Below are 72,089 nucleotides of genomic sequence, written 5' to 3' on the forward strand. Positions count from 1 at the left end.
AGAAACCCCCCAGTTAATGAGAGAACCCTCCAGTTAATGGAGAAACCCCCAGTTAATGAGAGAAACCCAGTTAATGGAGAAACCCCCAGTTAATGGAGAAACCCCCAGTTAATGGAGAAATCCCCAGTTAATGGGAGAAACCCCCAGTTAATGGGAGAAACCCCCAGTTAATGAGAGAAACCCCCAGTTAATGGGAGAAACCCCCCAGTTAATGAGAGAACCCTCCAGTTAATGGAAGAACACCCCAGTTAATGGGAGAAACCCCCCAGTTAATGAGAGAAACCCCCCAGTTAATGGAAGAAACCCCCAGTTAATGGAAGAACCCCCCAGTTAATGGAAGAACCCCCCAGTTAATGGAAGAACCCCCCAGTTAATGGAGAAACCCCCAGTTAATGAGAGAACCCTCCAGTTAATGGAAGAACACCCCAGTTAATGGGAGAAACCCCCCAGTTAATGAGAGAAACCCCCCAGTTAATGGAAGAAACCCCCAGTTAATGGAAGAACCCCCCAGTTAATGGAAGAACCCCCCAGTTAATGGGAGAAACCCCCAGTTAATGGGAGAAACCCCCAGTTAATGGGAGAAACCCCCAGTTAATGGAAGAACCCCCCAGTTAATGGAAGTACCCCCCAGTTAATGGGAGAAACCCCCCAGTTAATGGAAGAAACCCCCCAGTTAATGGAAGAACCCCCCAGTTAATGGGAGAAACCCCCCAGTTAATGGAAGTACCCCCCAGTTAATGGGAGAAACCCCCCAGTTAATGGAAGTACCCCCCAGTTAATGGAAGAACCCCCCAGTTAATGGGAGAACCCCCCAGTTAATGGAAGTACCCCCCAGTTAATGGGACAAACCCCCCAGTTAATGGAAGAACCCCCCAGTTAATGGAAGAAACCCCCCAGTTAATGAGAGAACCCTCCAGTTAATGGAAGAACACCCCAGTTAATGGGAGAAACCCCCCAGTTAATGAAAGAACCCCCAGTTAATGGAAGAACCCCCCAGTTAATGGGAGAACCCCCCAGTTAATTGAAGACCCCCCCCCATACTTGTCAACCCTCCCGATTTTCACGGGAGACTCCCGATTTCATTGCCCTCTCCCGGTTTCCTCCCGGGAACCCCCCAGTTAATGGGACAAACCCTCAGTTAATGAAAGAACCCCCCAGTTAATGGGAGAAACCCCCAGTTAATGAGAGAACCCCCCAGTTAATTGAAGACCCCCCCCAGTTAATGGAAGAATCCCCCAGTTAATGGGAGGAACCCCCAGTTAATGAAAGAACCCCCAGTTAATGGAAGAAACCCCCCAGTTAATGAGAGAACCCCCCAGTTAATTGAAGTATCCCCCCCATACTTGTCAACCCTCCCGATTTTCGCGGCAGACTCCCGATTTCATTGCCCTCTCCCGGTTTCCTCCCGGGGTCATATTTCTCCCGCATTTCTCCCGATTATTGAAAAAATCAGATTTACTCAGGACTGTTTCCACTCGGACTTTAATACAGCTACACCATTGTTTGGTTTCCATGGTAACACGTCTCTTTAATAGCGCGCGCAACTCAAAGTCTGAGAGGGTGAGGCAGATATTCACAGAAAACAGAACAAGAATCGACAACTGCTCTACTCTCTGCTCACTCCTTTCCTGTAAAAATGCAGCTCCAGCCCACACATACTGTATGCTCCATCAAGGACGGTGTTACAGGCCGCAAGGCATTGCACTTACAACTACAATAAGCATGTTAATGTTAATCTAACAGCTCCGGCGATCCACTAGCACCCCCCCCCCCCAATTTTGCTTTTTGAAATGATCCCGATTTCTGAGTTCTAAAGGTTGGCAAGTATGCCTCCCCCCCCCAGTTAATGGAAGAAACCCCCAGTTAATGGAAGAACCCACAGTTAATGGAAGAACCCCCCCCCCAGTTAATGGAAGAAACTCCCCAGTTAATGGAAGAACCCCCCCCCAGTCAATGGAAGAAACTCCCCAGTTAATGGAAGAACCCCCCCCCAGTTAATGGAAGACCCCCCCAGTTAATGGAAGAACCCCCCAGTTAATGGAGAAACCCCCAGTTAATGCAAGAACCCCCCCCCCCTAGTTAATGGAGAAACCCCCAGTTAATGAAAGACCCTCCCCCAGTTAATGGAAGAACCCCCCCAGTTAATGGAAGAACCCCCCCCCAGTTAATGGAAGACCCCCCCAGTTAATGGAAGAACCCCCCAGTTAATGGAGAAACCCCCAGTTAATGCAAGAACCCCCCCCCCTAGTTAATGGAGAAACCCCCAGTTAATGAAAGAAACCCCCAGTTAATGGAAGAACCCCCCAGTTAATGGGTAGAAATTGGAAGAAGCCAGCAGAGGAGGGATCGTGCAGAGCTACGTTAATGTGGAAGTGGTTGCGGTTAAATCTAAACTGGGTTTTGATCAAAGGCCTCCCGATGTTGAGCTTCATCCCGTCTACATGTTTGCTCTCTGAGGATTCGCTGATTCACGTTTCTGTCTCGTGTCTCAGATGAAAACGCTAACCTGGGGACGGTGATGAGATACGAGGAGATCGGTGAGTCGTCTCTTCAGGAAGTGAACCCTCAGTGTGGTGACTTCCTGTCTGAGCTCCTTCTGGTTGGTTTCTATCCGGTAAACATGTTGTTTACTGAGTAAACATGTGTTTGTTTACTGAGGTGTGTGTCTCTTTCCCCCCGCCTGTTTGTCGTCTGTAGAGTTACGCATCTTGCTCCTGTGTGGCAGTGATCTCCTGGATTCCTTCTGCATCCCTGGCCTGTGGAAGGACAGTGATGTAAGCCCCGCCCCCACCCAACGTGAAACCCCGCCCCCTCTAACATGTGGCCCCGCCCCCACCCTATATATCATCCCACCCCGTAGCGTTGTCCTCTAAACGCTCCAAATAACAGAGTCCTGCAGGAATGTCGAACTCTCTGGTCCAATGGAATTTCTCCATGTGATTTTGGATTATTGCAGAAACAAACAAACGTTCATGATTCTTACACGTTTAGTTCAGCAGGATAATCTCCACATATTAACACCACTTAATGATTTCTGAAGTAAAAAGCTAACGTTAAGCTATAAAGGAACTACAGCACGGTCACATGACTTCAGGTCACCACCGCTAAGCTAAAGGAGGCTAATGTTGGGCTATAGAGGAACTACAGCACGGTCACATGACTTCACGTCACCACCGCTAAGCTAAAGGTGGCTAATGTTGGGCTATAAAGGAACTACAGCACGGTCACATGACTTCACGTCCCCACCGCTAAGCTAAAGGTGGCTAATGTTGGGCTATAAAGGAACTACAGCACGGTCACATGACTTCACGTCCCCACCGCTAAGCTAAAGGTGGCTAATGTTGGGCTATAAAGGAACTACAGCACGGTCACATGACTTCACGTCACCACCGCTAAGCTAAAGGCGGCTAATGTTGGGCTTGAGGACGTTTAGTCGTCTCATTTAGACACTTGTTACTAACCTCTGTTTTTTAAATCCTCCTCCAGTTGGGGATTTACTGACGTATTTTAGATCAAAGCGTTAAAGTCTCTTCAGCTTCTGTTAACCGTAGACCTTATTTCAGGATAACAGCCAAAATCACATTCAGGAAACCATTGACCTCCAGACCAGGGGACAGGAAGTGATGAAATGCTGAGTCATGTTTGGACTCATTCCTTCAGTTCTATAAGAACATCAAAGGTTATTCGGATGCGATTGACAAAGTGAAACGTACAGAAAGAAGCTGTAGCACGTAGAGTCAGATCTCTGTCAGATCTCTGCTGAGTGGTGAGTCTCTCTGGTTTCAGATGGAGGTGATCGTGGGGGATTTTGGGATCGTGGTGGTTCCTCGTGACGGAGCAGACACGGAGAAGATCATGAACCACTCCTCCATCCTGCGCAAGTTCAAGGTCAATAACAGTGATTCACACACACTCACTGCACACAGGACACTCCATTTACACTTCTTTCATTCAGGAATCAGGAATCAGAATCATGATGGAGTTATTCCTGCTTCGTTTTGATCCGTTTATCGTAAGTTAGGAATATTCCATACAAACACTCTCAGGTCATTGAAAACTGAGCTATAGTGAAACTCTGTCCAGGGAGAGACTCACACAAAGTCAAACGTAGACTTGTAGATGCAAAAACTGATTTACCGTAATTTTCGGACTATAAGCCGCACCGGAATATAAACCGCAGCAGCGGCATACCACTCTCGGTTCCACTTTTACTTTTGCACGCTACCTGTCTCACTCTTTTCCGGCCTCCAGCTTTTCCTGCTGGAACCCGCCGCTTAAAGGTGGGGGTCCGCGGACCGGCCATAGAACCCATAGAGTTAAAGGTGTTGGCCGTTAGCTGTAAAAATCCATAGATTAGCCGCACCGTTATATAAACCGCAGCGTCGAAAAATAGGGAAAAAGGCGCGGCTTATAGTCCGAAAATTACGGTACATCACATTTGTGCTGCTATCTGCTTTGTGAGGCTGTGATGCTGACTAACGTACGGAGGTAGACAGATTCAAACTCCCTGCAGCTTCAGAAAGGAAGCAGATATAAAAACCCAAATGTTCCACTTGAAGAAACATCTTCAGCATCTTGACAACACATGCAGCGTTTAGAGAACATTCAGCACCTTGAGGAAGCGTGCACAGCGTTTAGAGAACATTCAGCACCTTGAGGAAGCGTGCACAGCGTTTAGAGAACATTCAGCACCTTGAGGAAGCGTGCACAGCGTTTACTAAAAGCTGCAGAAACCAAACGCTGCAAATCCAAAACGCTCCGCAGAGTGAAAACGCTCCTGTCTTTTGGTGTGAACACAGTATTCATCTCTGGTTCCTCCTGAGGTTCATCGTGTCCCGTTGGAAACAGCATCTCATCTGCTCTGTGTTCTGGTTTCAGGACAACATCACGGTGGTGAAAGATGAAATCAGCCACCCGATGTCCATCGTCAGCTCCACCAAGAGCAGGTGGGCTTAACGTCTGAGATGGTGTTGATGTTAGGAAGTTATTACTCTGCTGTCCAAAACTTCAGTGGAGAGAGAGGGTCGTTATTGCAGAGGTGGAAAATCATCTTTATTTACAGGTTATTCAGTTTGAGTAAAAACATTTGGTGTCTTAAGTTTTTATTTCGCTGAAGGAAAACAGCTGATTCATAACTTTAATTGCAGTTACAGTTTATAAAGCAAATATTCATTTGACAAAAAATACATTTGACCCAACACAAAACCTGGGGGTGGGGGGGAAATGTGTAATATTTTGGGGAAAAGCTGTACTTTTTGGAGTAAAAACTCAAGTCTTGGGTGAAAAAAGTCAAATAGATGGAGAAGAAATGGTCATAATAATATCCACAAAAGAAATTATTATTTTTAAGCTATTTCCTGAAAAACAGGTCTTTAAAAAAATAAGAGTTTTCATATTTTTGAGAAAATGCATTAATATTTGGGGGAAAGAAAGTCGAAATAATTAATGAAAAAATGTGTTATTTTCTAGTGAAAACACTGTAAAAGTTGGAGGAAAAGGTAGAAAGCATGTTGTGTAAAATCATCTGTATTAAAACCATCTCCCCCCTCAGACTGGCCCTTCAGCACGGAGACGGCCATGTTGTGGATTACCTGAATCAGCCCGTCATCGACTACATCCTGAAGAGCCAACTCTACATCAACACCTCCGGATAAACAGAGTCCAAAACCTCCATCAGAGTCCAAAACCACCTCTATCAGAGTCCAAAACCTCCTCCATCAGAGTCCAAAACCACCATCAGAGTCCAAAACAACCTCTATCAGAGTCCAAAACCACCTCTATCAGAGTCCAAAACCTCCATCAGAGTCCAAAACCACCATCAGAGTCCAAAACCACCTCTATCAGAGTCCAAAACCACCATCAGAGTCCAAAACCACCTCCATCAGAGTCCAAAACCACCATCAGAGTCCAAAACCACCTCTATCAGAGTCCAAAACCACCATCAGAGTCCAAAACCACCTCCATCAGGGTCCAAAACCACCATCAGAGTCCAAAACCACCTCCATCAGAGTCCAAAACCACCTCCATCAGGGTCCAAAACCTCCATCAGAGTCCAAAACCACCATCAGAGTCCAAAACCTCCTCCATCAGAGTCCAAAACCTCCTCCATCAGAGTCCAAAACCTCCATCAGATTCCAAAACCACCATCAGAGTCCAAAACCACCATCAGAGTCCAAAACCTCCTCCATCAGAGTCCAAAACCACCATCAGAGTCCAAAACCTCCTCAATCAGAGTCCAAAACCTCCATCAGAGTCCAAAACCACCATCAGAGTCCAAAACCACCTCCATCAGAGTCCAAAACCTCCATCAGAGTCCAAAACCACCATCAGAGTCCAAAACCTCCATCAGAGTCCAAAACCACCATCAGAGTCCAAAACCTCCTCCATCAGAGTCCAAAACCACCATCACAGTCCAAAACCTCCTCCATCAGAGTCCAAAACCACCTCCATCAGAGTCCAAAACCTCCTCTATCAGAGTCCAAAACCACCTCCATCAGAGTCCAAAACCACCTCCATCAGAGTAGTCCAACACCTCCATCAGAGTCCAAAACCACCTCCATCAGAGTAGTCCAACACCTCCATCAGAGTCCAAAACCTCCATCAGAGTCCAAAACCTCTCTGTGTGTTGTCTGTATTAAAGTCCGGGGGCATGCTCGTTGGAGATGGGAACTGGTACGCCGATTTGTGAGAAAGCCGGACTTTTCAAATGGATTCCATCTTTTTTTCTCTGTGAACAAACAAGGTCTTAACTCCAAAATAAATAACACTTGTTTGACTAAATCGGGCTTTCCTCGAGATGATTGGAGTTTACTTGGACCAAACTCAAATGTTTAAATAATACAAAAAGGCCAAATATTCTGTTGGACCGGTCTGCAGAGCGTTATCTTAAATAACTTCTAAAATATATACAATATATATTTTATAAAAAAAAATGTGTAAAATAATTTGAGGAAAACATTTTTATAATTTGAGAAAAAAATCGTGAATTGATTGCAGGAAAAAGTTGGAAAAAATTTGAGGAAAAAATCGTAATAATTGGACAAAAAACTCGTGAAATAATTAGAGGAAAAATTAGTCAGAATTAAAGTAAACATTCGTATTAATTGGAGGAAAAAGTCGTATTAATTGGAGGAAATGTTCGTAAATATTGAAGAAAGAATTTGTAAAATAATTTGAAGAAACATTTTTTATAATTGGAGAAAAAAAATTCGTAAAATATTTGTAGAAAAAAGTCGTAATAATTGGAAAAAAAGTCGTAATGATTTGAGGAGATATTCGTAAATATTGAAGAATTTTTTTTTTAAATAATTTGACTGAAAAAAAATTATAATTGGAGAAAAAAGTCGCCAGAATTAAATTAAACATTCGTTAAATTGGAGGAAAAAGTGGTAAAAATATGTGAAAGAGTTCAGAACACTTTGGGGAAGATGTTTTAATATTTGGAGAAAAAAGGTTTTAAAACGCCTTCATATTTGAGGGAGACGCTGAAACAGATGGAGAGGAGTTCTGTTGGTACTTAGGGATGTTTTTTCTTCTTCTTCATGTGCTCTTATTACGGTATAGACTGCATGCTTAGACATGTTTCCTTTGCATGCGTGTTCATCACGTGGTAGAGTATGACGTGTTGTGAACGTGTTTGCAAAAACAATAAAGAAACAACACAAAAAGAAAATAATAATATACATTTTCTATTCACTGTATATGAACTGATCAACGCCTCATTTCCTGTGTGTGTGTGTGTGTGTGAGTGTGAGTGTGTGTGTGTGTGTGTGTGTGTGTGTGAGTGAGTGTGTGTGTGTGTGTGAGTGTGTGTGTGTGAGTGTGTGTGTGTGTGTGTGTGTGTGTGTGTGTGTGTGTGTGTTCCTGTCCCTTTGTGTTGAACATGTATCTGAACATGAATCTGGTTTTCTGTGTTAATCTGTTGTTCTGACTTCTCTTGATTGTAAACTGTGATGCACTCTTACAGGTGGTCTGTCTTTTTTTAATGTGGTATGGCTTTGTAACACCTGCGCTCCTATTGGCTAGCGCTCCAACACATTGTACATGATAGGCTAAGGGGCGGGACATCTCTAAGCAGGTTGACCAATCACAACAGAGCCGGTGCAACACAGGCAGGTTGAGACAAATAAAGAACTTTAAAACATGTAGAAGTGAAAACTGTTTTATTTAAAAGCAGAGACATTAAAAATATTTTAAAAAACTGAATGTATGTACAGTTATAAATATAAAAACATTCACAAAGTCACATCATTATAAAAAACAAACATGAACAATATCCATTAAGTTAATACGATTAATTAAAGCGTTTCATAGCAAACAACCTGTCAGTTATTATTATTATTAATATTATGAGGTTTATTCAAAATAAGAGTTATCAGTAGTTGCAATAATGTTTATAGGAGACACAGTGCATTGTGGGAAATGTAGGATCTAGTGTTTAATATGAGCTCCAGTATTTTACTGCTATCTGATTAACACAACAACATTTAAATTAAATAAAAAGCTGAAATCTGGAGCTAATCCATCCCACAATATTTATAGTAGTAGCACTTGCAATGTTCCCATAATAATACATCAGGTGGTGTCACTTTGGTTTGAAAATGATTCTTAATACATCAGGTAGATTCCTGTTGAAGTGGCAGGTGTTTCTGGAGGATAAGAGATAGGCACTTTGGTTTCAATGATAATAATGATACTAATCATACATGGAACTCATCTAGCGCTTTTCTACAAACTCAAGTAGATTCCTGTTGAGGTGTTTCTGAAGAGATAGTACCCAGTTGCATTTTGGGATATGTAGGATCTAGTGTTCAATATAAGCTCCAATATTTTACTGCTATCTGATTAACACTATATATAACATTATATTTATAGTGGTTTTTTAAAGATTCTTTATGAAACGTTCTCATAATAATACATCAGGTAGATTCCCGTTGAAGTGGCAGGTGTTCCTGGAGGATAAGAGATAGTACCCAGGTGCATTGTGGGAGATGTAGTGCTCAGGCCTCCTCGATGGGGGGGCTGTTGTAGCAGCCGGAGGGCACGGACGCCAGGATGTCCTCCAGGTTGGTGATGTCCTTCAGGATGGAGCCGATGTCCCAGTTGAGGCCAGAGAGTCTCCGGCGGTACGCCTCCTCTCCGGCCTCCATGTCCCTCAGACGGGGCCTCAGGCGGCCCTGCACCTCCTGTTGAGCCTCGTTCAGAGCCACCTCCAGAGCCCGAAGCTGGGTCTCGTCCACAGGAGTGGACTGGTCTGTAAGGGAGGAATCAACAAACATCTGTTCAACATCTGCACTGAGTCTACCTGCAAGCAGTGCGATCCCAGAGAACAAGTCGTTATAATTGGAGAAACAAATGTTGAGACCCCAAAGTCTTATGATAGGCATGTAGAGTGGGGTCTCCGGAACATAGTGTTGTTTAGCACATGTGATCATAAGCAGAGAATAGCTGAAGTGGCGTGTAATGTGCTGAGCCTGAACGTACCCATGTTGGCCAGCAGGGCGTTGATGTCTCTCAGGGTTTTCCCCACGCCGTCTCTGGTGTTCCTGGCGTTGGTCAGAGCTGCAGCCGCCCCGCCAGCTGCCTGCAGAGAAACATTTAGATCCACCGTTATCCAACAGCTCAGGGCAAAGGGAACACATTACAACCTTCTTTTACTGCACATATTCTATTCCATTTGACTTCAATGTAAATACTGCTTCATCTTACGATATCTTTTTCTATTCCATTTTCTTCTAGGGTTCTTAAAATACTTTTCTATCTGTGTTTTGTTTTTTCGTTTCACTTTAACGTCTGCACCACGACACCAAGTCAAATTCCTCGTAGGTCTCAACCCACCTGGTGATGGACCTGAATCTGATTCGCTCCCTTCATAGCTCCAGTTTAAGCTTGAGTGCTGGTGCGTCGCAGATGTGGAAATGAATGTAAAATAATTGTTGTTTTGATCATAAAGTAAAATATCATATTGTTCCTTTCCAGATACCAGAGAGTAAATGTTTTGTAGACACACTGATCTGTTGTTCTGCACATGTTTAAATGACAAACTGAGGCAGAGAGTGTTGGACTGACACTCACTGTTGTTCATAATGTTGCACTAAAACAAAGATAAGGACTTGTTGTTGTTTGTAGTTTAGTTTGATTCTATTTTTCCAGCCCACTTGAGATCACATTACTAAAAATGTTTGACAATTCCAAAAACATTAGGGACAACACAGAAACCACAATACAACCCACAAAACAATAACAACAAACGCTGACAAAGACAAACAGCAGCCTGGTGCCCCCTCACACTGATGGTGTCGTGTTACGCCTGCAGTGTAACACTTCCTTCACGGTGCACGTGGGAAAACGCTCCGAGGGAAGGACTCACAGCAGTTTTTGAAACCATAACAAAAGATTAGGCGGATCTTCATCCAACCATTTCTGGAGGATTGTGAGTCGTGCTGCACACGGAGCAAGACCAATAATGTTTGTCTACGCTCGTGATTTAAATCTGATCCGAGGACAAAGTTAAATCTATACCAAACGCTTCAGTGACCTCACTTTGCACCGAGTCCCACGAGATGACTGAGTGCCATAACTCATTTGACATGTTACGCAGAACGAAGAGCACGTTGATCGTATTGACTTTGAGTAGCGGGGGTCGTCTGCAGTCTGGGAAGACCCTTTTGGGTCTCATGGGATTTGTTGGAACATGTTTCTCTAATGTTGAATGTGAGTGTGTCTCCGTGTACCTGCTCGGCCTCGCCCTCCAGCGTCCGGCCGTCCTCCAGCTCTGAGGTCAGATTATCTGTTGCATCGAGGGTTCGCTGCTTCAGATCCTTGGAGCCTTTGTTCAGTTTGGTGGCTTCGTTCAGCAGATCGGTGTGAGACGGCAGGGACCCAAACGTGTTCTGGAGGATACAGACAGTCGGTCGACACCGAGTTAAAATAGTGCCAGTAAATAGAATAGAATAGAAGTAGTTCCGTGAGAGTCCATGTGCAAGTGATAGAAACCGTCTCACCTCCAGCCCGGTGACCAGGTTCCCCAGCAGGTTGGCGGTCTTCACGGAGCTGTCGTAATCTGCAGACACGTCTCCCAGGATGCCGCCGGTCTCTGCGTTGTCGCTGACCGCCTGCTGGATGGTGGCGCTGATGCCAGGAAGGCGTTTGATGGCGTCATCGGCCAGAGACTTGCTGTCTCCGATCTGCTGCTCGAAGCCTGAGGAGGAAGAGGAGCGGGAGTCAGGTCACCTATTCTGCAAAATCCTCTTCTTCATGTCTCTGCTACATCAACATGTGTCCCCTCTCCTACATCAACATGTGTCCCCTCTTCTTCATGTCTCCTCTACATCAACATGTGTCCCCTCTTCTTCATGTCTCTTCTACCTCAACATGTGTCCCCTCTTCTTCATGTCTCCTCTACATCAACATGTGTCCCCTCTTCTCCATGTCTCTCCTACATCAACATGTGTCCCCTCTTCTACCTCAACATGTGTCCCCTCTTCTTCATGTCTCCTCTACATCAACATGTGTCCCCTCTTCTACATGTCTCTTCTACCTCAACATGTGTCCCCTCTTCTTCATGTCTCCTCTACATCAACATGTGTCCCCTCTTCTTCATGTCTCCTCTACATCAACATGTGTCCCCTCTTCTTCATGTCTCTTCTACCTCAACATGTGTCCCCTCTTCTTCATGTCTCCTCTACATCAACATGTGTCCCCTCTTCTTCATGTCTCCTCTACATCAACATGTGTCCCCTCTTCTCCATGTCTCTCCTACATCAACATGTGTCCCCTCTTCTTCATGTCTCTTCTACCTCAACATGTGTCCCCTCTTCTTCATGTCTCCTCTACATCAACATGTGTCCCCTCTTCTTCATGTCTCTTCTACATCAACATGTGTCCCCTCTTCTCCATGTCTCTTCTACATCAACATGTGTCCCCTCTTCTTCATGTCTCTTCTACATCAATATGTGTCCCCTCTTCTTCATGTCTCTTCTACATCAACATGTGTCCCCTCTTCTTCGTGTCTCTTCTACATCAACATGTGTCCCCTCTTCTTTGTGTCTCTTCTACATCAACATGTGTCCCCTCTTCTACATGTCTCTTCTACATCAACATGTGTCCCCTCTTCTCCATGTCTCTTCTACATCAACATGTGTCCCCTCTTCTTCGTGTCTCTTCTACATCAATATGTGTCCCCTCTTCTTCATGTCTCTTCTACATCAACATGTGTCCCCTCTTCTTCGTGTCTCTTCTACATCAACATGTGTCCCCTCTTCTTCGTGTCTCTTCTACATCAATTGTAAGGTGTCCCTGGGTGCTTTGAAAGGCGCCTCGAAACAGAATGAATTCTTATCCTTACCTCTCAGAGCATTCAGGGCGTCCTCCAGCTCGTTGGTGTTGCTGTCGATGCCTTTCAGAGCGTCCTCCGTCTGCACCTTGGCGATGTCCACTCTGTCCACCAGCTTGTTGAACTCCTGCAGGAAGTACAGACTGATTCAAACACATATCCTATCATCCAGAGGAACTAATACATCTCACCTAACTGATCAATAAAACACACACATCAGTTCCTATACTCCGCATTGACCCGAATATAAGACGGGTTTCTTTACCTAGAAACACATCTGAAAAAGAGGGGTCTTATATTCGGGGTCTAGACTTTTTGATGTAATTACACAGTCACAACAACAGATGGCGCCAAACAAGTGTTCCCCCAAGAGAGACACTGTCTTAAAGCAACAGTTCAACACGAGAGAGAGAGAGATGGAGAGACACTGAGACCAACTCCAACAACGTGGATCAAAAGAAGGCGAGATAATAAACAAGAGAACAGAAGTTACTGAGCCAATTTGAAGATGATGGTGATCTACGAAGTCATCTAGCAAGGAGCTACTGAGAGTAACGTTAGAAGATGGAGAGCCCAGTCAGAGAAAAGCTTTCCGCGGTCCGCACGATGTGAACACAATGAGTGATGTGTGTTATCATTACTTTCAGATAAGATTAGATTCTTTATAAAAACTAGATTTGGTCTTCGAAAAGGTATTTTTCCAAAAATGAGTCTTGAAAAAGAACCGTGGTCTTATAATCGGCGTAGTCTTATATTCAGGTCAATCTCTTTTTCTATGGACGAGTAGAGAATGCACATCAAAGCCTGATGATGGACATGTGTTGAGGTTGCCTCGTGGTTACAAGCAGGGTTTGACGTGATTACAAATGAATTCAGAGTTAAAAGGTGGGACCGATGATCCGTCAGTACCAGGGGTCGGGGGAAATAATCGATACAGCATAGTATCGCGATACTTTGAGGCAATAATGTATCGATACACAGACGCCAAGTATCGATATGTTATTATACTAACTATTCATTTTGCAAATCCAAGTTTAAGTTTTTGGTAACAATTTATTTTTCAATCCACTAGATGGTTCTGAGCTTCGTCTTGTCTTCTTCTTCTTCTTGCTAAAGTCAGTGGAACTGGCCGGAAGTTACTCAAAACAAAGATGTATATATTTCGCAATACTACTTTGCAAATCGTAGAATCGCAATTAGTGATGTTACGTTCGCGAACGATCCCATTCTTTTGAACGGCTCTTTGGTCCGAACGAAGGGAACCGAGTCGTACCAAAGAGCCGTTCTTTTTATCGTAGTTTCACTGCCGGCCATAAATCCACTCGCCTTTACGGGAACCTGCTCTCCTGAGCCAGAGATGTGTAGAACCATTCAAACTCAAGATGATGGCGTATCGCACGCTGCTTGAGGAGTACTTTGGCTGAGAGATACATCTTACTGTGAGTCAAAGTAGATCTCTGGCAATACAGTCAATCTTTATAAACCTATTAGCCCCGCCCCCTTGAAAAGGAAACTGCTCTTTTGAACGGCTGTCGGAAAGGAACGGAGCCATAAGATCCGGCTCCCTTCAAAGAGCCGTAATTGCCATCACTAATCGCAATACAATCGCATCGTGGCTTAAGCATCGCGATAGTATCGTATCGTGGGGACCCCTATCAGTACCTTCTTGGCGGCCTTGCCCTGGGTCAGCAGGTCCTCGGTGGCGGTCTTGTCTCGCTGAACGGTGTCCTGCAGCGTATCCAAACCTGAGATATGTGCATCCACCTCCACCTTCACATCGTCCAAACGGGACACCATGGCGTCCACCTGCTCCTGAGCATGATGGGAAGACAGAAGACATAACGGTGAGTGCTCGAGGTCAAGACTTCTCTCTAAAGGTAGACTGCACATCTGGATTTTCGACAGTCACCTTCAGGTCTGCTGGGAGGCTTCGCTCCATGTTGGCGATGTCCTTCAACATGCCGTCGGACGTTTTGCTCTCGTCTTTGGCCTGGTCGCTCAGACGGACCCCCTGGTTCTCCAAACTCTTCACCTGGCCCGAGGTCTTCTCGTGCCTAAAGTCAGTCAATGTCAACTTTATCGTCAATCTTTCAGTTTGTGTGTACAGACAGAGAGATCCAAATACCGTTTCCCACAATCCCGAATACAAAACAAATATATATAAATATGTTTATACATTTATATAAACAAATCCACAGACACATTTGTACATATGCACACATCAAGACATACATAAAAGCACAACAATCAATATATATAAAATAACAGTCACTTCAATATCTTTGAGAAATGTAAATCCAAGACTGAACACACCATACGTCATCAACACAGATTGACTAAGAGGCTCCTGGGTTATTTAACTATTGAAGCCACCTTTCCTGTCCTCAATCAGGTTTATAGATTACCTCTACTGTAAATACTACATTACCCATGAGCCCTAGCGTCTACCGTCTGATCATCATTTTCCAGGTCAAAATGTATATATATATAAATATAGAATTAAACAAACTTAGAGTTGCCTTTGAGTTGATGGTTTTGGATCTATATTGTGCCCTCCCAATGTTTGGTGGTTTATCTGAAGTTGGGGTTGTTTAGTGGCTTTTCTTTGTACTTTTTCTATTAGGGGATCAGATATTTTAGAGTTGTCTGGAACGCAGCATGAATTCATTAAATATTAGCAATGCTTCGTGGCTACAGTCAGAATTAAAGAATGAACCCAAAACTCATCTAAACTCCCAAAGTGAATGGATTAAAACAGAGACCAAGCAGACCGGTTCGCAGCAGCATTTAAAACGATGAAATCAATCCTCATGTCACCAGGGAAGGATTAACTGGAGGACTCACATGGTCTTCATGTCTCCGATCAGCTCTTGGACTTTGTTCTCTCTGGTCATGAGATCCCGGACCAGAGCCAGACTCTTCTTCGAGTGTGTCAGAGCTTCGCTGGCGGTCCGCTCCACAGAGTCAGCCGTCGTCTGGTGTCTAAAGGACAACACACAGGAAGTGAGACACACATCTGACACGGTGTACAACACAAGCTCCTCAACAATATATCAGTGACAACTCCAATAGACCATGGGCGGAAAGTAGTTTTTGTCTGTTTGTGTCCTTATGTAGTCATTTGATATGTCTTTGTGTCTGTTTGTGTCCTTATGTAGTCATTTGATATGTCTTTGTGTCTGTTTGTAGTCCTTTGATATGTCTTTGTGTCCGTTTGTAGTCCTTTGATATGTCTTTGTGTCTGTTTGTGTCCTTATGTAGTCCTTTGATATGTCTTTGTGTCCTTATGTAGTCCTTTGATATGTCTTTGTGTCCTTATGTAGTCCTTTGATATGTCTTTGTGTCTGTTTGTAGTCCTTTGATATGTCTTTGTGTCTGTTTGTAGTCCTTATGTAGTCCTTTGATATGTCTTTGTGTCTGTTTGTAGTCCTTATGTAGTCCTTTGATATGTCTTTGTGTCTGTTTGTAGTCCTTTGATATGTCTTTGTGTCCTTATGTAGTCCTTTGATATGTCTTTGTGTCTGTTTGTAGTCCTTTGATATGTCTTTGTGTCTGTTTGTGTCCTTATGTAGTCCTTTGATATGTCTTTGTGTCCTTATGTAGTCCTTTGATATGTCTTTGTGTCTGTTTGTAGTCCTTATGTAGTCCTTTGATATGTCTTTGTGTCTGTTTGTAGTCCTTATGTAGTCCTTTGATATGTCTTTGTGTCCTTATGTAGTCCTTTGATATGTCTTTGTGTCTGTTTGTAGTCCTTTGATATGTCTTTGTGTCTGTTTGTGTCCTTATGTAGTCCTTTGATATGTCTTTGTGTCTGTTTGTAGTCCTTTGATATGTCTTTGTGTCCTTATGTAGTCCTTTGATATGTCTTTGTGTCCTTATGTAGTCCTTTGATATGTCTTTGTGTCTGTTTGTAGTCCTTTGATATGTCTTTGTGTCCTTATGTAGTCCTTTGATATGTCTTTGTGTCTGTTTGTAGTCCTTTGATATGTCTTTGTGTCCTTATGTAGTCCTTTGATATGTCTTTGTGTCTGTTTGTAGTCCTTTGATATGTCTTTGTGTCCTTATGTAGTCCTTTGATATGTCTTTGTGTCTGTTTGTAGTCCTTTGATATGTCTTTGTGTCTGTTTGTAGTCCTTTGATATGTCTTTGTGTCCTTATGTAGTCCTTTGATATGTCTTTGTGTCTGTTTGTAGTCCTTTGATATGTCTTTGTGTCTGTTTGTAGTCATTTTGTGTGCAGCTGTTGTATCTTTGCTCTACATCTTGTACAGTAAATGTGAAGTCTTACTTATCAGCCAGACTGAGGGCCGTGGGCACCAGAGAGGAGAGGAGGGTCGTCCCCAGAGGAGCGTCTCCCTGAGGAGCGTCTCCCTGAGGGATGTCCTGACAGGAAGAAGAGACAAACAGCTGTTAGAGACATCATCATCATCATCATCATCATCATCATCATCATGAGTATCTCTACACCGTGGTATTAGTACTTTTACTTAAAGATAATTGAGTTCTGATTCAAACCAGTTTCCTAAAAGGACATTGCTTGGTGTGAGAGCTGCTCCAGCTTACCACGCACTTCAGCTAACATGGTGTAGATCTACTGAATCTATATTTGTGTTATAACTCTTATAAGAGTTGGATTTATTTTCTCTATGTAAGTTCATTTGTCCCGAGATTGCAAACCTTCCCACGGAGGACAAGAGCCAGATGTTGCTGATGTTTTTTGTGCAAAGTGTGTCTCAGGTCTTACGGCTGATCTGAGGTCGGCCTTGGCTTCGTCCAGTTTTCTCTTCATGTCCTCTATCAGAGCCTGGACCTCCTTCACCTTGGCGCTGTATGTCCGCTCTTGTTGTTCGATGTCGTCCGCTGCCTCGGCCACGTTTTGGATCTCCTGCTCCTCGTTCAGCTGACTCCTGCTGATGGACGCCAGACGCGCCTGCAGCTTCTTCTCCTCCACTGTTGGAAGCAGGAAGACATTTTGTTGTCATGCACAGGTTTTATATTACAAATGAGAACAACTAACGTAAAAGAAGACGCCCTGTAGTTCTGTATTAGAGCCCAGAGAGCCCACTACCACAAAGAGCCTCAGGTAAGCCAGGATTTTGGATGACTGAATGGATGTGTCGAGAACTAATTATCCAATCATGTCAAAACCAAATTTAACATCAACACAAATGACCTTTTTTAGAAGTGTTAATTATGTCAAATGTATTTGTGTATCTGACACGTGATATTATGTCCTGGAGCACACATTTCACAGTAGGAGAATTTAAATTGAAAAAGGGAACAATTATAAAAAATAAAGGAAATATTATTAAAATAAATATGGTTCGCATAAACACAAGGAGCAAATCATGAACATTTAAAATATGCATAAAACATAATTAAAACATTTGATAACGTGCAAATAATAAGTGGTATGTGCAAAGGTTCACAGTTTGAGGGAGAGTTTGTAATCAACAGAGATTCCCTGCGTTAATGCGTTAAAGGGCCCACGGTCTTTCTGAGCGATACGAACAGAATGATTTTGTTCACCGATGTTTGGGGATAGTGAAGAGCTGTCTCACCTGTGAGCCCCTCGGTCTCGTACTGCAGGTCGTCCACCAGCTCATCCACAGCGTTCAGAGCCGCCTCCATCTCTGCCTTGTTGGCGGGTTTCAAACCTGCGTCCATCTCTGAGAACAGACGCTCCAGCTCGGCCAGCTTGGCAACGTAGGCCTGCATCTGGAAGGGAAGGTAAGATACGGTAAGGTAAGGTAAGGTAAGGTAAGGTAAGGTAAGGTAAGGTAAGGTAAGGTAAGGTAAGGTAAGGTAAGGTAAGGTAAGGTACACATTATTTCCTGCCCCTTGAATGCAGACAATAATATCTATAGTCTTTATAACTCTAGCATACATTTTGGAAATGTTATTAATATGCACTCTCCCTGTCAAGTTGAGGGAATAAACTGAACTGAATGAAGCAGGTGTTTGGTACCTTTCTCTTGATGGGGGTGAAACAGGAGGGGCAGTTGGACCTGTGGCACTTCAGACCCTCGAAGCCTGGCCGGCACCGGCAGCGACCCGAATCATCACACTGTCCGGACTCAGAGCCCAGAACACTGCAGTCACAGGCTGAACAGAACCAGAGAGGAACACTTTAACACTGCAGTCACACACTGAACAGAACCAGAGAGGAACACTTTAACACTGCAGTCACACACTGAACAGAACCAGAGAGGAACACTTTAACACTGCAGTCACACACTGAACAGAACCAGAGAGGAACACTTTAACACTGCAGTCACACGCTGAACAGAACCAGAGAGGAACACTTTAACACTGCAGTCACACACTGAACAGAACCAGAGAGGAACACTTTAACACTGCAGTCACACGCTGAACAGAACCAGAGAGGAACACTTTAACACTGCATTCACACACTGAACAGAACCAGAGAGGAACACTTTAACACTGCAGTCACACACTGAACAGAACCAGAGAGGAACACTTTAACACTGCATTCACACACTGAACAGAACCAGAGAGGAACACTTTAACACTGCAGTCACACGCTGAACAGAACCAGAGAGGAACACTTTAACACTGCAGTCACACGCTGAACAGAACCAGAGAGGAACACTTTAACACTGCAGTCACAGGCTGAACAGAACCAGAGAGGAACACTTTAACACTGCAGTCACACACTGAACAGAACCAGAGAGGAACACTTTAACACTGCAGTCACACACTGAACAGAACCAGAGAGGAACACTTTAACACTGCAGTCACACGCTGAACAGAACCAGAGAGGAACACTTTAACACTGCATTCACACACTGAACAGAACCAGAGAGGAACACTTTAACACTGCAGTCACACACTGAACAGAACCAGAGAGGAACACTTTAACACTGCATTCACACACTGAACAGAACCAGAGAGGAACACTTTAACACTGCAGTCACACACTGAACAGAACCAGAGAGGAACACTTTAACACTGCAGTCACACGCTGAACAGAACCAGAGAGGAACACTTTAACACTGCAGTCACACACTGAACAGAACCAGAGAGGAACACTTTAACACTGCAGTCACACACTGAACAGAACCAGAGAGGAACACTTTAACACTGCATTCACACACTGAACAGAACCAGAGAGGAACACTTTAACACTGCAGTCACACACTGAACAGAACCAGAGAGGAACACTTTAACACTGCAGTCACACGCTGAACAGAACCAGAGAGGAACACTTTAACACTGCAGTCACACACTGAACAGAACCAGAGAGGAACACTTTAACACTGCAGTCACACACTGAACAGAACCAGAGAGGAACACTTTAACACTGCAGTCACACACTGAACAGAACCAGAGAGGAACAGTTTAACACTGCAGTCACACACTGAACAGAACCAGAGAGGAACACTTTAACACTGCAGTCACACACTGAACAGAACCAGAGAGGAACAGTTTAATAACAGCTGTTTTTAGAGCGAAACAACAAAACAATTCAAACTGGCTTCCAGCTCAAACTGATCAAACATTATTAAATTGCGGTTGTTGTATCAACACTGGACCGTCCAATGCAGTAACACACATGCATTGAAAATAAATGAAAATATTGAAGATAAGATGTTGTTTATCGAATGAGCACCTTTTCTATTTGAATTCATCACAGTGTGTTATCTTAGGAACTACGCTTACTGAGCTTCTTTTCAATTTAGAGAATAATCTCCTCTACCCTGCAGTTCTCCAAAGCACCCCTAGGTGTAGCTTTAGAGCAGCGGTTCCCAACCTGTGGGCGCATTGCAAATACAGTGGTCTGTACAACTGGATTAACAGCGTGTCACACTTTATTTAGCCTCCCGATTGTTTATGCTTGAATGTGGGCCGCGACAAAAATGTCTTAAGTGGGCCCTGAGTTGAAAAAGGTTGGTAACCGCTGCTTTGGAGAAACACCAAACTAATCAAAGACTTTGTACAGAATCATCGGGGGTCCTGTCCTCACCCTTGCAGGCGTCGGCGGCCCGGCTGTGGTAGAACCCTCGCAGACAGGACTCGCAGCTCGGACCCTTGGTGTTGTTCACACACTTCAGACACTCTCCGCTGCCTCGATCGCAGCTCCCCGCTACGCTGACGTCGATGTGTCCGTTACACTGGCAGGGTCTGCAGGTCTGCGTCGACAAGCCGTCACCCCGAGCAGCGCCGCCATAAAACCCCTCCTGACAGACGTTACAGTCATCCCCTGAGGGAGCAGAGACGGGGTTATGATGAGGATAATAATAATGTTGCTACTGTTAAGATCATCTATAATCATTTTCTTAAAAAACTCGACATCATGGTTTCAAACTGGCAGTTAAAGGGTTAAAATAAAATCCTGAACATAATGTAATATTTGGTATTTCTGATGTGGACTGAAGTTGATAGAAAGATTTAAACCCAACAAGTTTAAAAAAAATATGAATCTGTTATCATTTTACAGGTTTTTGGAAGTGGACATTTTTGTCACGAATGACTAATTAGGGTAGTTTATTTTAAATCTGACTGTGCACAAACTAATAATGCACCAATATCATGTTTGTTGCTAATCTTTGACACATCCAAGACTGCGATGAAAAAAGCCCAGATATGTGTTATATTGAAAATAACACATTTTCTCTGTTTTTATCATGAAAAACAACAGCGATTTCACGTATTAAAAAAATGGCATTTAAAGGGTTAAAATCCTTAAAATGATTACATCTTTTTCATTTTTTATTAGGGCTGAAGTTGCTTTAAAGATTGAACCCAAAAAAGTGATGAAAGAAATATTTTAATGTTTTTATCAAAGTTTTTGGAAGTGGGTGTTTTTGTCCCGAATGACTAAATAGTAGATTGAATGATACCGGAGGGTTAAGGGACACAGAGTTCCCCGAGGACTCGTACCTGTGGTTCCTGCGGGGCAGCGGTCACAGCGGGGATCCAGAGACCCAGCAGCCAGCGAGCAGGACCTTCCCTCCGGACAGGGGCACTTCACGCAGGCTCTCGGGGGCCACGGGTCTCTGTAGGACCCGGCGGAGCAGTCTCCGGACGACTGGTCCCCGGAGTAGCAGTCTCCGGTGAGCGGGTCGCAGCTCCCCCCCCGGCAGCTGCAGGGCTCACAGGGGCTGAAGGCTCCGTCTGCGGGGGCGCTGCGTCTGAACCCCGCAGAGCATCCATCGCAGAAGTCCCCGTCGTACCCGGTCGGGCAGCTGCAGGTCTGGACCCAGCCAGCAGGGGGACCAGCGCCCCGACGAGCTGATACCAGGCGCACGTTGTTCAGGTAGCCGCGCCCTGGAAACAGTTTAGAAACCCAGATCAACTTCACACAGATATCCAGCTGGAAAACACTCAATGGAAACACTCACGGGGAGCTTGGTGTGACTCCTGACGTTCAAAACACGACAGCACTTCTACTTATAGAGGTTCAACGTTTCTGCTTGGGGTTTGTTTCGTTGCTTTGTATTTTCAGCTTGCATCTGATCTTTCGTTTAGAGAGAGATGGTCTGCAACATTAAAGATGAACGGCAGCAGGGAGTCAGTAGGGGCTCGGACTGGGAGCTGTAGGGTCGCCGGTTCATGTCCCCAAACAGACCTAAATATGGAGTGTGGACTGCTACTTGGAGAGGTCCCAGTTCACCTCCTGGGCCCTGCCCTGGTGCCCTTGAGCAAGGCACCGGACACCCCCCCCACTCCCATTGCTCCCTGGGCCCTGTGCAATAGCTGCCCCTGGTACTAGGGTGGGTTCAAAGCAGAGAACACATGTCCCTGAGTGCTCTGCATGTGTGAGCATTAAAGAGTTCATCCCTCCTATTCTCTTCTCTGTCAATGGTTTCCTCAGAGAAGTTAGAACTTGAGCTAAAGGTTAAAGGTTACTGTTTATCTCGACAAAGCTTTGTAGGCTTCTAAATATAAAGATGGTTCTGGTTTTTGCATTATAATTTCTCGATGAAATATGATGTATAAAAAGAGTTATGAAATAAAAGAGTTTGAATCAAAAGAAAGGAACCAGGCCTCAGGAACTGAAGGGGAAGTATGAAACAGGAAGCTCACCATTCTCTCCGAACGTGACTCTGATCTTGATGGCGGTGAGGTTCTGGAGGAGCGAGTGGAACTGAGCGGAGGAGATCTGAGGCCTCCAGCGGCTGCCCGGCTGCTCGTCCAGTCTGTACACGGGAACATCACGTTAGCATCCGTTAGCATCCAACAAGGTCGCTGCAAAGGTTCCGTTTGTATTCCCAGATTCACCGCTCTCATCATTTGAATATGAGCTGTTATTGAGCCCCTGTGGTTAGACCATGTGTTCACCGGCTCATCAGAGTCAGTGTGAAAACATTGATGACGTGTTTCTAAGCAGAGAGGCTGCTCCCATACAGCTGGACACATCACTGTAAACTCTTTAATATAGCTTTTTAGATCAGGTAATCACATGTTGGTGATATCAGTGCCTCTCCTGAACAACCGTTCACACACGTAAGTTCTTTGGCAAGTAAAGGAACCTGCTGTGTAAGGAAGGTCGATTAACCATAGCCAGCTGTATCAACCTTCCTTACACAGCAGGTTCCTCTACAGATTCCTCTGCAGGTTCCTCTGCTACAGGTTCCTCTACAGGTTCCTCTGCTACAGGTTCCTCTACAGGTTCCTCTGCTACAGGTTCCTCTGCTACAGGTTCCTCTACAGGTTCCTCTACAGGTTCCTCTGCTACAGGTTCCTCTACAGGTTCCTCTGCAGGTTCCTCGTGGTTCTACCTGAAGCTGTAGTGGACCTTCTTTCCGCAGGGCACGATGGACCTCAGCTCTCCCAGAGAAGCCGTCACTTTGAGGCCGTTTCCCTCCAGAATCACATCGCTGACGGACGGGTGACGGACGCCTCGGTCCAGACGCAACGAGAAGGAGAAGTTCTGACCGTAGCTCAGCAGCCGGTTCCCCAGGTAACGAGCTGAGGAGAGAGACACCTGGTCAGGGAGGGAGGGAGCAAGGGGGGAGGAGAGGAAAGGGAAGGGAAGGAAAGGAAAGAAGGATGTGTGTAAAGACCATCGGAGAGGAGACCAAGGGAGAGAAGGAAAGGAAGGAGTGTATGGGATAAGATGTACTTGTCTTATCCCATACACTCCTTTCCTATCCTATGTGCAAAGAGCTTCAGAGATGAGAAGAAAGGAGAGAAGGAAAGGAAACAATAAGAGGGATTAGAAGAGGAGATAGGAAAGGAGGAGGAAGGAGGTGAATAGGAGAGGAAGAGGAGATAAGGTGAAGATGGAGGAGGTGAATAGGAGAGGAAGAGGAGAGAAGGTGAAGATGGAGGAGGTGAACAGGAGAGGAAGAGGAGATAAGGTGAAGATGGAGGAGGTGAACAGGAGAGGAAGAGGAGAGAAGGTGAAGATGGAGGAGGTGAATAGGAGAGGAAGAGGAGATAAGATGAAGATGGAGGAGGTGTTTCTCACCCGGAGCGTACAGGTAGACCGGCAGGCTGTTCTTGGAGATCACCTCCAGGTCCTGGTGTTTAGGAGACCAGCGGAAGTGAACGTCAGGGGGCGTGTCGCCTCGAGCCGTCGCTGCTCTCCAACCGTCCGGACCTGGAACACAACACAGTCCGTCAGGTGCTTTTATTTTGAAATTTAACCCAAAAATCCACTGTTAATTTAGGAACATATTTGGGGTATTTTATTTTGAAATCGGCCCCAGTATCCACTCTTAACTACAGAAAGTGTTAGGGGGTCTTTTTTTATTTATTTAACCCAGCAATCCACGATTAATTTATGAACGTTTTGGGGGCTTTTATTTTGAAATTGAAACTAGAATCCTCTGATAATCTCTGAAATTGTTGACTTGAAATTGATAGACTTTATTGTTCATTTATGAAATTGTCACTGGGGTCTTTTATTTTGAAATTGAAACCAGTATCCCCTTTTAACTGCTAAATGTGTCAGGGGAAACCATAAATCCACTGTTAATTTATGAAGATGTTGGGGTCTTTTATTTTGAAATTGGCCCCAGAAACGCTTTTTACACCGTTTTAAAATAAAAAAAGGTGTTCTTTTATTGTGAAAGGGGAGGGGTGAAAGGTTACCGCTGGCGAAGGTGGAGGTGATGTTGTGGACGGAGTATCCGGTCTTTGCAGAGCAGCGGCTACTGTGACCGTAACAGAAACAATTCCCAGAATCCTGTCTGGGCTGACGGCTGAAAGAAAACACAACGAGCGAACAGGAAGTGAGACCAGACGGTGACGAAACACAAACAGGAAATCAATCAGGACTCAAACCTCCGGAGACAGTTTCATCCCACAGACCATAAGACATTAACCACCTGAACTCTGTGAAGAACATCCATAACATTCATCTGTTTGCAAATTATTCCTCTAATATATATTCCATTTACTTCTTTATAGACTCTTCTCGCACTTCTATTAACTTTCACATCTCAAAACATTCTCTATTTGTTTTATCAGTTTTATTAGTTTTAGTCCTATATATATATATATATATATATATATATATATATATATATATATATATATATATATTCATGTTGCTCTGTTGGAGGAGGACTTCAGTTTGTCATCTCCATATCTCCACTGTAGCTGCTGAGCTCACGGTCATAGAGACTTGAATCTTGAATATTCCAGAAAAATGTCAGAATGTTGAGAAAAAGTCAGGATTTTTTTAGATTTTCGGAAAAAGTCAGAATTGTGAGATGTTGAGAAAAAAGTCCGAATTTTGAGGAAAAAGTCAGATTTTTGAGATTTTTTTGAAAAAGTCATGATTTTGAGAAAAGTCAGAATTTTCTGAATATTCAGAAAAAAGTCAGGATTTTTTTTTGATTTTCGGAAAAAAGTCAGCATTTTGAGATGTTGAGAAAAAAATTCTGAATTTTGAGGAAAAAGTCAGATTTCTTTTGTTTTTTGGAAAAATGTCAGAATTTTGAGAAAAAGTCCGAATTTTGAGATTTTTGAGAAAAAGTCATGATTTTGAGAAAAGTCAGAATTTTCTGAATGTTCAGAAAAAAGCAAGGATTTTTTAGATTTTCGTAAAAAAGACAGCATTTTGAGATGTCAGGATTTTTTGAAAAAGCCAGGATTTTTAGAAAAGTCAGAATTGTTCAGATTTTGAGAAAAAAAGTCAGAATTTTCAGAAAAAAGTCTCGATATTTTAGATTTTCGAAAAAAAGTCAGGAGTTTTTAGATTTTCAGAAAAAAGTCAGCATTTTGGTAATTAAAGTGCGTTATTTAAAGAGTTATCAGTGTGAGTTTCTTCACCTCTGCTTGCAGCCGGTGGCTCCGATTGGTCCGTCCGGGCAGCGGTCACATTTGTCTCCCGTGACGCCGTCTTTGCAGCTGCAGCGCCCCCTGCTGTCACACGTGGTACTGACAGCACCTGGAGGCAGAGACACAGGTGAGCCGGTGCTGATTGCCATATTGATAGTTATTATAATGAAATATAATGTTGTTAATCAGCAACTGTGAGAGGAAAGATACAGGGTCTTTTCATTGTGGAACTTCACCCTAAAAGCACTCTCAAATAATTTGGTGTTGCAACTAAAAGGGGGAAGTTGAAGTTTAACCAGCAAACAGGAAGTTAGTCAAAACAAAGATTTAAATATATATATATCGCAATATATCGTATCGCAATACTTAGCATATCGTAGAATCGCAATATCGTATCGTGGGAAGCCTGGTGATTCCCACCCCTAGTTAATATATAATAAAATGTAAGACCTCCTCTCAGAGTCTCTCACCTGTGGGGTTGCAGCGGCAGGGCGTGCAGCTCGGCAGCGTCCCCTGCTGGTGGAAGCCGTCCTTGCAGCGTTCGCAGTGGCGACCCTCAAAATGTCCCTGGCAGTCGACGCAGTGTAGCCCCCCGGCGTCTCGCAGGCAGTACCTGGAGCGGCCATTACAGTCGCAGCGCACCGTCGCTAAAGAAAGCAGAGAAGAAGAAATGATGAATGAAGAGACGGTTCAGAAAATATGAGTTTCTCACTGCATGCTTTTCACTCCGGTTACTGAGGAGGAGGAGGAAGCTGCAAAGTTCTCATTGGGATGTTTGGAAAGTTGTAAAGATGAACAACTGTCTCTGTTGTTGAAATGTTTTATTTTAATACGGTCATCATAACAATGTGATCACATGACTCCTGATGTTACTGCAGATCAGCTGTAAGCTAGCTAGCTAAAGAAGCTAACGTATTCTTTAGACTTTTTAGTGTCCCCTGGTCTCACAGCTGTGTGCGTCACTCTTTAGTGTCCCCTGGTCTCACAGCTGTGTGCGTTACTCTTTAGTGTCCCCTGGTCTCCCAGCTGTGAGCGTTACTCTTTAGTGTCCCCTGGTCTCCCAGCTGTGTGCGTCACTCTTTAGTGTCCCCTGGTCTCACAGCTGTGTGCGTCACTCTTTAGTGTCCCCTGGTCTCCCAGCTGTGTGCGTCACTCTTTAGTGTCCCCTGGTCTCCCAGCTGTGTGCGTTACTCTTTAGAGTCCCCTGGTCTCCAGCTGTGTGCGTTACTCTTTAGTGTCCCCTGGTCTCCAGCTATGTGCGTTACTCTTTAGAGTCCCCTGGTCTCCAGCTGTGTGCGTTACTCTTTAGAGTCCCCTGGTCTCCCAGCTGTGTGCGTCACTCTTTAGAGTCCCCTGGTCTCCCAGCTGTGAGCGTCACTCTTTAGTGTCCCCTGGTCTCCCAGCTGTGAGCGTCACTCTTTAGAGTCCCCTGGTCTCCCAGCTGTGTGCGTCACTCTTTAGTGTCCCCTGGTCTCCCAGCTGTGTGCGTCACTCTTTAGTGTCCCCTGGTCTCCCAGCTGTGTGCGTCACTCTTTAGAGTCCCCTGGTCTCCCAGCTGTGAGCGTCACTCTTTAGTGTCCCCTGGTCTCCCAGCTGTGTGCGTTACTCTTTAGAGTCCCCTGGTCTCCCAGCTGTGTGCGTCACTCTTTAGAGTCCCCTGGTCTCCCAGCTGTGAGCGTCACTCTTTAGTGTCCCCTGGTCTCCCAGCTGTGTGCGTCACTCTTTAGTGTCCCCTGGTCTCCCAGCTGTGTGCGTCACTCTTTAGTGTCCCCTGGTCTCCCAGCTGTGTGCGTCACTCTTTAGTGTCCCCTGGTCTCCCAGCTGTGTGTGTCACTCTTTAGTGTCCCCTGGTCTCCCAGCTGTGTGCGTCACTTTTTAGTGTCCCCTGGTCTCCCAGCTGTGTGCGTCACTCTTTAGTGTCGCCTGGTCTCCCAGCTGTGTGCGTTACTCTTTAGTGTCCCCTGGTCTCCCAGCTGTGTGCGTCACTTTTTAGTGTCCCCCACTTTACAGAAGCATGTTGCCCATAAACTACATGTCCCACAATGCATCTCGTTTTTGTGACATGTGCACTGAAGAGCCTTGCAATCATTTGCCCTAGACTTCTGCTTTCAGACGTAGTTCATTTTGAAGTTATTAGCCTATCAGATAATAATCCAATGCAGAGGCAATAATGTAATATAATAAAATATGTTATGTGTGAAGTTAAATAGTCTTAAAGTTACAACCGGCCCTTTGAGTGCAACCATAATGCTGATGTGGCCCGCGCTGAAATTGAGTTTGACACCTCTGTGCTAAGTCATGCTTAAAGCTAAATGTCCTCCTGTGTTGCTCATCCTCTGCATTCAACACCAACAACAGCTTCCTTCAGTTCAATCTGTACGTGCTACCAGCCCTGAGCAGTGTGTGTGATACATTTAGAGACGGTGTAATTACAGAGAGTAACTGAAGGTGGAGACAGGTGACCTGAGGTTGGTTCAGATGAATCACATCCTGAGAGTCACACCCAGAGGAAACAGGGGCTCCAGTCTGAACACGCCGCTGCACCAAGTCTTTCCACCGTCTGGAGGGTGACGTGTTATGAAAGATAAATGGACTTAATATTTAGTTTGGGATTCCTCCAGGGCTGGGAGGGGTATGACAATATAAAAGCATCTGAATCCTTTCTTTTGGAATACCTCTATATCAAACACATGCACATAAATAATAGGTGTTGTTTACTGAAGTGTCTTATGATCAGAAAAGAAGAAAAACCAAGATATTGAGGATCAGAAATGTGTCCTATCAGAGATTTACTAGAAACATACGCACTCCTATTGGCTAGAGCACATTCTACATGACAGGCTAAGGGACAGGACATCTCTAAGTGGTTGACCAATCACAACAGAGCCGGCCAGCTAGCCAATCAGAGCAGACTGGGCTCTGGTTTCAGACAGAGGGTGAAAAGAGGTGCTGCAGCACAGACAGTATCAGAACAATAAAGAGCTTTTGAACATTAAAGCATGGAGACATGTCCCAGTAGAGGACTCTTTAAAGTAGAGACACTACATACTGATATACACCTGAACATCAGCAGGAGAGGACTCTTTAAAGTAGAGACACTACATACTGATATACACCTGAACATCAGCAGGAGAGGACTCTTTAAAGTAGAGACAATACATACTGATATACACCTGAACATCAGCAGGAGAGGACTCTTTAAAGTAGAGACACTACATACTGATATACACCTGAACATCAGCAGGAGAGGACTCTTTAAAGTAGAGACACTACATACTGATATACACCTGAACATCAGCAGGAGAGGACTCTTTAAAGTAGAGACAATACATACTGATATACACCTGAACATCAGCAGGAGAGGACTCTTTAAAGTAGAGACACTACATACTGATATACACCTGAACATCAGCAGGAGAGGACTCTTTAAAGTAGAGACACTACATACTGATATACACCTGAACATCAGCAGGAGAGGACTCTTTAAAGTAGAGACACTACATACTGATATACACCTGAACATCAGCAGGAGAGGACTCTTTAAAGTAGAGACACTACATATTGATATACACCTGAACATCAGCAGGAGAGGACTCTTTAAAGTAGAAACACTACATACTGATACACACCTGAACATCAGTAGGAGAGGACTCTTTAAAGTAGAGACACTACATACTGATATACACCTGAACATCAGCAGGAGAAGACTCTTTAAAGTAGAGACACTACATACTGATATACACCTGAACATCAGCAGGAGAGGACTCTTTAAAGTAGAGACACTACATACTGATATACACCTGAACATCAGCAGGAGAGGACTCTTTAAAGTAGAGACACTACATACTGATATACACCTGAACATCAGCAGGAGAGGACTCTTTAAAGTAGAGACACTACATACTGATATACACCTGCACATCAGCAAGAGAGGACTCTTTAAAGTAGAGACACTACATACTGATATACACCTGAACATCAGCAGGAGAGGACTCTTTAAAGTAGAGACACTACATACTGATATACACCTGAACATCAGCAGGAGAGGACTCTTTAAAGTAGAGACACTACATACTGATATACACCTGAACATCAGCAAGAGAGGACTCTTTAAAGTAGAGACACTACATACTGATATACACCTGAACATCAGCAGGAGAGGACTCTTTAAAGTAGAGACACTACATACTGATATACACCTGAACATCAGCAGGAGAGGACTCTTTAAAGTAGAGACACTACATACTGATATACACCTGAACATCGGCAGGAGAGGACTCTTTAAAGTAGAAACACTACATACTGATACACACCTGAACATCAGTAGGAGAGGACTCTTTAAAGTAGAGACACTACATACTGATATACACCTGAACATCAGCAGGAGAAGACTCTTTAAAGTAGAGACACTACATACTGATATACAGCTGAACATCAGCAGGAGAGGACTCTTTAAAGTAGAGACACTACATACGGATATACAGCTGAACATCAGCAGGAGAAGACTCTTTAAAGTAGAGACACTACATACTGATATACACCTGAACATCAGCAGGAGAGGACTCTTTAAAGTAGAGACACTACATACTGATATACACCTGAGCATCAGCAGGAGAGGACTCTTTAAAGTAGAGACACTACATACTGATATACACCTGAACATCAGCAGGAGAAGACTCTTTAAAGTAGAGACACTACATACTGATATACACCTGAACATCAGCAGGAGAGGACTCTTTAAAGTAGAGACACTACATACTGATACACACCTGAACATCAGTAGGAGAGGACTCTTTAAAGTAGAGACACTACATACTGATATACACCTGAACATCAGCAGGAGAGGACTCTTTAAAGTAGAGATGTTACATACTGATATACACCTGAACATCAGCAGGAGAGGACTCTTTAAAGTAGAGACACTACATACTGATATACACCTGAACATCAGCAGGAGAGGACTCTTTAAAGTAGAGACACTACATACTGATATACACCTGAACATCAGCAGGAGAGGACTCTTTAAAGTAGAGACACTACATACTGATATACACCTGAACATCAGCAGGAGAGGACTCTTTAAAGTAGAGACACTACATACTGATATACACCTGATCATCAGCAGGAGAGGACTCTTTAAAGTAGAGACAATACATACTGATATACACCTGAACATCAGCAGGAGAGGACTCTTTAAAGTAGAGACACTACATACTGATATACACCTGAACATCAGCAGGAGAGGACTCTTTAAAGTAGAGACACTACATACTGATATACACCTGAACATCAGCAGGAGAGGACTCTTTAAAGTAGAGACACTACATACTGATATACACCTGAACATCAGCAGGAGAGGACTCTTTAAAGTAGAGACACTACATATTGATATACACCTGAACATCAGCAGGAGAGGACTCTTTAAAGTAGAAACACTACATACTGATACACACCTGAACATCAGTAGGAGAGGACTCTTTAAAGTAGAGACACTACATACTGATATACACCTGAACATCAGCAGGAGAAGACTCTTTAAAGTAGAGACACTACATACTGATATACACCTGAACATCAGCAGGAGAGGACTCTTTAAAGTAGAGACACTACATACTGATATACACCTGAACATCAGCAGGAGAGGACTCTTTAAAGTAGAGACACTACATACTGATATACACCTGAACATCAGCAGGAGAGGACTCTTTAAAGTAGAGACACTACATACTGATATACACCTGAACATCAGCAAGAGAGGACTCTTTAAAGTAGAGACACTACATACTGATATACACCTGAACATCAGCAGGAGAGGACTCTTTAAAGTAGAGACACTACATACTGATATACACCTGAACATCAGCAGGAGAGGACTCTTTAAAGTAGAGACACTACATACTGATATACACCTGAACATCAGCAGGAGAGGACTCTTTAAAGTAGAAACACTACATACTGATACACACCTGAACATCAGTAGGAGAGGACTCTTTAAAGTAGAGACACTACATACTGATATACACCTGAACATCAGCAGGAGAAGACTCTTTAAAGTAGAGACACTACATACTGATATACAGCTGAACATCAGCAGGAGAGGACTCTTTAAAGTAGAGACACTACATACGGATATACACCTGAACATCAGTAGGAGAGGACTCTTTAAAGTAGAGACACTACATACTGATATACACCTGAACATCAGCAGGAGAGGACTCTTTAAAGTAGAGACACTACATACTGATATACACCTGAACATCAGCAGGAGAGGACTCTTTAAAGTAGAGACACTACATACTGATATACACCTGAACATCAGCAGGAGAGGACTCTTTAAAGTAGAGACACTACATACTGATACACACCTGAACATCAGTAGGAGAGGACTCTTTAAAGTAGAGACACTACATACTGATATACACCTGAACATCAGCAGGAGAGGACTCTTTAAAGTAGAGATGTTACATACTGATATACACCTGAACATCAGCAGGAGAGGACTCTTTAAAGTAGAGACACTACATACTGATATACACCTGAACATCAGCAGGAGAGGACTCTTTAAAGTAGAGACACTACATACTGATGGCGCGTTAAGGTGCGTCTCATTGTAAGGGTGTCTGATGCTTCCTGACTCACCTAATGTTTACCTGAGTGCAGGTATGACAGATCCTGACACGAGTCTGAGTCTAAACTCTTGTCCGGAGGGCAGACACGCCCAACACACCGCAGGATCTTTCACTTGTAAAATGTGAATCCCCACATTTATTGTTTGATAAACAGATCAAAAATATAAATCTGTACATAATATCCTTTTTATTTCTACAATGATTGTTCAGCTTTGTTCCTCGCTGTATTTCTGAGTTATTTTATAGAGAGCAGTGCATTTTTTGTGGTTTTTGTTCAATTAAAACCAGATTTATTTGATAGCTGCTTTAAAAAAACCTTAGATAGAGATCATTCTTTATAGCATACTAACACTGCCATCAATTATCAAATACATGTCCAGGTTAATTAAAATATACAATAAGCGTAAATTCTGTCTTTATGCATTTATTATAAAATACCATTTGGGTAATCAAAATACATCTAATCATATACATATAGCTTATTAGTTATATTACAAGGCTGAGATAGTGATCATTAGATACAACAGAATGATGGTGCTTCAATCATCAGATAAACGTTCAGCTTCAGAAGATAATTAAGGTAATTTCTCTCGTTATATATATTTTTTATAAATACTATTTGAGTTGGGTTTGAGTTTTTTTATTTTTATATTAATTTATATAATTATGTGGTAGACATCGGAACAAAGCAGAGATCGTGATCAGCTATACCAGCCATTATAACAAATACATACAATTATAAAGACAATTGTACAAATGTAGAGCTTCAAAAACATGTCCAGGTTCACTAAATACATCCGATTGATTCAGGTTAAATCTACAGAAACAAGCGAGTCAAATAAACCATTACATTGAGATTTGAAAGGTTGTCTTTCCTCTGAGGCCTGAGACAAACAGCCCACTCACCTCGACATGAAAGCTACAGGTAAACAGCATCAGGTACTCACAGTAAAATGTGTGTGTGGCCTGTACGGCACACACTGCAGCCAGTAGTCCACACACTGAGATCCAGCTGGTCCTCATGGTGTGTGTGAGAGTGTGTGTGAGAGTGTGAGTGAATCCTGTAAATATGGAGAGAGAAACTCCCGAGAGGCTTTATATCTCCTCTCTGCTGCAGGCCTCGACACGCCGCATACTGACACACACAAACACACACTTACTCACATGTGACACACACAGACACAGGATATGACTCTCTGTGTGTGTGTGTGTGTGTGTGTGTGTGTGTGTGTGTGTGTGTGTGTGTGTGTGTGTGTGTGTGTGTGTGTGTGGGGCGTTGTTCCTGACGTTCACTGCAGACTCTATTTACATGTTGAGGACACAAAGACGTTTAAGAGACAGAAATACAGACTGAAGACTTGCTCTGTTTCTCATGGAAACTTCTCTCACTCAGACTCTCAGATCGCTGCAGCTGCACGCTGACCAGGCGCATGCTGACCGGCTGCCCGGCTGCGCGCAGACCGGCTGCATGCTGACCGGCTGCGCGCTGCCCGGCTGCCCGGCTGCCCGGCTGCAATACAAGCAGGTTATCTGGATGGATCCGTCTTTATTTGGTGTCATGAAGGTTCAAACGTCCTCATAAAAACAGCCCAGAGGTTCAGAGAGATGCCTGGTTCAAAAATACACATCTAACCGTTTATGAAAAAAGTGATGAACTGTGAAATAAATGGAGGATAAGAAAAAGCGTTTAATCTTTTATTAAATAATTATGTAAAAAAACGGATTTAATCACTTATTGCTTTGCCCCTAAATAAAGGAAAAACAATCTTTATGGTACTTGATTAAATATTTAGAAAGACATTTGAATCAGAGATCATTTATTTAAAATAGAAATGTGGATTTATTTATTGTTTTCCATTACTGTACCTATAGTACTTTAAAAATAATTATGATATCATAAATAATAATAGTTATAATCACCAGATTTCTCTATTCTCATGATTATTAGGAACTGTTTGTGTTGTCTGGGTTCTGATGGTTGGTGAGTTTATCAAAACATTACATCTCCACCGTTGTGTAAACTTTGTCCTGAGGCTGCAGATATGACTGAGCAGCCGACACACCCTGCACCTCAGACACACACACACACACACACACACACACACACACACACACACACACACACACACACACACACACACACACACACACACACACACACACACACACACACACACACACACACACACACACACACACACACACACACACACACACACACACACACACACACCCTGCCAGTACCTGGTTACACACAAACACTTTCCCAACCTCTGATCCACACTAAAACACAGCCGCAGGTCATAATAATCACACACACTGACACACAGCCACGCCTGTCTTGTTCCTGTTGCCGTGTCAACGCCACACCTTGAACACACACGTTTCCAACACTGAGCTGCATTTCTCAACTCTGACTTCACTTTCTATCTGAACACACATTAGGGTAGTACCTGAAGTACTGCAGTCGGCGGCTTCCACAGGGGGTATCTCTTTGTTTCAGTCCATACATCTGAACATACTAACATAAGAACTCCTTTCCTGCATGATTTGGTGATAAAGTGTGTGTGTGTGTGTGTGTGTGTGTGTGTGTGTGTGTGTGTGTGTGTGTGTGTGTGTGTGTGTGTGTGTGTGTGTGTATCAGAATATAGAATAAAGAGAGGAATGACAGTGGACAGTATGGTGTGTGTGAGAGAGGAGACATGCTTTAAAGACTCACACCTGTTGTACACACTCCAGGTGAATAGGGTAAAACTGTTACTATGAACCACTCACACAATTCATTCTGACATGAACACAGTTATCTTTCATATTACACGTTTTCTAGCTCCTCTTCCTCCTCAGCAGGATGAAGGCGCCCTCTGGTGTTCTGCATCAGCTTCCAATATTCTCCTGCTGATGTTCAGGTGTATATCAGTATGTAGTGTCTCTACTTTAAAGAGTCCTCTCCTGCTGATGTTCAGGTTTATATCAGTATGTAGTGTCTCTACTTTAAAGAGTCCTCTCCTGCTGATGTTCAGGTGTATATCAGTATGTAGTGTCTCTACTTTAAAGAGTCCTCTCCTGATGATGTTCAGGTGTATATCAGTATGTAGTGTCTCTACTTTAAAGAGTCCTCTCCTGTTGATGTTCAGGTGTATATCAGTGTGTAGTGTCTCTACTTTAAAGAGTCCTCTCCTGCTGATGTTCAGGTGTATATCAGTATGTAGTGTTTCTACTTTAAAGAGTCCTCTCCTGCTGATGTTCAGGTGTATATCAGTATGTAGCGTCTCTACTTTAAAGAGTCCTCTCCTGCTGATGTTCAGGTGTATATCAGTATGTAGTGTTTCTACTTTAAAGAGTCCTCTCCTGCTGATGTTCAGGTGTATATCAGTATGTAGTGTCTCTACTTTAAAGAGTCCTCTCCTGCTGATGTTCAGGTGTATATCAGTATGTAGTGTCTCTACTTTAAAGAGTCCTCTCCTGCTGATGTTCAGGTGTATATCAGTATGTAGTGTCTCTACTTTAAAGAGTCCTCTCCTGCTGATGTTCAGGTGTATATCAGTATGTAGTGTCTCTACTTTAAAGAGTCCTCTCCTGCTGATGTTCAGGTGTCTCTTCACACTGGTATATCCTCCCTGATCACACATCCTGTGTTCTTGTTGATTATATTGTCTTGTTTTTCAAATCTTATGCGGCTCCCTTGAGAGCCGTGAAAGGCACCTCGATAATTAAAATACAAAGACAGGGATTTTACCGTTTGCAGGCCATTTGAATTCACCAAAAAATTAAAACCTTGTATTAAAATATTCTTTAAGAACAAAATGTTATTGTCATTAAATGGCTGATACGTTTATGGGTTTGTGACTTTGGAGCTGTAATGATAGCATGATGTTTTCCTCTCTAGGTAACAGCTTGGAAGCAGGGTTTCCGATTTTTTCTCGCCGGTCAAACGTCCGGACAGAATTTATTATACCGGACACATTTTAAACATACCGGTCATGTTTCAATAACAAGAATAATACGAATTGTGTAGCAGAGTTTCCGTTAGTAGGTAATTATCGGACTATGACCGGGTATGCTGATGTTTAAAACTTAGTTAATGGGAGTCATTTTTATATTGCTTCAGTTTAAAATCGTAACAGATTGAAAAATTCAGATTCATTTTTCAATAAATGATTCCACAAACAACAAACAACATAATTATTACATTCAAAGAAACTACTTGTAGTAGATAAAGTACATTATTCAAAAGTTTACATTAACTTTGAATAATAATACGGGAGAAACGGATCCTCTCTTTTCCCGAGTAGTATGAAGCTAGAAACTGCGGGTCAGAAACTGCGGGTCAGAAACTGCGGGTCAGAAACTGCGGTCTGCGAGGCTGCAGCTTCATACTATTGCTTTTCCCCTCTCCCTCCCTCTCTCTCCTGACAGCCCATCAGTTTATCATGCAGCGCGCTAAACAGTGGGCGGGGCTTCAGGTGATTATGCAGCAGCTGATCTGATCTCTCTCTCGCGTCCGGTTACACTTCACTCGCGTTTATGTCCATATCGATAAGATCCAGCTCTCCTGATCGGCCTTTATAGAGAGCACCGATCAAACTATTTAGAGTGAATATCGGCCGATAATGATCGGTGGTCAATCGATCGAAGCATCGGACATTTTGACCGGCAGGTTTTGAATTTACCGGTTTTTATTACATTTTACCAGCTAAAACCGGTAATTACCGGCTAACGGAAACCCTGCTTGGAAGATGCTATTACTGCCAGCAGTGCTGAAGTGTGTTCCTCAGAGGGCCGTAGTGTTACTCTGTCCTGTACATATTCAGTTAAAGCTGATAATCTCCAGTGGTACAGACAGGATCCTGGATCAGCTCCTCAGTTCCTCCTCCTGATCACTGACACAACACCGCCTTGCGTGGTGGAAGCAAAACCTCCAATACCTCGACTGAATGATAAACTGAAACAGGGGAGAAATCAAGTGGATCTGCAGATCTCCTCTGCTGCAGTGACAGACTCTGCTGTGTTCTACTGTGCTCTGAGGCCCACAGTGACAGGAAACACCAACACTCTGTACAAAAACCTCTGGAGCAAAGACAACACAACACTGATCAACATCCACCAGAGGGAGCCTCTCTCTGTCAGACTTTAGGGAAACAACACAACTAATGTTCAAACAACTCAACCCCCAGCAGAGAGGCCTCCTTTATTTGATGCTTCAACACCACGTTACTTTAATTTATCTCTCTCATTTATCCTAATAATGTTCAATTAGAGCATTCCACCAGGTGCCAGACTCCTGATGGACCTTCACCAACACTTCCTGTTTTTCATATTTATTCCCAAAGGCCCTGAAATCTGCAGTCATCAAACCACTCTGAAAGACAAACCTGAGCGCTTCACTGAGCAACATTTATAGGCCGGTTAAAATAATTGGAAAAATGTTTTTTAACAATTAAAAAGTTGTTTTGGCACTTGATAACTGTTTTGATGTGTTCCAGTCACACAGCACTGAGACTGCTCTAATTAACATTTTAATTACATCCACTTAAACACAGACAGTGGCAGAATCTCACTGTCAGTATTATTAGATCTCAGCGCTGCATTTGAAACTGTTGACCACAACATATTACTAGACCGACTGGAGAACTGGGTGGGACTCTGGCACTGTTTTTATTGGTCTGAATCCTACTGAAAGGACAGGAAACACTTTGTTTCTATAGGTAACTCAAGATCTGAGTGGACGAATATGACCTGTGGTGTTCCTCAAGGCTCCATCCTGGGGACTCTTCCCTTTAACATCTAAATGCTTCCACTAGCTTAGTTAATGGATAACAATTAAATAAGTTACCAAAGCTATGCAGACGACACACATGTGATAACATGACAACCAGGAGGAAGTGTAACTGAGAGAAGTGAAATATAGATCTAAGAGAAGACAGAGAGATTCAGGGAGGAGCTAAGATGTTCCTGAACTATAGAAGAGAGAGGAACTTCCATATTCACCAGAGTTCAACACAGACCATCAACATCATCACCTTCATTCAACATGCTGTCATTAGACTATTATTTACATTCCCTACTGTTAGTTTCCATTCTAAGAGGTACGTAACATTCTGCATGAAAACGTTAATCTAATTGCTGCTCTCTCCTTTGGTAAGATAGAAACTACAACATGTTTCTAGGTAACTGTTTAAAGCTACTGATTGTTCTCCTTTAATCCTTCATCTTTATTGATTCATCTCTTCCTCTGCATGGTCTCTTCTTCCCCAGAGTGTAAAGGACAAGAAACAGTGACCCAGACACCAGGAGAAGTCAGCGCTACTGAAGGAGACACAGTTACACTTGACTGCACATTTCAGACATCTCAGACAACTAATACAGCCTCTCTGTTCTGGTACAAACAAGAAGTCAATGGTTACCCAAAGTACATGTTGAAGCGCTACTTAGCAACTGGAGAGAATGCTGCAGAGTTCCAGAAAGACAGATTTGATGCTACACTCAACAAGACATCAGTTCCTCTGCAGATCTCCTCTGCTGCAGTGACAGACTCTGCTGTGTACTACTGTGCTCTGAGGCCCACAGTGACAGGAAACACCAACACTCTGTACAAAAACCTCTGGAGCAAAGACAACACAATACTGATCAACATCCACCAGAGGGAGTCTCACTCTGTCAGACTTTAGGGAAACAACACAACTAATGTTCAAACAACTCAACCCCCAGCAGAGAGGCCTCCTTTATTTGATGCTTCAACACCACGTTACTTTAATTTATCTCTCTCATTTATCCTAATAATGTTCAATTAGAGCATTCCACCAGGTGCCAGACTCCTGATGGACCTTCACCAACACTTCCTGTTTTTCATATTTATTCCCACAGGCCCTGAAATCTGCAGTCATCAAACCACTCTGAAAGACAAACCTGAGCGCTTCACTGATGAACATTTATAGGCCGGTTAAAATAATTGGAAAAATGTTTTTTAACAATTAAAAAGTTGTTTTGGCACTTGATAACTGTTTTGATGTGTTCCAGTCACACAGCACTGAGACTGCTGTAATTAACGTTTTAATGACATCTACTTAAACACAGACAGTGGCAGAATCTCACTGTCAGTATTATTAGATCTCAGCGCTGCATTTGAAACTGTTGACCACAACATATTACTAGACCGACTGGAAAACTGGGTGGGACTCTGGCACTGTTTTTTATTGGTCTGAATCCTACTGAAAGGACAGGAAACACTTTGTTTCTATATGTAAATCAACATCTGAGTGGATGAATATGACCTGTGGTGTTCCTCAAGGCTCCATCCTGGGGCCTCTTCCCTTTAACATCTAAATGCTTCCACTAGCTTAGTTAATGGATAACAATTAAATAAGTTACCAAAGCTATGCAGACGACACACATGTGATAACATGACAACCAGGAGGAAGTGTAACTGAGAGAAGTGAAATACAGATCTAAGTGGAGACAGAGAGATTCAGGGAGGAGCTAAGATGTTCCTGAACTATAGAAGAGAGAGGAACTTCCATATTCACCAGAGTTCAACACAGACAATCATCATCACCTTCATTCAACATGCTGTCATTAGGCTATTATTTACATTCCCTACTGTTAGTTTCCATTCTAAGAGGTACGTAACATTCTGCATGAAAACGTTAATCTAATTGCTGCTCTCTCCTTTGGTAAGATAGAAACTACAACATGTTTCTAGGTAACTGTTTAAAGCTACTGACTGTTCTCCTTTAATCCTTCATCTTTATTGATTCATCTCTTCCTCTGCATGGTCTCTTCTTCCCCAGAGTGTAAAGGACAAGAAACAGTGACCCAGACACCAGGAGAAGTCAGCGCTACTGAAGGAGACACAGTTACACTTAGCTGCACATTTCAGACATCTCAGACAACTAATACAGCCTATCTGTTCTGGTACAAACAAGAAGTCAATGGTTACCCAAAGTACATGTTGAAGCGCTACTTAGCAACTGGAGAGAATGCTGCAGAGTTCCAGAAAGACAGATTTGATGCTACACTCAACAAGACATCAGTTCCTCTGCAGATCTCCTCTGCTGCAGTGACAGACTCTGCTGTGTACTATTGTGCTCTGCAGCCCACAGTGACAGGAAACACCAACACTCTGTACAAAAACCTCTGGAGCAAAGACAACACAATACTGATCAACATCCACCAGAGGGAGTCTCTCTCTCTCAGACTTTAGGGAAACAACACAACTAATGTTCAAACAACTCAACCCCCAGCAGAGAGGCCTCCTTTATTTGATGCTTCAACACCACGTTACTTTAATTTATCTCTCTCATTTATCCTAATAATGTTCAATTAGAGCATTCCACCAGGTGCCAGACTCCTGATGGACCTTCACCAACACTTCCTGTTTTTCATATTTATTCCCACAGGCCCTGAAATCTGCAGTCATCAAACCACTCTGAAAGACAAACCTGAGCGCTTCACTGATGAACATTTATAGGCCGGTTAAAATAATTGGAAAAATGTTTTTTAACAATTAAAAAGTTGTTTTGGCACTTGATAACTGTTTTGATGTGTTCCAGTCACACAGCACTGAGACTGCTGTAATTAACGTTTTAATGACATCTACTTAAACACAGACAGTGGCAGAATCTCACTGTCAGTATTATTAGATCTCAGCGCTGCATTTGAAAATGTTGACCACAACATATTACTAGACCGACTGGAAAACTGGGTGGGACTCTGGCACTGTTTTTTATTGGTCTGAATCCTACTGAAAGGAAAGGAAACACTTTGTTTCTATATGTAAATCAACATCTGAGTGGATGAATATGACCTGTGGTGTTCCTCAAGGCTCCATCCTGGGGCCTCTTCCCTTTAACATCTAAATGCTTCCACTAGCTTAGTTAATGGATAACAATTAAATAAGTTACCAAAGCTATGCAGACGACACACATGTGATAACATGACAACCAGGAGGAAGTGTAACAGAGAGAAGTGAAATACAGATCTAAGTGGAGACAGAGAGATTCAGGGAGGAGCTAAGATGTTCCTGAACTATAGAAGAGAGAGGAACTTCCATATTCACCAGAGTTCAACACAGACCATCATCATCATCACCTTCATTCAACATGCTGTCATTAGGCTATTATTTACATTCCCTACTGTTAGTTTCCATTCTAAGAGGTACGTAACTTTCTGCATGAAAACGTTAATCTAATTGCTGCTCTCTCCTTTGGTAAGATAGAAACTACAACATGTTTCTAGGTAACTGTTTAAAGCTACTGATTGTTCTCCTTTAATCCTTCATCTTTATTGATTCATCTCTTCCTCTGCATGGTCTCTTCTTCCCCAGAGTGTAAAGGACAAGAAACAGTGACCCAGACACCAGGAGAAGTCAGCGCTACTGAAGGAGACACAGTTACACTTAGCTGCACATTTCAGACATCTCAGACATCTAATACAGCCTATCTGTTCTGGTACAAACAAGAAGTCAATGGTTACCCAAAGTACATGTTGAAGCGCTACTTAGCAACTGGAGAGAATGCTGCAGAGTTCCAGAAAGACAGATTTGATGCTACACTCAACAAGACATCAGTTCCTCTGCAGATCTCCTCTGCTGCAGTGACAGACTCTGCTGTGTACTACTGTGCTCTGAAGCCCACAGTGACAGGAAACACCAACACTCTGTACAAAAACCTCTGGAGCAAAGACAACACAATACTGATCAGCATCCACCAGAGGGAGTCTCACTCTGTCAGACTTTAGGGAAACAACACAACTAATGTTCAAACAACTCAACCCCCAGCAGAGAGGCCTCCTTTATTTGATGCTTCAACACCACGTTACTTTAATTTATCTCTCTCATTTATCCTAATAATGTTCAATTAGAGCATTCCACCAGGTGCCAGACTCCTGATGGACCTTCACCAACACTTCCTGTTTTTCATATTTATTCCCACAGGCCCTGAAATCTGCAGTCAACAAACCACTCTGAAAGACAAACCTGAGCGCTTCACTGATGAACATTTATAGGCCGGTTAAAATAATTGGAAAAATGTTTTTTAACAATTAAAAAGTTGTGTTGGCACTTGATAACTGTTTTGATGTGTTCCAGTCACACAGCACTGAGACTGCTGTAATTAACGTTTTAATGACATCTACTTAAACACAGACAGTGGCAGAATCTCACTGTCAGTATTATTAGATCTCAGCGCTGCATTTGAAACTGTTGACCACAACATATTACTAGACCGACTGGAAAACTGGGTGGGACTCTGGCACTGTTTTTTATTGGTCTGAATCCTACTGAAAGGACAGGAAACACTTTGTTTCTATAGCTAACTCAACATCTGAGTGGACGAATATGACCTGTGGTGTTCCTCAAGGCTCCATCCTGGGGCCTCTTCCCTTTAACATCTAAATGCTTCCAGTAGCTTAGTGAATGGATAACAATTAAATAAGTTACCAAAGCTATGCAGACGACACACATGTGATAACATGACAACCAGGAGGAAGTGTAACTGAGAGAAGTGAAATACAGATCTAAGTGGAGACAGAGAGATTCAGGGAGGAGCTAAGATGTTCCTGAACTATAGAAGAGAGAGGAACTTCCATATTCACCAGCGTTCAACACAGAACATCATCATCATCACCTTCATTCAACATGCTGTCATTAGGCTATTATTTACATTCCCTACTGTTAGTTTCCATTCTAAGAGGTACGTAACTTTCTGCATGAAAACGTTAATCTAATTGCTGCTCTCTCCTTTGGTAAGATAGAAACTACAACATGTTTCTAGGTAACTGTTTAAAGCTACTGATTGTTCTCCTTTAATCCTTCATCTTTATTGATTCATCTCTTCCTCTGCATGGTCTCTTCTTCCCCAGAGTGTAAAGGACAAGAAACAGTGACCCAGACACCAGGAGAAGTCAGCGCTACTGAAGGAGACACAGTTACACTTGACTGCACATTTAAGAAATCTCAGACAGCCTATCTGTTCTGGTACAAACAAGAAGTCAATGGTTACCCAAAGTACATGCTGAAGCGTTACTCAGCAACTGGAGAGAATGCTGCAGAGTTCCAGAAAGACAGATTTGATGCTACACTCAACGAGACATCAGTTCCTCTGCAGATCTCCTCTGCTGCAGTGACAGACTCTGCTGTGTACTACTGTGCTCTGAGGCCCACAGTGACAGGAAACACCAACACTCTGTACAAAAACCTCTGGAGCAAAGACAACACAATACTGATCAACATTCCCCAGAGGGAGTCTCTCTATCTGTCAGACTTTAGGGGATAAGACAACTAACGTTCAAACAACTCAGCCACCAGCAGAGGTTTCCTTTCGCTTCACTGCTGGTTCATTCTCTATCTCTGCAATACATATTTATATGTTTATCTGAATCTCTTATCCATAGGATTTTCTATAATAAAAGATAAGTGTTCTTTTATAATAAATCACATTTATCTCACAGGATCTGCATGTGTGTTGTGGACTGGCAGAAGAAATATTAAGATGCCCTCAGACACTGTTTCATCAGATGACACGTTTTCCCCCCGGTATCGGGGGGAAGGTGCTTAACAGGTTAAACAGGGACACCCATAAACTATAATAGGCTGTCTAAACTAAATGTAACAAACCACTTGTGTTTTGTATATACTGTGATATAGAACAACAAGAAATATAATGCCTTTTCATTGTGGGTTATACAAGAATATATTTGATTATAATTAACTTTCGTTTGAATTTTTCTACCTAATATGGAGACCTCAACAGTTCTTATCTTTATACAATTACATTCTCTGTTGGTCTGTGATTAATTATGGTGCCCCACAGGGTTCAATCCTAGGTCCTCTGACTTTTAATTTACAGACTGCCTTTGGATCTGTCACCCAGGAGGAAGTGTAACTGAGAGAAGTGAAATACAGATCTAAGAGGAGACAGAGAGATTCAGGGAGGAGCTAAGATGTTCCTGAACTATAGAAGAGAGAGGAACTTCCATATTCACCAGAGTTCAACACAGACCATCATCATCACCTTCATTCAACATGCCGTCATCACTGATGCTTCTTATCATTTTAACAGGTATGTTCAATTTGTATTGAATGTATTTAGTCACATGTTTGATGTGATTCATTTCTTCAGGGTTGTGAAAAATAAAATACAACATTTATTTTTATTTTAGGGGTCAGCTGTGAAGATCTCACTGCAGTACAGAGAGAAGAGTTCAGTCCAGAAGGCAGCTCTGTTACTCTGTCCTACAGATACTCCAAACAAGCAGCTAGTGGTGATTATTTCTTCTGGTATCGAGAATATCCTGGAGAACCACCAGAGTTCCTCATCTCACACTCTGATTCAGGCGTTGTAGGAACTAACCCGATCCCTGGACTGAATATTACAGTGGAGTCAAACCGAATCAATTTGATCATCTCCTCAGCTGCAGTGACAGACTCTGCTGTGTACTACTGTGCTGTGAGGCCCACAGTGACAGGAAACACCAACACGCTGTACAAAAACCTCTGCAGCTTCCCCCTGAACATTCACACACTTCAGATCCCGCCTTTTTCTGAACAACATCGCCATCAAGTGGACACCTCGAACAGTACAACTTCTCCTCAAAGTGACACACATCCAAGCTCTGAGGGAGACTCCAAAGATGAAGAGCAGTCGGTCCGGCCTGTCCGTCCACCGGCTCCTGAATGTGGATGAACTGGTTCAACTGGTCCTGACTAACATACGGTTCACTGCAGTGTGAGGTGGAACAGTTCATGGTGAAGAACTAGCGTTAGATTGTTGCAGTGGTGTAATGTAACTAAGTACATTTACTCATACTGTCCGGAAGTAAAACATTGAGGTAATTGTACTTTTTTACTAATTTATATTTTGACTTCATTACATTGTGTAGGCAAGTGTTGTTCTTTTTACTTCACTACGTGTATTTTACAGATTGACTGACATAGCAGATTTAGGATATTAATACACAATATAAATCGACACACATTATATTATAGATGAAGCTACCCAGTACTCTATGAAGTCATTCAAATAAACCCCACCTTTAGCCCCATCAATCATTTTAACAACCAAAAAGACCTGGTGCTTAAAATGGCCACTTTGCATAACGCGTACTTTTACTTTTGGTACGTAAAGTATTTTTTTCATGCTAAGACTTTTTGACTTATTGAGGTTACATTTGAATGCAAATGATGAGAGTACTTCTTCCCCCTCTGGATTGCTGTCTCATTATATTCTTTGCTCCACAGCTTCTTCCTGACGGACACCAGTTCCTCCTCTTCAAAGTTTCCAGTCCATTAGACAGACTCTTATTCTCTTGCAGATATCATATATCATGTACATCCATACAGATTGAGGAATAATCAATACTTTTTCTGAAAAATCAATGGAGTATTGTGAAAGGATAGATCAACCTGACAAATCCAAACACCTCACCACATCATCACATGTATTCCAATAGTACTCCCTTCATGCTGTTCATGAGTCAAATGATGCAACAAATGCCCGATTGAATGTGGGCTCAAAAGCCTGAGGAGGAAATCATGGTTTCAAAGAGTCAGCTGATAACCAGCTTTGTAGTTCCTGTTATATCTGATCAGGAGCTTTAGTTTTGCCTGAAAGGCCTCCATTAGACTCTTTGTTTATTCCCATATCAACATCTCTATGGAGCTAACCAATCAGAGCAGACTGGGCTCTGGTTTCAGACAGAGGGTGAAAAGAGGTGCTGCAGCACAGGCAGTATGAACATCTACAAATTCTGACGTTTTTCCTGAATATCTGAAAATGTTTACTTTTTCTAAATCTGTTTTTTTTTCTCCAAAGAAACCCCGATATTGTGATTTTTTATCTCAACTTTTGACTTTACGGGCAATATCAACAGTTTGAGTTTCTGAAAAATATAAGATTTCTGAAAAAATCATAAAAAAATCAAAAAAATACTATAACATTTTTGAGTTTATTCTGAAAATCTCAATCCAATAATTTCAAAATCCTGATTTTTTTTCCTGAAATTCAGACTCAAAATGTAGATATTTTTCAGAAAATACCAGAAATCAGAAATGTTCAGAAAATCTCGATATTGTGACATTTTGGAGGGAAAACAAATTCAAACTTTTTTCTGAGAATTCTGAATTCTGATTTTTTTAGAAAATTCTGAATTCTGACATTTTCAGAAAATGTTGGAACTTTGCCTTTTCCCCTGATAATGTATGCATCTGAAAAGATGTAGAGGGTATCCCAAATGTACCTAAATCCTCCACCACACACACATTTAACAATACTCAACAAAGATCACACCGAGGCTCTGGAGTCAGCAGCAGGTCTGAGAGAGAGAAGGCTTCCTGGAGCTCCTCCTTTAATGACTGGCTCTGGCTGCTGATAGGCCAGCTGAGGGTGAGGGGATCCAATCAGCCGCCAGTCTGAGGTGCTCAGGCAGGTTCTGATCAGCTGCTGATTACCTGCAGGGAAACAGGGGAAAAGAGAAAATAGCAGGAGGACACAACAAACAACAGCCCGCCTGCTGGCACCACGTAACACTGATACAGAGTCATTTATAGAGTTCACATCTTCTGGTTCAGTGTAGAGTTTGTTAAGACCTGAAAAGGTGAACATGTCCATCAAGTCTTAAAGAGTCCCTGTTCCTCTCTCTGTGGTGTTCCCTCTCCTGTAGTGTCTTCTAGGTGCATGTTGTCATGGCCTGGCAGAAAGGACACGATGTAAAGAAAGATAAGTACTTGTGGGTTATCTGTCGCCACTTTTTATACATTCACAGTAAATATGTATTCAGTATGATAGCTGTCTAACAGAAGTTAAATTCATTTCTCACTTATTCTGATAATGTACTTAACCCCAAATAAAGAACCCAATAAAAAGAGTTGTTAAATAATAGTGAAGTCACGTTGTAATAACAATAACTCATCTCTCTCGAGTTTTATTTTTGTGTTTTGCTAAAAGCCACTGTGTCAAGTGTCCTACTTGGGTTGCCGTACGGAGTTGTCCAATATGGCGGACCATCTCGCACATGCGCACTGCAGATAGGGCAGGGCTGCAGATCGGGTAGTGACATTGAACGAGCATTTTGGGTGGCGTGGTTAAAGTTACGCATGCTCTATGAGCGCACATACGGGTACTTCTCAGGCATGCTGGGTAATCTGTAACTTTTCGCTCTCTCAAAAGTTGGGCCATTTTATCTTCATGCGCCAATGAGCAGCTCTCATAGGAATGAATGAGGCCCGCCTTCCATACTGTATCCAGTTCTTATTATACATCCATGGTCCTATCTAGTTAGGTGCGCGTTCACATAAAGGGGGCGGGGTTAGCAACATTTGACCAATCACAAACATGGAGAAGCGTACTGACAGCGCAGCGTCATACTTCCTGAATGAAAAGTCAACTATAATATTAGACATATGAAGAAGTTAAACTTTAAACATCCATGACTTAAACACTTGATCCAGGATCAAAGCCACATAGCTGCACCTGCAAGGTGAATACAGCTGGTAACAGAACAAGTGTTTGAATGCGTACATGAACAGGTTTATGATATCACTGCCCCGTCTAAGACACCATCTGACTTTCATTACATTTGACTCGAGTGTTTCCTCAACTTAATGTGTTGCTTCAAATAATCCTTCTGCATCCAGTATGTGACACTGTGAGTGTTGCACGGCCAGATACGGCTCAGCTGACTCAGATCAGGAGATGATACATTATGATGTGATATGCCGCGGACTGTACTTAATGTTACTCTGATCCGGTTACTTATGTTGTGGCAGATATTTAAGTAAGCTTTCTTAACACTAATGTTCTAATAGTCAGATTGCTCTGAAGATGGGAGGTGATATTCTATTCATGTTCACGTTCACACAGTCGCTGATTTTTGCCAGCCGTCTTTCCTGCAACGGCAGCTTTTCTGTATTTCCTTTCTCCTGTAATATGACTTGATCGCTTTAAACTCCGCACACTGAGCCCTGATTGGTCAGCAGGCAGTGCTTTCACTGAGTTGATCTCTTAGCCTGCAACCTAACCTGCCTTCGCAGATGGACCTTCACCAACACTTCCTGTTTTTCATATTTACTCCCACAGGCCCTGAAATCTGCAGTTTTCAAACCACTCTTAAAGAACAACCTTGGCGCTTCACTTATGAATATTTATAGGATGGGTCAAATAATTGGAAAATGGTTTTCAACAGCTAAAAAGCTGTTTTGGCACTTGATAACTGTTCTGATGTGTTCCAGTCACACAGCACTGAGACTGCTCTTGTAAAGGTCTTCAATGACATCCACTTAAACACAGACAGTGGCAGAACTTCAGTGTTAGTATTATTTGATCTCAGCGCTGCGTTAGACACTGTTGACCACAACATATTACTAGACCGACTGGAAAACTGGGTGGGACTTTCAGAAACAGTTCTAAATTGGTCTGAATCCTACTTAAAGGACAGAAACAACTTTGTTTCTATAGGTAACTACACATCTGAGTTGACAAATATGACATGTGGGGAACCTCAAGACTCCATCTTGGGGCCTCTTCTCTTTAACATCCACATGCTGGCCACTGGCTCAGATAATGAAAAACAACAAAATAAGTGACCATAGCTATGCGGATGACACACACATTTACATAACCATTTCACCAGGAGACTATTTGTCACGATCACAGGTACAGATCAGAACCCAATAGCATGACTTAGATACAACCAGTTTTTAGCAATGTTCAGTTTATTCAGGTCTGGGACAGGCAGGGTCAAAACCAGGAAATCCGTCAGACAGGCAACCAAAACAAGACAGGGAGCAGGCAGGAACTCAAGATCCGTATACAGGCAGGCAGGGGTCAAAAACCGGGCAGGACAAAAATCTAGGCTAGAGAGCAACACACACTGGAGAGCTTGGCGGAAACGTCAAGACAATCTGGCAAAGGACAAGTGATAGTGAGGTGGTATAAATACTGTGGAGTGATGAGGGAATGAGTAACAGGTGAGGGAAGTGAGCTGATTTCAAGGGCCTGGAGGAAGGCGGGATCTGAAATGACAGGAGGGTTAAGATAAGCCAAACCAAAGAAACAACAATAGATGTGTCTAACTTGTACGGTGCACCGGGGAACACAGGTTGAGTCCACGGCCCCTGTCCCCTCATCAGGAGTATCAATCGGTCCTGAAGAAGAGGTATCGCTGCTCTCCGCCCCTGAGTCCTCTTCGGAGGTAGCTGACGGTGGTAGACCTCCTTCTGATGATGCTGCTGCAGCTGCTGCCGCCCTGAACATGGAGCGGATCTTCAATGCCTCCTTTATTCCAGGCGTATTCGCATAGAACCGGTCTGCAGTGCTTACGTCGTGGCACATAAACCTGGCGAGAACCGCCCTGCTTTCTGGATCTTGGTGATGCTTGATATTGTCAGCCACGGCAATGCGCAAGATGGTGAAGGTGACCGCTGTTTCTAGCCCAGCATCAGCCCAAGCCCTCTTCAAGTGAGCGTTCAGGTTCTTGGAGGCGTGCTTCCCCGTTGTGAAAAGGAAGAATTCATTCTGAGGACCCGACAAGCCCTCTTTTATCCCCATCCACCGCATGACCCAGCTAAACTCCTTTATTGTAAGCACCAGCTGTGCTTCACCAAATGTCTTGGCAGTCTTGTGATCCTGCACGTGGATGATGTAGCCCTCAGCAGTGCCCCTTCTGTCCGCCTCAAAGACCTCCGTGTTGGTCATGTTTGCGTACACACCCGGACGGTGGCCATACAGGAGGATCCAATGGAGGGTTAGATAGCCATATAGCAGGTACTGGGTGATTGAGGTCGGATTGCTAGCCATCAGGTCAAGGAGATCAGGGATTCGCTTCTCAGCGGCCGCCATGGCGGTGAGAAGCTCCGCCTGGCTCGGCAGACGATCCAGCTTGTTCCTCTTCACCTTAAACTGGTGGACAGTGACGGCCGTTTTAAAGTCGTTCATGTTGGCTGTCACCTCTCTGATGATGTGGGTCATATCAGACTGGGTGAGCCTGCACCCCCGGAGCTTTGACACAGACAAGTACCTCAGGAAATGGTTCACAGTCTTCAGGAACAACAGCGATGTTGTGACTGCCCGGCCCGATTTGAAATATACTCGCTCCAGCCACGGGCCCTCTTTGTGTCTTTTAGAAACAGCCAGTCTGACAGCCGGTCAACACCATGGGCAATGAATATGAGGAAGTTCTTTATCCGGCTGACATTGGACAGACAATTTTCTTTCCGTTTTACTGTCAGTGTGACACCCTCACAATGATCCCTGTATGTCTGAATGTACGTCTCCATGCTTTTAGGCAACGTGATTTCACGCATGGTATTCCCCCGTCCCTTCCCAGTGGACCAGTGATTTGGGGGAGAGGGCCAGTCCTTAGCCAGATTAGCTTTCAGCTTATTGTAGACAGACGCACGGGTCTTCTCGCAGACAGGGGTCTCACTACCGGAGGCTTCTGGGGACCGCATGACAGTCTTGACTGGGGTTTTGAGAGGGGTCTCATTACCGGAGGCTTCCTGGGACCGCATGACAGTCTTGACCGGAGTCTTGAGAGGGGTATTGCTGCCGGAGGCTGCTGGTGAATGCTTGACAGTCTTGACCGGGGTCTTGTGAGGGGTCTCATTACCGGAGGCTTCTGGGGACTGCATGACAGTCTTGACCGGAGTCTTGAGAGGGGTATTGCTGCCGGAGGCTGCTGGGGACCGCATGACAGTCTTGACCGGGGTCTTAAGAGGGGTATTGCTGCAGGAGGCTTCTGGTGAATGCATGACAGTCTTGACTTGAGATTGCCAGCCCCTTAAATCGTATACATTCTTCGTCTTCCTCAAGCACAGCATCAGTGGCACTCTGCTTCCTGGGTTTTAGACCCTGTTTTAGCCTGGAGCGCAGGGTCTTCACCTCATCAATGAGGGCAACCTTCTGAGCCCTCAATGCCACATTGTCCAGCCTCACCTGCCTGCAGTCCTCTTCGTCACACTCGGTATGTGGGGAGAAGGGTGGAGGGTGCACCGGGTATTCCTCCTCATTGTCTATATCCAATGATGTAGCCATTCCAATGATGGGATTAGTCTCTCGGAGGTCATGGAGCAACTGCATGGCCACACTATGCTTCAGCCTTGCCATGACCTGATGTGCCTCATCTCGGGAGAACTCAGGGTGGTCACGAGTTACATGACGGTGTAGTTTCCTCCCAGCATACGAACACCCTGTGATGGGACATGGTTTGGTCCGAACATTTATTCTGCCACTGGCCATTTTCAGAATGATGCCTCTTTCCTCCAGGTTCCGCACTGCATGTTTGTGCTTAAGGTGCTTGTTCAAAGCCAGATAGAAGAGTCTGCACACCGGGCATTCGGACGACATCCTTACTAAAACACACACAATGAATTCTATTTAAATTATTTTCTGTTCCTCTGTTTATATTTGTTAGCGCAACCGGTGATTGCAACAATGGGTCCAATGCTTCAATGCATGGTACACGGACCAAGGGAGGGTTTGGGGTGCCCCGGAACCAGGCAGTAGCCTAGCAGGAAACACGTTTTATGGTCAAAGGAGGAAAGAGTGATAGAACCAGGGTAAAGCAAAGAAAGTGTCCAACAATAGTGACTTGTGAGGCGGCCAGAGAGTCTGTCATATCTCGGTCCTATCCTCCAGGCAATGCGGTTACCAGAACTGGGTCAAATTGACCAAAACGTTAAAAAAAAAGTTTCAATTCATTCATGGAAAAGGGCTGAAAATGAAAAAGAGTATCCGAAAATAGTGTCACATAATGCGGGTAGAGTCCCCTCAAACTCCCCTTACATTCATCCAGAGACCAGTTTGCAAACTTAAAGTTTGGTAAGAACCAGTCTGGGGGGTCTCCAGGCAACAAATGTATCCGAGCCAGAGTGCACATGGAGCGGATACATTCCTCCATTAAATCAGACACCCGTTTTTTTTCTGAGTCCTCTCAAATACCGGGTTTCCGATTTCGTGCAGACAGCAGTCTGAAATGGATGAATGTATTTTATTGACGGAGAAGTGGAAGCTTGGTTTCCCCTCTCTGTTGTAAGTTGCAACGGAGAAGTGGAAAAGTGTCCGGGGCTTCGGCCCGAAGCGCCAACAGGTTGAGCTTTTTCGAGCCCCTTCTCTCCGCTTCTCCGTTGGCACGTTGCCGTTTTTTTCGAATTTTGCTACCTCCAGGACAGAGACCGCGAAAAGCACCTCTCTGTAGCCCCTCACAGACTACCAAAGGACGGAATACAGACCTCCAGCATGTCTCCCTAACATGGGCAAACAGGTTTTTTCATACCTCCAGGACATACACCGCGAAAAGCACCTATCTGTGGCCCCTCACAGACCACCAAAGGACGGACTACAGAGCTCCAGCATCTCTCCCTAACAGTGGCAAACAGGTTTTTTCACACCTCCAGGAGAGAGACCGCGAAAACCACCTCTCTGTGGCCCTCCAAAGAGCCCCAAAGGATGGACTAAGTAGTTCCAGCATGTCTCCCTAACATGGGCACTTCCATAACCTTGCACACCATGAGACCCCGGGCCCCCGGACCTAAGCACTCCCCCTAATTCGACCTGGAACCTCCAGGATTTGTGGGCTAAGCTCCATAAACTGACAAAGTCACCCAGAAATGTCACTTCTCTAGCCCAAAAATATATAATACAAATACATTTAAATAGTGAAAGGTACAATTGTGCTCCGAAATAGCCAACATTTGATTTGTATTGCCCCAGTGAATAAAAATCATTTTCATGGAAAAAAGAGTTAAAATGCCTGATTAAAGCATATGCAGGAATCCAGACTATGTGCATTGTGTTAGGGAACCATATTAATGATAACATAAATCATTTACAGTTTTTCTCAATTGCTAAACCCACTATTTAGAATCAAAATTCATTTCTTCAAAACAAGAACATAGCCATCTAAACAGAAACACACTTGCCATAACTCTGAATATCTTTTGCAAAATGCACTTACATGACCAAAACTGAAAATACTGGTCACAAAAAAGAATAGGTCGATCGAAACAGAACAAATTGTCCTCTAATGAGACAAATGTGTTTTCATAACTGAAACTCCGGTCACCATAATAACCCATTCTACCATAACAATATACATTTCTTGCAAAGTGCTCTAAGGCACTCAAAACTAAAAATACCCCTTCCAAAACCAGATACCTTCTCCAAAAACAAACATTTGTCAGCTCATGAGAAGACTATTTGAACAGTCATTACTAAGTGGCACACTAAATACTGACTACAATCATCAATACACAAACCTCAAGCTATCGATATTGGAAACTGAACGGAAAACTGACAAGTTGGGAGAAACAAACTTACATATAGGAAAAGCTGTGTGTTACTGTAACTATGTCATTGTTTTTATGTCTCATTTTCAGTAGAGCGCCGTAACAGAAACAAAAAATGAATAGCAATACACTGGGAAAAAAATGATGTAAATCAGCAGTAAAGCAGAGAATGAGATCTATATAGCTTTACTGATCTGCTCTTTGCCGTCTGTCTGCCCACATAGCCTCATCTACGTCACAGCGTATGTCTTCCCTTGCAAGGCAGCGTGGGAAATATCTCCTTGCGTGTCGACACCACCCTTGACAAACATCTTACTGAAGTGAGGGAGGTCTTTTATAGGATTCTCACTAATTACAATGACTATAGGAAATTCATTGATGTCAGCTGTGAGCAATTCATTTACATGGAAGTGAAGTACTCAATTCACCCCAATACAAAAAAAAACATTTCTCAATGTGCAAAAAGGAAAAGACCACAATTACTGACTGTAAAAATGTTGTATCAGCTATAGCTAATCCTCCCCATATGAACATATCAGAGCTATGCAAGTCATATCAACACTATTATAGCTTTACCGGCACCATTTAAAAAAATATTTGAAGTACAGTCATGCAAATTCTATCATGTAAATGTTTTCAATGTAACATCATTACTGTAAGGTATACAGTACATTCCATGGAGTTACCTTTTTCAATGGGGTGATTGACTGATAACAAGTGTTAATATTTTGCACATCAAGTGTCAATTAGTGTCGCTATGGTCTAAGTTTATGAGGAAGTGTTATCCACTGTGAGAAGATTATTTTTGTTTTGTAGACATGAGTTACACAAAAGATTTTTGATCTTTGTGTAGAGAATTGTAACTTCAGTTAGAGAATTGTGTGATCTGTTTTGCAAAACACTGCTTAGCATCTGCATTTTGTGTGATATCAATGAGAAATGGTATACTGTTGTAGAGAAATGGTTTTCTGTTTCGATGGCTGTACTGTTGGTTTGATGAAAGGAATTTTGATTCTAAATAGTGGGTTTAGCGATTGAGAAAAACTGTAAATGCAAAAATAATGATTACAAATCAGTTTTAGGGGGACAACTGTGGAGAGGAGCCTGAACATGACTCTCCAGCACCCCGGAGAAGCAGGGTATGAGACCCACAGAGACCCAGAGACCCAGACAGACCCATAGACCCAGGGCACATCACCCCCCCCCCCCCTCTTCTGTGTGCGCTGTGTGAATAGAGGCAGGTCGGACCCAGAGAGAAGCGGGGTGTGAGAGACTCACAGAGACCCAGAGAGCTCCACGCAGCAGCAGGTGGCCCTTCCACCCAGACTGTACCCAGAGAACAGGCTTCTTCACAGCACTTTGTAACCCAGGAAAGCAGCTTGAATCATGGGTAGATGAGTGTTAAAGTGCATTAAACTGTTTTAATTCAAATGTACATGTTCAGTGCAGATTATTACAGCTTGTTCCATACAATAAACAAACAATAAAAAGTACAACACACAGCACAGGGCAAATACATACATCATGACATATATACATAAAGTTCAAGGTGTGGTGGATTGTGATTGTTCATTGGGGTTATTTAGAGTCCATTTAGTGTCCATATTCCAATGGGGAAGAAGCTGTTTTTGAAGCGGGAGGTTTTGGTGGACAGTGACCTGTAGCGCCTCCCTGAGGGCAGAAGTTGGAAGACATGGTGAGCTGGGTGGGAAGGGTCAGAAATGATTTTCCTTGCCCTTGTGACAGTTCGTTGGTGGTGAAGTGATTCGAGTGATGGAAGGGGACTGCAGGTGCTTTATTGACGATACGTTGAAATTTATTCTGGGAGAGGTTGTCTGAACTGCTGTACCAGACTGTGATGGATGATGTGAGGATGCTTTGGATGATGGCTGTGTAGAACTGGATTAGGAGATGTTTCCTCACTCTGTATTTCTTGAGCTGCCGCAGAAAGGATAGCCTATGGTTGGCTTTTTTGTAGATGACGTCTGTGTTGGTCTTCCTTTTGAGGTTATTGCTTATGTGAGTGCCAAGAAATTTGAGTGATTCTGTTGTGGAAATGAGTTTGCCGGAGATAGATAGAGTTGATTTGGGCTTTGGCTTTCGCCTGAAGTCGATGATTATTTCTTGGGTTTTTGCTGTGTTAAGTAGGAGGTTGCTTTCTGAGCACCAGGTGACTGCTTGATGGATCTGAGTGAGGTATTGTGTTTCATTATTATTTGAGATGAGTCCTGTTATTGTTGTGCCCTCTGCGTATTTATATATGTTGACTGTGGGGTGCTGAGATGTGAGTTGGTTTGTGTAGAGTGAGAATCACCAGGGGGATAGGACACAGCCTTGTGGAGCTCATATACTGAGGTGCAGAGGGAGAGATGTGGAGTTGTTTCTTTTGACCCGTTGTTGTCTGTTCCAGAGGAAGCTGTGGATCCAGTGACAGATGCAGGGGTCTGTGTTCATGTCCATTCGTTTATTGAAGAGTTTGTCCGGGTTGATGGTGTTGAAAGCGCGGGGGGGGGGGGGGGGGGGCTTTGTTTTGTAGTTGGTGAGGACCTGAAGTTTTTTCCAAACTGTCCTAGTGTTATTGTTTGAAATCTCCTGTTCTATTTAAGCATAATTGAATTTGGCTTTTCTTATTCCAGATCTAAGTTTTTTTATTTTGCAGCCATATAGTCCACTTTATTTCCGGATTTGTATGCATAGTTTTTGTCCTTTCTTAATTTTCTTAAATTTTATGTGGGCGTTAAAGGATAAATCCTGCTCAAATATAACACCAAGATTCCTTACAGTGTCTATGGAGGCCAAATTAATGCCATCCATAGATAGTATATCTTTAGTTAATTTATATATATATAAAGTGTTAAGATCATTTTAAACACATTTCTCTCTTGATGAAACACCTCTCACTAATCTGACTTCACGTTAACGCCTGTCATTGTTATTATTACGTTTTCTTTACTGACTGATCAAACACTTTAAATCACCTCTCTCAATAAGCAGGTACACATCAAGGACTTCAGTTTTGATTGCTTTTGTTCTTATCTTTATAAAACACAATTATCTGTTGTTCTGAGATTACTTGTGGTGTACCACAGGGTTCAATAGGTCCTCTGACTTTTTATTTACAGACTGCCTTTGGATCTGTCACCCAGGAGGAAGTGTAACTGAGAGAAGTTAAATACAGATCTAAGAGGAGACAGAGAGATTCAGGGAGGAGCTAAGATGTTCCTGAACTATAGAAGAGAGAGGAACTTCCATATTCACCAGAGTTCAACACAGACCATCATCATCATCACCTTCATTCAACATGCTGTCCCTGCAGAACTCAGCTTTTTCTCTGATATGTTTTGCAATCTTATCAGGTTTGTTGCACTCTTGCTTTCTGAGTGTGGTTTTGCTAAAATAACTTTTATAACATGAAATAACAGAGTTCATCTTTCCCTCAGGCGTCAGCTGTGACGATCTGACTCCAGTCAAAACAGATGAGTTCAGTCCAGAAGGCAGCTCTGTTACTCTGTCCTACAGATACTCCAAAAAAGCAACTGGTGATGATTATTTCTTCTGGTATCGACAATATCCAGGAGAACCACCAGAGTTCCTCCTGTCTATCTCAGGGGCTAATTTCACTAACAAAGCAGAATCACTTGGATCGGACACCAGGTTCTTCACTGACCTGTCTGAAGGAAAGAAACGAGTGGATCTGAGCATCTCCTCTGCTGCAGTGACAGACTCTGCTGTGTACTACTGTGCTCTGAAGCCCACAGTGACAGGAAACACCAACACTCTGTACAAAAACCTCTGGAGCACAGACAACACAATACTGATCAACATCCACCAGAGGGAGTCTCTCTCTGACAAACATCAATAGTTAGTGATGATGCAGTAATGTAGTTTACCTGCTTGATCATTTGAAATGGATGAAAAATTGTTCACTACCATACAAACACATGTACTGCCTTTGATTCACATCAACAGGTTCAAATGTGTAAATCAATCAGTTAATCTGGCCTGTTATCATAGATTAAACATAACATGTAGTCTCCATGAATTTAAAATAAGTGTCTCTATTTTTCTGTCAGTCTGTGATTGCGTGTGGTGTACCACAGGGTTCAATCCTAGGTCCTTTCTCTTTGTCCTTGGATTCAGTTTATCTCCAAGCACAATGTGATGAAAGGTTCTATTGGAACAGCAGCTTGTGTTGTGTTGTTCAAGACCTTTTCAATGTCGGATCTGAAGAAATATTTTTAATAGATTAAGATCATTTTAAACAGATTTCTCTCTAGATGAAACACCTCTCACTACAACACGTTCTCACTCCCAACCCGTCACATGTTGACGGACAGTCAGGGCCCCTCCCCGTCACTCTATTACGTACAGGGTACCCCTCGAGAGTCAGTTTTGAACGGGCAGGGAGTCCCATTGACTTGCATAGAGCTCCCTGAACGTTGGTAATAGAGGAGTTGGGATCGAGGCGAAATGCTCTCCTCAGATCCATTCTCACAGCGTTTATCAACCTTTTTCTAACTCAATATCAAGCCACACTTATTGTTTTTACTTCTTTATTTTAATTGAATAATGTAGGACTTTTGTTGCCGTCAGTTATGGGGAGAGGAGGGGCTCAGAAAACTGAAATCTGTATTGTTTCATCGTTTTTTCCTTTTAATTTTGTATTCTTTTCTAAACCACACTGTTATCTACTCAACAATAACACATCATTATCCTTGTGTTTATTTATTTGTTTGATTAATAAACACAAGTTGGAGTCCGTCAGGACCGAGGGTTGGAGCAGCTCATAGTAGTTGCTTTAGAGAATTTTACACCCGGAAGTAAGTATTCTCTCCGCCTCGCTTGACAAACCCCGTGATAGTCTTCAAGCTCTGTGATTGGATGTTTGAGTATGCTCCGAGGGTTACGCCGAGTGTCGAACAGCACTTTGAAATGGAATGGAACCACGGCAGACTGTCCAAAACTGGATTTGAGCGGGTCCACCCCGTCCCCCCCTCCCCTACCCCGTCCCCAGAACTACACATGCTGGCTATTGTGTTTCGCAACATGTTCTCTATGGCACGTCTCTACTGGGAGTTGTAGTTTTAAAAGACGTTTTCTTATTTCCCATAATAAGAAGTTGCCAGTATTAAACTGTGTACATTCCTGGAGGTTTAGGGGATAGGAAACACTCACATTTAAAACATATAATTAATAAATGGGTGAAAATTGCTTGTGCCCATAATGGGCAGCATTAATATATACCCACATGCCAGCTAAGGTCAGAAGAGCTTTATTTAACAGCTCGTCTTATGTCTGTGACCCCTCCTGTTGTTCATTGATAAGCCTGAAACATGCTCAAGGTTCAGAGGCACATTTTGTAAATCTGGCAGTAGCCATCGATCATCTTAAGATAAGATATACTTTATTGATCCCAAGTTGGAAACATTTGCGTTACATCAGCATGTGTAACAGTTGTGAATATGCAGTGGTGTTTATTTGTAAATCATTTAGTATAATCACACAAATTCTGTGTTCTTTATTTATTGATTGTTCAATACCTGACAAGGTCGGAGATGAAAAACTTGGGTCGCAGGTTCCTCAACAGTGCATTACAAGACATCTATCAATATGTGTGCATACCTCCACCATTAAACTGTCATATTCTGCACATTTCTTATTCTATATACATACATCTTATAAGAGTATAATACATATGTATAATATCAGTTAAAATAAGTGCTTAAACATACAGTAGTTAGCATTGCAGGAAAGCAATATATTAGTACTTTGTCAGGCTTAATGTTTATACCCCCAAAGCTTTGTTCTTATTCAAAATAAGACCTGAACCTAAAGTATTCTTTAATGTTTAAATAAAGCCTTATTAGTTTGTCTGTCTGTGTCTCCTATTAATATCTAATAATACAAATAATACATTTCAATAACGTGCTGTAACCACCAGGTGTCCCTTTCTATCAGCTGTGCACCGTTATGGTGTAAATACACCAATATACCAATTGGATCAAATATAAAAGTCAGCCGAGTTAGTGTTGATACTGCAAGGAGACGTATTGTGTGAAGAGAAATTGAAGATTTTGTTTAATTGCTGATATATTTATGATCCACGTCACATATTCAGTTTCGGCGGCAGTTCATCCTCTTTCTCTAGAAGTCTTCTCATCAGGACTCTATAAATAGAGAACTACGGCAGATGTGTAATATGTAATGCAGCCGAACCGTGTATTACAATGCCGTTATGTGATGACTTTCAAAGAGAAAAGCAAGCACACTCGGAATAAGGTATTATTTCATTTTAAATATGTTTTCGGATTTCACATCAACAGGAAGTCCGGTTGACTAAATTGTCCGTGCGGAACAATACCCCAACCCATAGAACCGTGGGTGAATAATGTCAATCACCACATTACACACATCCCTTCACATTTAAATTAAATTTGCATTAAAGTATTTTGTGATGCCTTCTAAAATGTTTTTAAATATAATTAGGGTTATAGTTGAAGAGTTTGTAACGAACAACGGCACGTCCATTAATTCCACAACCACACGCATGGATTAACATCGATTTAATACATTAATGTATCCTTTGTTTCTGCTAAAAGAGGTGTCGACCAGCTGGGGCAACAAGAAAATCGGCGAAATCGAGTGTGACTATTACAAAATAAATAATTATTATATTAATATTGACAATAACAACCGACCGTTCTCATGGTGTCTATTATCAACGCTATTTGAAGTCTATTAAGGTCTATGGGACGCACTGCTCGTTGAAAACTGACTCTCAAGGGGTACCCTGTCCGGAATTCCGTGACGAGAAGGGGCCCTGACCGTCCGTCAATGTGTGACGGGATGGGAGTGAGAACGTGTTGCTCACTAATCTAACTTCACGTGAACGCCCGTCATTGTTATTATTACGTTTTTATTTACTGACTGATCAAACACTTTGAATCACATCTCTCAATAAACTGGTATAAATCACACACTCAAGTTTTGATTGCTTTTGTTATTATCTTTATAAAACACAATTCTCTGTTGGTCTGTTATTAATCGTGGTGTACCACAGGGTTCAATCCTAGGTCCTCTGACTTTTTATTTACAGACTGCCTTTGGATCTGTTACCCAGGAGGAAGTGTAACTGAGAGAAGTGAAATACAGATCTAAGGGGAGACAGAGAGATTCAGGGAGGAGCTAAGATGTTCCTGAACTATAGAAGAGAGAGGAACTTCCATATTCACCAGAGTTCAACACAGACCACCATCATCATCACCTTCATTCAACATGCTGTCCTTAGACTATTATTTACATTCCCTACTGTTAGTTTCCATTCTAAGAGGTACGTAACATTCTGCATGAACACGTTAACTTCTAATGTTGATCAAATGTGATCTATTAACTGAGTCTTTTGAATTACTCCTCTCTTCAGGGGTCAGCTGTGAAAATCTCACTGCATTACAGAGAGAAGAGTTCAGTCCAGAAGGCAGCTCTGTTACTCTGTCCTACAGATACTCCAAAACTATAACGGGTCGTGATTATTTCTTCTGTATCGACAATATCCAGGAGAACCACCAGAGTTCATCATCTCTCATTTAGGAAATGGAAACATTATGAATAATCTGATCCCTGGACTGAATATTACAGTGGAGTCAAACCAAATCAATCTGAGCCTCTCCTCTGCTGCAGTGACAGACTCTGCTGTGTTCTACTGTGCTGTGAGGCCCACAGTGACAGGAAACACCAACACTCTGTACAAAAACACCAGCTGACACACTGACAAGCTGCTGGAAGTATTTCCTCCACACTGTTGGACTGAGCTGTTCACCTCCACTAGAGGGCCACATTATCAAGTAGGCGGTGCACGTCTTCTGCACTGTGTTCAACCATCCAGTCAATAAGAAGTGCTGCTGTGAAGTGAACCATCCTCACACTGAATGCTGAACATCAGCTACTTCCTGCTGCTGATTTAAACCTTGTTGTAGAGATGGAACATTGGCTGTGGATTATTCTTGCTGCTCTCTCCTTTGGTAAGATAGAAACTACAACATGTTTCTAGGTAACTGTTTAAAGCTACTGATTGTTCTCCTTTAATCCTTCATCTTTATTGATTCATCTCTTCCTCTGCATGGTCTCTTCTTCCCCAGAGTGTAAAGGACAAGACACAGTGACCCAGACAGCAGGAGAAGTCAGCGCTACTGAAGGAGACACAGTTACACTTGACTGCACATTTCAGACATCTAATACAGCCTCTCTGTTCTGGTACAAACAAGAAGTCAATGGTTACCCAAAGTACATGTTGATGCGTGTCTCAACCACTGGAGTTAATGCTGCAGAGTTCCAGAAAGACAGATTTGATGCTACAATCAAAGAGACATCAGTTCCTCTGCAGATCTCCTCTGCTGCAGTGACAGACTCTGCTGTGTTCTACTGTGCTCTGAAGCCCACAGTGACAGGAAACACCAACACTCTGTACAAAAACCTCTGGAGCAAAGACAACACAATACTGATCAACATCCACCAGAGGGAGTCTCTCTCTGTCAGACTTTAGGGAAACAACACAACTAATGTTCAAACAACTCAACCCCCAGCAGAGAGGCCTCCTTTATTTGATGCTTCAACACCACGTTACTTTAATTCATCTCTCTCATTTATCCTAATAATGTTCAATGAGAGCATTCCACCAGGTGCCAGACTCCTGATGGACCTTCACCAACACTTCCTGTTTTTCATATTTATTCCCACAGGCCCTGAAATCTGCAGTCATCAAACCACTCTGAAAGACAAACCTTGGCGCTTCACTGATGAACATTTATAGGACTGCTCTAATTAACGTCTTTAATGACATCTACTTAAACACAGACAGTGGCAGAATCTCACTGTCAGTGTTATTAGATCTCAGCGCTGCATTTGAAACTGTTGACCACAAGATATTACTAGACCGACTGGAAAACTGGGTGGGACTCTGGCACTGTTTTTATTGGTCTGAATCCTACTGAAAGGACAGGAAACACTTTGTTTCTATAGGTAACTCAACATCTGAGTGGACGAATATGACCTGTGGGGTTCCTCAAGGCTCCATCCTGGGGACTCTTCTCTTTAACATCTACATGCTTCCAGTAGCTTAGTTAATGGATAACTATGAAATAAGTTACCATAGCTATGCAGACGACACACACGTGATAACATGAAAACCAGGAGGAAGTGTAACTGAGACAAGTGAAATACAGATCTAAGAGGAGACAGAGAGATTCAGGGAGGAGCTAAGATGTTCCTGAACTATAGAAGAGAGAGGAATTTCCATATTCACCAGAGTTCAACACAGACCATCATCATCCTCACCTTCATTCAACATGCTGTCATTAGACTATTATTTACATTCCCTACTGTTAGTTTCCATTCTAAGAGGTACGTAACATTCTGCATAAAAACGTTAATCTAATTGCTGCTCTCTCCTTTGGTAAGATAGAAACTACAACATGTTTCTAGGTAACTGTTTAAAGCTACTGATTGTTCTCCTTTAATCCTTCATCTTTATTGATTCATCTCTTCCTCTGCATGGTCACTTCTTCCCCAGAGTGTAGAGGACAAGAAACAGTGACCCAGACACAAGGAGAAGTCAGCGCTACTGAAGGAGACACAGTTACACTTGGCTGCACATTTCAGATCAGTGCTGGCTCGAATGCATATTTATTCTGGTACAAACAAGAAGCAAATGATCTGCCTTTGTATATTCTGCGACGTGATACTTATGGAACAGAAGAGAATGCTGCAGAGTTCAAGAAAGACAGATTTGATGCTACACTCAACAAGACATCAGTTCCTCTGCAGATCTCCTCTGCTGCAGTGACAGACTCTGCTGTGTACTACTGTGCTCTGAAGCCCACAGTGACAGGAAACACCAACACTCTGTACAAAAACCTCTGGAGCAAAGACAACACAATACTGATCAACATCCACCAGAGGGAGTCTCTCTCTTAGACTTTAGGGAAACAACACAACTAATGTTCAAACAACTCAACCCCCAGCAGAGAGGCCTCCTTTATTTGATGCTTCAACACCACGTTACTTTAATTTATCTCTCTCATTTATCCTTATAATGTTCAATGAGAGCATTCCACCAGGTGCCAGACTCCTGATGGACCTTCACCAACACTTCCTGTTTTTCATATTTATTCCCACAGGCCCTGAAAAGTGCAGTCATCAAATTTCTCAAAATGAATAACTTTGGCGCTTCACTGATGAACATTTATAGGACTGCTCTAATTAACGTCTTTAATGACATCCACTTAAACACAGACAGTGGCAGAATCTCACTGTCAGTATTATTAGATCTCGGCGCTGCATTTGAAACTGTTGACCACAACATATTACTAACCGACTGGATAACTGGATGGGACTCTGGCACTGTTTTTATTGGTCTGAATCCTACTGAAAGGACAGGAAACACTTTGTTTCTATATGTAACTCAACATCTGAGTTGACGGATATGACCTGTGGTGTTCCTCAAGGCTCCATCCTGGGGCCTCTTCTCTTTAACATCTAAATGCTTCCAGTAGCTTAGTTAATGGATAACAATGAAATAATTTACCATAGCTATGCAGACGACACACACGTGACAACATGAAAACCAGGAGGAAGTGTAACTGAGAGAAGTGAAATACAGATCTAAGAGGAGACAGAGAGATTCAGGGAGGAGCTAAGATGTTCCTGAACTATAGAAGAGAGAGGAACTTCCATATTCACCAGAGTTCAACACAGACCATCATCATCATCACCTTCATTCAACATGCTGTCCCTGCAGAACTCAGCTTTTTCTCTGATATGTTTTGCAATCTTATCAGGTTTGTTGCACTCTTGCTTTCTGAGTGTGGTTTTGCTAAAATAACTTTTATAACATGAAATAACAGAGTTCATCTTTCCCTCAGGCGTCAGCTGTGACGATCTGACTCCAATCAAAACAGAAGAGTTCAGTCCAGAAGGCAGCTCTGTTACTCTGTCCTACAGATACTCCAAACAAACAGCTAGTGGTGATTATTTCTTCTGGTATCGACAATATCCAGGAGAACCACCAGAGCTCATCATCTCTCATTTAGGAAATGGAAACATTATGAATAATCTGATCCCTGGACTGAATATTACAGTGGAGTCAAACCAAATCAATCTGAGCCTCTCCTCTGCTGCAGTGACAGCCTCTGCTGTGTTCTACTGTGCTGTGAGGCCCACAGTGACAGGAAACACCAACACTCTGTACAAAAACACCTGCTGACACACTGACAAGCTGCTGGAAGCCTTTCCTCCACACTGTTGGACTGAGCTGTTCACCTCCACTAGAGGGCCACATTATCAAGTAGGCGGTGCACGTCTTCTGCACTGTGTTCAACCATCCAGTCAATAAGAAGTGCTGCTGTGAAGAGAACCATCCTCACACTGAATGCTGAACATCAGCTACTTCCTGCTGCTGATTTAAACCTTGTTGTAGAGATGGAACATTGGCTGTGGATTATTCTTGCTGCTCTCTCCTTTGGTAAGATAGAAACGTCAACATGTTTCTAGGTAACTGTTTAAAGCTACTGATTGTTCTCCTTTAATCCTTCATCTTTATTGATTCATCTCTTCCTCTGCATGGTCTCTTCTTCCCCAGAGTGTAAAGGACAAGACACAGTGACCCAGACACTAGGAGAAGTCAGCGCTACTGAAGGAGACACAGTTACACTTGACTGCACATTTAGGACAACTCAGACATCTAATACAGCCTCTCTGTTCTGGTACAAACAAGAAGTCAATGGTTACCCAAAGTACATGTTCATGCGTTGGACAGGAACTGGAGAGAATGCTTAAGAGTTCCAGAAAGACAGATTTGATGCTACAATCAACAAGACATCAGTTCCTCTGCAGATCTCCTCTGCTGCAGTGACAGACTCTGCTGTGTACTACTGTGCTCTGAGGCCCACAGTGACAGGAAACACCAACACTCTGTACAAAAACCTCTGGAGCAAAGACAACACAGTACTGATCAACATCCACCAGAGGGAGCCTCTCTCTCTGTTAGACTTCAGCAGAGTTTATCAGTCCTCTTTATACTCGCTGTAGCTCAGAGTTTCTCAACCAGCAGATATGATGGATCTGGTTCTCTCAGTGTTGCTGGCTGCTATGAGTCTTGGTATGAACTCTTTGATATCAGTCCAACATTGAGATGATTCTCTAACATGTCCCTGATACTGTTTGTTGCTGTTTTACAGAATGCAGAGCCCAAAGAGACAACGTGCTGCAACCTGAAGCAGAAAAGACTGCTGCTGAAGGAGAGGCAGTAACACTTGGCTGTCACTATAACACCACTTCATCAAATGAATATCTCTTCTGGTACAAGCAGCACGGAGACAACAGCCCCACATTCATCCTGAGCCGCTTTAAGATCGGCACGGGGAAAACAGAGGACGAGGACAGATTCTCATCCACACTGGATTCAAGCTTAAGATCTGTTCCTCTGAAGATCCAGAAGCTTCAGCTGTCTGACTCTGCTGTGTACTACTGTGCTCTGCAGCCCACAGTGACAGGAAACACCAACACTCTGTACAAAAACCTCTGGAGCAAAGACACCACAGTACTGATCAACATCCACCAGAGGGAGCCTCACCCTGAAAAGCTCCAACAGTATATTACAAAACAGTATAGACTCTTTGTGACGGTGATACAAAAAGAAGTGCTTGAGGTAAACTTACTGAGGGAAAGTGTTTTTTCATACGAATGTGAAATCTTTTCATGGGGCCCAAAATCCCTGGCGGCGCCCCTGGATGTGTGAGTGCCAGAGGGCAGGACCTATAACACATGTACTACCCAATAGCATGTGAGGCTGAACAAAAGGACCCTTTGACTATGTAAATGTAGTCTTTTAAAAAAACTAAACATTTACTGACTTTTTTAGGATATCTTAAAGTAATGTTGTAAAATTACAACCGGGGGCCTTACAGGGTTAAGGGCTATTGTTTATTGTTATTTACTTTAAGATGTTTATTCTTAACCAATAATTGAATTTAAAAACTCTTATTTAAATGATGTGTGTGTGTCTCTGTATTCCTGATGATACACTGAGAGAATGAGTTCATAGGGCTTGATCACCATAAGCTAAACAGTCTGCATATTGCATTACATTTGTATAATGTACACTTCGTTGATACTTAGCCTGCGGGAATACGAAAAAAATAGTGAGATATACTGAATAAGATTTGATCCATTCCACCACTAGCTTAATCCCACATAATGTAGAGGTGTGTTGTAGGTGCCTTAAATAACCCCTTATTTTATAGTGAGATGTATTTTTATGTTCCTATAATAGTGATTTTAATGCCACCCCAAAATGATCACTGGTTCCATCCTGGCCACCGCACTGACAATGTCCTGGCTCCGCCACTGGATGAAAAGCCTCTCACTAATCTGACTTCACGTTAACGACTGTCATTGTTATTGCTAAGTTGTGTACATTTCAATGTATGTGTCTGTGAGAAACACAAAGAGAACTAAATGTTTTAAACATGAGAAAAGTATTATGATGGCTCAAAACCTGCTGCTCCCGAGGGCACCGAGCCTTCGCAGCAGCTGGCCCCAGGCTCTTGAACACTCTTCCCCTCCATTTCCTCATTCACACCAACGGTGTTTCAGGGCCGGTTCGGAGCTGGAGCTTGAAAAGCACCGGGTTTTCTTCTTCACACCACAGCGGAGCAGCCTCTTAGCTCCGGAATCCGGTTCATTTCGAGCACCAAAAAATTGTCCGACCAGAGCAAAAGCACCACATACGTCACGCTTACGTCGAGGCAGGGCAGGGGCGGGGGCAGGGGCAGGGGCAGGGGCGGGGGCGGGATCAACTCCTGAACAACAACAAGAAGCTGGCGTTTTATCCAGTTTGTACAACGATGGAGAAACTTAACAAGCAGCAGTGGTCCACTGAAGAGACCAGCTACCTGCTGGGGATCTGGTCTTCTGAAGAGGTACAGAGGAAGCTGGAGCACAATCGGCCATTGTTGTTGTTGTCGGTGTCAGCTGTGAGGGGTTTCCGCGCAGTTTGGCTTTATGAAGCAGGCACGCAAACGGTTACGTCATGACGCAAACGAGGACGCAGCACCAGTCGGACTCTGGGCAGTGTGAAAAGAGCCGGAGCTAAACAGAAGAACCGGTTCCGAACCTGAAAAGCTCTAGCCCGGAGCTTGAACCGGAGTTGCGTTGGTGTGAATGAGGTACATGTGAGGTCGGCCCAGACCCTAGGGGTTTTTAAATCTACTCTTAAAACTCACTTCTTCTCCCTGGCCTTCTCGTCAGAGCGGAGCACGACCCCTGACTTTTCCCTGTGTTTTTATATCTGTTGTAATTTATTGTCTTTTATTGTGATTGTAGTAATGTGTTTTTATTACATGTACTGTACAGCTCTTTGGCTCGACCAAAAATCGCTTTTAAATGTGCTTTATAAATAAAACTTCATTTGAAAACCAGTAAAACATGATTCTCTGGCCCCGCCCACTGACGTTTGTATCAACCAATGAGATGATCTGTGAGATGTTTGAGGAACTAAAAGCACAATGATCTGATGTTGAGGAGAAGGGCTGAGCAGCAGAGAGGCTGTTTCCTGCTTCACTTCTGCAGGAGGAGAACTCATCTGCTGACTGTTTGACTTCAACATCTCCAAAGACATGTTGCTTTACCTCTGTTTACTCTTCTCTCTCTTCATAGGTGAGTGTTGGAACAGAGATAAAGTCTCATTTAACCCGCTGTATTAGCCAGAGATTTCATAACTGGAGGTTTGATTGTGTAAGGCAGCAACCGTTGTGATCCATGAAGACATTTGGTCATGTTTTATCTCAAACTGATCAAAGATGACAGGAAATTGAAGACCCTCCGTTGAGTCTCTTAATGTTCAAATCTCCTGCAGACTAACTGACATGAGGAATTCTCCTTTTGTAGCCCTGGGCTCCATGAACAGCATAAAGCCAGAAAGAAGTGAAGAACATGTTGCAGAGGGCAGAAACATCAGCCTGACATGTAAATATGAGGGGACTATCTACAATATCCAGTGGTACCGACAATACCAGAGATCCAGACCAGAGTTCCTGCTCTACATCACAGAGGCAGGAGTGATCCATCCCACTGAATCTGATTTCTCTGCTCACATTGACAACACAGAGAAACGAGTTGATCTGGAGATCATCTCAGCTAAAGAGACAGACTCTGCTGTGTACTACTGTGCTCTGAGGCCCACAGTGACAGGAAACACCAACACTCTGTACAAAAACCTCTGGAGCACAGACAACACAATACTGATCAACATCCACCAGAGGGGGTCTCTCTCTGACAAACATCAATAGTTTGTGATCATACAGTAATGTCATTTACCTGCTCGATCTTTTGAATGATACTGTATGTACATTTCACTATTATGCAAAAACATGTACTGCCTTTGATTCACATCCACAGGTTCAAATGTTTAACTCAACCATTGAATCTGGCCTTTTATCACACGTTGAAATAAAAGCAAGTAGTGTCCATGAACTTAAAATACGTTTTTCTGTGAGTCTGTGATTGCACGTGGTGTACCACAGGGATCAATCCTAGATCCTCTCACTTTCTCGTTGGATTCAGTTCATCTCTGAGCACAATGTGATCATAGGTTCTATTGGAACAGCAGCTTGTGTTGTGGTGTTCAAGACCTTTTAAATATTAAGTGATGAAGCAACATTCTTATTAGATTAAGATCATTTTAAACAGATTTCTCTCTCGATGAAACACCTCTTACTAATCTGACTTCACGTTAACGCAAGTCATTGCATTTATTATTAGGTATTATTTACTGACTGATCAAACACTTTGAATCACATCCCTCAATAAACTGGTACACATCAAGGACTTCAGTTTTGATTACTTTTTTTCTTCACTTAATAAATTACAATTCTCTGTTGGTCTGGGATTAATCGTGGTGTACCACAGGGTTCAATCCTAGGTCCTCTGAAGTTTTATTTACAGACTGCCTTTGGATCTGTCACTTAGGAGGAAGTGTAACTGAGAGAAGTGAAATACAGATCTAAGAGGAGACAGAGATTCAGGGAGGAGCTAAGATGCTCCTGAACTATAGAAGAGAGAGGAACTTCCATATTCACCAGAGTTCAACACAGACCATCATCATCATCACCTCCATTCAACATGCTGTCCCTGCAGAACTCATCTTTTTCTCTGATATGTTTTGCAATCTTATCAGGTTTGTTTCAGTCTGGATAAAACATCAGTGTCATTGATTTCTGAGTGTGGTTTTGCTGAAATGACTTTTATAACATGAAATAACAGAGTTCATCTTTCCCTCAGGCGTCAGATGTGACGATCTGACTCCAGTCAAAACAGAAGAGTTCAGTCCAGAAGGCAGCTCTGTTACTCTGTCCTACAAAGCTGGATCTAATGCTCAGTATTACTTCTGGTATCGACAATATCCTGGAGAACCACCAGAGTTCCTCATCTCACACTCTGCTTCAGGCACTGTAGGAACTAACCCAATCCCTGGACTGAATATTACAGTGGAGTCAAACCGAATCAATTTGATCATCTCCTCTGCTGCAGTGACAGACTCTGCTGTGTACTACTGTGCTCTGACGCCCACAGTGACAGGAAACACCAACACTCTGTACAAAAACCTCTGGAGCAAAGACAACACAATACTGATCAGCATCCACCAGAGGGAGCCTCTCTCTGTTCACTTTCAGCAGGATGTGATGATACAGTCTAGATTAGATTCTCTAAAACTCACAGCTGTGATGAAGAGCTCCAGAAACTCATTGGACATCCGAGTCTCCTCCTGCTGACTGCAGAGCTTCATGACTGACACCTCTCTGATTCCAGCTGTGAACATCAGACCAAACACAAGTCACTAAACGTTTCCATACTGAACAACCACAGCTTTCCCCTCTGTGAACATGGAGAAACTGGCTGCAATTCTGCTCTGTTCAGCTCTCATAGGTACGTATGTTTCTGACAGGAGAAGGGGAACTATGCAGACTTTTTCAAAGCATTACACATCCAGTTTGGATCTTAGATTTCCGCTTTACAACAGTGTGGATTTTTCACTAAGGGATTGATGGGTTTGTGACTTTGGAGCTGTAATGATAGCATGATGTCTTCCTCTCTAGGTAACAGCTTGGAAGATGCTATGACTGCCAGCAGTGCTGAAGTGTGTTCCTCAGAGGGCCGTAGTGTTACTCTGTCCTGTACATATTCAGTTAAAGCTGAGAATCTCCAGTGGTACAGACAGGATCCTGGATCAGCTCCTCAGTTCCTCCTCCTGATCACTGACTCAAATCCGCCTTACGTGGTGGAAGCAAAACCTCCAATCCCTCGACTGACAGCCACACTGAACCAGGAGAAAAAACAAGTGGATCTGCAGATCTCCTCTGCTGCAGTGACAGACTCTGCTGTGTACTACTGTGCTCTGAAGCCCACAGTGACAGGAAACACCAACACTCTGTACAAAAACCTTAGGAGCAAAGACAACACAACACTGATCAACATCCACCAGAGGGAGTCTCTCTCTTAGACTTTAGGGAAACAACACAACTAATGTTCAAACAACTCAACCCCCAGCAGAGAGGCCTCCTTTATTTGATGCTTCAACACCACGTTACTTTAATTTATCTCTCACATTTATCCTAATAATGTTCAATTAGAGCATTCCACCAGGTGCCAGACTCCTGATGGACCTTCACCAACACTTTCTGTTTTTCATATTTATTCCCACAGGCCCTGAAAAGTGCAGTCATCAAATTTCTCAAAATGAATAACTTTGGCGTTTCACTGAAGAACATCTATAGGACTGCTCTAATTAACGTCTTTAATGACATCCACTTAAACACAGACAGTGGCAGAATCTCACTGTCAGTATTATTAGATCTCAGCGCTGCATTTGAAACTGTTGACCATAAAATATTACTAGACCGACTGGAAAACTGGGTGGGACTCGGGCACTGTTTTTATTGATTGGAATACTTCTTAAAGGACAGGAGCAACTTTGTTTCTATAGGTGACTCAACATCTGAGTTGACGGATATGTGGGGTTCCTCAAGGCTCCATCCTGGAGACTCTTCTCTTTAACATCTAAACGCTTCCAGTAGCTTAGTAAATGGATAACAATGAAATAAGTTACCAAAGCTATGCAGACGACACACACGTGATGACATGAAAACCAGGAGGAAGTGTAACTGAGAAGTGAAATACAGATCTAAGAGGAGACAGAGAGATTCAGGGAGGAGCTAAGATGTTCCTGAACTATAGAAGAGAGAGGAACTTCCATATTCACCAGAGTTCAACACAGACCATCATCATCATCACCTTCATTCAACATGCTGTCATTAGACTATTATTTACATTCCCTACTGTTAGTTTCCATTCTAAGAGGTACGTAACATTCTGCATGAACACGTTAACTTCTAATGTTGATCAAATGTGATCTATTAACTCAGTATTTTGAATTACTCCTCTCTTCAGGGGTCAGCTGTGAGAATCTCACTGCATTACAGAGAGAAGAGTTCAGTCCAGAAGGCAGCTCTGTTACTCTGTCCTACAGATACTCCAAACAAACA

At 42.9% G+C, this 72,089-nt stretch overlaps 2 protein-coding genes and 1 long non-coding RNA gene across 3 annotated transcripts; 1 reads left to right on the forward strand and 2 right to left on the reverse strand.

Moving 5' to 3' along the window:
- The first annotated feature begins 2,359 nt into the window (after positions 1 to 2,359).
- nmnat2 (nicotinamide nucleotide adenylyltransferase 2) lies at positions 2,360 to 5,689 on the forward strand. The gene is made up of 5 exons (XM_079651464.1): positions 2,360 to 2,537; positions 2,698 to 2,774; positions 3,787 to 3,888; positions 4,879 to 4,946; positions 5,552 to 5,689. Exons 1-5 carry the CDS (start codon positions 2,519 to 2,521, stop codon positions 5,652 to 5,654), a joined length of 369 nt encoding a protein of 122 aa, XP_079507590.1. The 5' UTR covers positions 2,360 to 2,518; the 3' UTR covers positions 5,655 to 5,689.
- Positions 5,690 to 5,800: 111 nt separating this feature from the next.
- On the reverse strand, positions 5,801 to 6,536 carry LOC307020233. The gene is made up of 4 exons (XR_013802813.1): positions 6,489 to 6,536; positions 6,161 to 6,340; positions 6,041 to 6,122; positions 5,801 to 5,876 (listed from the first exon to the last, which is right to left on the reverse strand). It is a non-coding gene; the product is annotated as an uncharacterized lncRNA (long non-coding RNA).
- A 1,609-nt stretch (positions 6,537 to 8,145) lies between these two features.
- Positions 8,146 to 33,404, reverse strand: lamc2 (laminin, gamma 2). Its single transcript, XM_079651463.1, has 21 exons — positions 33,167 to 33,404; positions 26,061 to 26,237; positions 25,582 to 25,699; positions 24,397 to 24,506; positions 23,771 to 23,902; positions 23,079 to 23,268; positions 22,384 to 22,496; positions 21,238 to 21,624; positions 20,321 to 20,557; positions 18,302 to 18,438; positions 17,895 to 18,051; positions 17,078 to 17,283; positions 16,622 to 16,716; positions 15,179 to 15,316; positions 14,244 to 14,388; positions 13,997 to 14,146; positions 12,347 to 12,461; positions 11,004 to 11,200; positions 10,734 to 10,892; positions 9,484 to 9,583; positions 8,146 to 9,253 (listed from the first exon to the last, which is right to left on the reverse strand). The coding sequence occupies exons 1-21, from the start codon at positions 33,240 to 33,242 to the stop codon at positions 9,000 to 9,002; spliced, it is 3,393 nt and encodes a 1,130-aa protein (XP_079507589.1). The 5' UTR covers positions 33,243 to 33,404; the 3' UTR covers positions 8,146 to 8,999.
- Between the last annotated feature and the right edge of the window lie 38,685 nt (positions 33,405 to 72,089).

This window comes from Notothenia rossii, assembly GCF_949606895.1.
Source record: "Notothenia rossii genome assembly, chromosome: 9".
Classification (NCBI taxonomy): Eukaryota; Metazoa; Chordata; class Actinopteri; order Perciformes; family Nototheniidae; genus Notothenia; species Notothenia rossii.

What these genes read in the sequence shown, in the direction of transcription:
- nmnat2 (XM_079651464.1), top strand. An exon ending in GCCTGTGGAAGGACAGTGAT is followed by an intron (nt 2,775 to 3,786) that starts GTAAGCCCCGCC and finishes CTCTGGTTTCAG; the next exon opens with ATGGAGGTGATCGTGGGGGA. An exon ending in CCATCCTGCGCAAGTTCAAG is followed by an intron (nt 3,889 to 4,878) that starts GTCAATAACAGT and finishes TTCTGGTTTCAG; the next exon opens with GACAACATCACGGTGGTGAA.
- lamc2 (XM_079651463.1), bottom strand. Translation starts at nt 33,242, where the DNA reads ATGAGGACCAGCTGGATCTCAGTGTGTGGACTACTGGCTGCAGTGTGT. An exon ending in ATCGGAGACATGAAGACCAT is followed by an intron (nt 14,389 to 15,178) that starts GTGAGTCCTCCA and finishes GACTGACTTTAG; the next exon opens with GCACGAGAAGACCTCGGGCC. An exon ending in ACCTGGTCACCGGGCTGGAG is followed by an intron (nt 10,893 to 11,003) that starts GTGAGACGGTTT and finishes TGTATCCTCCAG; the next exon opens with AACACGTTTGGGTCCCTGCC.